Consider the following 66,307-nt stretch of genomic DNA (forward strand, 5'->3'; position numbering starts at 1 on the left):
GGTGATGTGTGTCCTTGGTACTCGATTTTCATGGGGTGGTAGAGATGCTCATTACCACCACCCAAAGAAGCTGTAGGAATTTCCCAGCAAGCCCTAAGGGAAGCCAGCATCTCCATGCCACCCAGGCATACAAAGTGGCTGGGGCTGAAAAGGTGGCCTTGGAATAGCAGCAACTGAAGCAGCAGTTGCTATGGCAACAATGACAGCTACAGTGGTTGCCATGATGTCACAGAAGCAGCAGTGCTACAGCAACACTTCTGGAGTGGCAACTGGATCTGGACATTGGGGGTGAGGGTGAGCAGCAACACCCATAGAGTTGGTCTCCAGAGAAGCAGCAGCTGAAACTAGTTGCCATGGCAATAATGACAACCTTAGCTGTTGCCATGCAGCTGCAGAAGCAGCAGTGGCTATTGCTACAAGAATAATGACTCTGATGCAACCCCAGTGGTGCCCTGGCCCCCATCATCCCTGCCCCACCTGTATCTTATCCCACAGGCCCAGCGATGCCACCTGGCTACATCTGGGAGAGCAGCAGCGACTGTCAGCTGAGCAGTTGGTCACAATAGCTTCCACTGCCACTGGCTCCAGCAGCTTCTGTTTTCTGTAAAAATAATTTACATACAAGCAAAGAAAAAAAATTATTTTTAAAACACCAGGAAAAAGCAGAAAGACAACTTCTGGGGAAGGTTGGACCCTTCCTTTTCTGTCTCTAATTGATTACAAGGTCATGATACATAAGGACTATGTTGGATAACTTTCTGTCATTGTGATAAAATACCTGAGATCATAGATTTACATGGAGGAGAGATTTATTTTGGCTCACAGTTTCAGAGGTTCGTGGTCACTTAGCTCTGTTGTTTCTAGGACCATGATGAGACAGAACCCCACAGCAGGGAGTGCAAGATGAAGTAAAGCTGTTTGCTTCAAGGTGACCAGAAAGTAGAGAGAAAGAGAGGAAGGGGCTACAGACAAAATATAACCTTCAAAGGGAATGTGACCTACTTCTTCCAACTAGGCCCCCACTTCCTAAAATTTCCAATATGTCCCAATAACCCATTCAGCTATGAATCCATAAGTGGCTTAATCCATTCGCAAGGTCAGAGTCCTCATGATCCATCATCGCCCAAAGGCACCACCTCTGAATACTGCTGCATTGGGAACAAAGCCTTCAACACATGAGCTTTTGGGGGGACATTTCAGACCCAAACATAACAAGGACATAGAGAGAGGCATGATTCATGGAAGGGTGTCAGTCTAATGATCTATTGCCCGCCTTCAGTCCTATGTAAAACAGGCTGTGGCTGCACAGCAGCCAGCCCCAACACAATACAGCTTCTGCTTCACTCTATGCCAGTAGAATGGATGTTCTGTGTTCTGTTTCTTTCACCAAGAAACTAATTTCTGTGCCAGTTTAATGTGATGCATCTGACTGGTATAATTTATATCCCACATCTGCACCCGGGAGCAAGGAAGCTGGAAGTTGGTTTGGATTCTTCATTGAAAAGGAAAGATTTTTCACTATTAAAATATGAATGTATTTGAAAAAAATCAGGTTAATTACAAATGATAGATGCCTGCTACCAACAAAATCCTTCAGTAGAATCTAAAACCTTTTAAGTGGGGGTGTTGTGGAAAAGAAAGAAATACAGCAGTAAAAGGAAGCCATGCTTTGTGCACATTCATCTGTGCACAATCAGAGGAATAAATGCTACTGAAGGCCTGTGTCCAAGAGGCCCAAGAAAAACCAACACAACAAAGGGGGTCCATACATGACCTGGAACAGCAGAGAAAATACAAATTCCAGACTGATGACATACTAAGAATGATAAGCCTTGCTAAGTAATACATTTTATAAATGATAAAATCATAAATCTCAACTAAATATTAAATGAATCTACATCAAAGGTTTTATTTAACTCATTATTTAATCGGTAAAATGTAAAAAAAAAAAAAAAAAAAAAAATTAAAAAATAGCCAGGCATGGTGATACATACCTATAATCCTAGCTACTCAGGAGGCAGAGGAGGAGGATCACAAGTTCAAGGCTAACCCAGGCAATTCAGGAATCCCTGTCTCAAAATAAAATTTTTTGAAAGAGCTGGGCTACGAATGTAGTTAGGTGATAGGAAGTTTGCCTAGTGTGTGCCAGGCCTGTGTTCAATCCCGGTTCCCCTCCCCGCCAAAAATCTAAAAGATAGTTCAAAGGCAAGCCAGGCATGGTGGTGCATGCCTTAATCCCAGCAACTCGGGAGGCTGAAGCAGGAAAATCGCAAGTTCAAGGCCAGTCTCAGCAAATTAGGGAGGCCGTAAGCAACTTAGCAAGACCCTGTCTCAAAATAAAAAATAAAAAGGGCTGGGATGTGGCTCAGTGGCAAAGTTCCCCCAGGTTCAATCCACAGTACCAAAAATAAAATGAAATAAAATAGTTCAAAGGCTAATTGAAAGAGCAAACACAGACACAGGCAATCAGGAATGCTGTGATAAAGTAACTCATAAACAAAACTAGCCAATATCCTCAGAACAATAAATAAATATACATATATACCAAAATTAATTTACATCTCTATAGATAAGAATAAATTGCATTATTTTGCATTATTTTCAGTTTTATATAGCTTACAAAGTTGTAAAGAGAAAAGTTGTAAAATAGCTCAAAGACCATAAAAAACAGAAACACTCATAAAATCTGAAAACTTAGGGAGTATACTAGGTAATTCCTAACATTCCACTGAAAATACCAACAGTATACTTTTGACCATTTTGAAATCTTTCATAATTTTTCTTGATCCCTTAAAGGGAGAGAAAAACTGACTCTTGAGTGACATAAGCCCACATTGTATTTACACAGTTAAAATCCGTTAAGAAAAAAATAGAGAATTCTACTTCAAATTAAGACTTAGAAAGTACTAATGGATATTTACCCACTCGTTTGGCAAGTGCAAGCTATATTGGTCACAAAATCATAGTGTTTAAAACACATCAAAGAATTAAGTTCACCTCCCAAAGCCTCTCGATTACTAAATTCCCAAAAGTGATAAGCCTGTCCTTACAAGAGATGAAACCCATAGCTGCATTAAATACTCACAGAGCAGAGAAGGAGAAATCCCCACCTTAGATGAAGAAGGGCAACCAGAACACCAGCCTGACATAGGGAGCAATATTGTTTACCTCTGTTTTTACTGGGCTTCTAAACAAAATGCTTTGTCCTACAATAAAAAATTCCAGGACACATAAAGAAGCAAGAAAATGTGATCCAAGATCTAAAGAAGATAAAGTCAACAGAGTAAGCCCAAAGCTAACATTGTAGACCCAAAGATAGGAACTTTAAAGTAGCTGTGATAAATACGTTCAGATTTAGTAGAGAAGTTGGACAATATACGTGAAGAGATGGGGAAATCTTTGGAGAAATGGAACCTGTAGAAAAGAACCTAGTGGAAGTATTAGAAATTTAGAAACTAAAAATATGTAAATTTTAATAGGCTCAACAACAGTCCCAACATAAAAGAGGAAGGGATCAATGAACTTGAAGACAAGTCAAACAGAAAAAGAAAGAGTGAACAAAACAGAATGGAGGATCTAAAAACTGATGGACAAGTGGTCTAATGTGTATGCAGCTGGATCCTCAGAGGAAGAAGATTGTGGCAGAAGAAATACACGCAGTGATGATGGTCAAGAATTTTTCAAAATTTTCAGCAAGCTTCTATGGGCTGAATATCTGCATTCCCTCCAAGTACATATTTTGAAACCTAGTCACCAATCTAATGGCAGTAGGATGTGAGGCCTTTAGGAGGTGATTAAGTCATGAGGGCAGAGTCCTCACAAATGGGATGCGTGCCCTGATAAAAGAGACCCCAAAGAGCTCTTTCTTCCTAGAGTCCTTCCCATCCTGTGAGACTCAGCTAATAGGTGCTGAGTCCTCATTCTGAACAGCGAGCAGATTTTCACAATCAATCTAGTGCCTTGATCTTGGTCTTCCCAGCCTCTAGAACCATGAGAAATAAGTTTCTGTTGTTAATAAACTTTTTAAAAAAATTTTTTTTCAAAATTAGGCATGAGGGTATAGCTCAATGGTGGAGTGCTTCCCTACCACGTGTGAGGCTCTGGGTTTAATCCCCAGTACTGAAAAAAAAAAGAAAAAAATTCCAAAATTAATTTTAAAAAAATATTCAAGAAGCTAGATAAAATTTAACAGGACAACTATAAAGAAAACACACCTAAGAATCTTATAGTCCAACTACTGAAAAAAATAAAATAAAAATAAAAAGTTCTAAAACAAACTATAAAAAAATTATAAACAGGAAACAAAAATATGAATTACTATTGACATTGAAAAATAAAAGCCAGAAGACAAGTGAATGATATCCTTAAAATCCTGGGATGGTGGAGAGAGACTTTCAAAAATGAAAAATTAATAATATGCTATAATTATACTTCAAAAATGAAAGCAAGCAGTCATAGTGGCTTGTGCCTATAATCTCAGTAGCTTCTGAGGCTGAGGTAGAAGGATCACAAGTTCAAGGCCAGCCTCAGCAAATTAGCCAGGCACTTAACAATTCAATGATACCCTGTCTAAAAATTTAAATTTTTTAAAAATATTTTTTAGTTGTAGGTGGACACAATACTTTCATTTTATTTTTATGAAGGATCAAACCCAGGACCCCAGTGAGCGTGCTACCACTGAGCCACAACCCAGCCCCAAAATTTAAAAATTTAAAAGGGCTAGGATAAAGGTCAGTGGTAAAGAGCCCCTGGGTTCAATTCACAAACAAAAACATGAAAGAGAAGTAAAGACACTTCAGGCAGACAAAGGGTAAAAGAGTTTTCTCCAACACTAAAAGAAATGCTAAGGGAAATTCTTCAAGCTAAAAACTGAGGAAAATGATTCAGATAGAATCCTGTATTTCCAAGACAAAATGTCTATAAATAACTAGGCAAACAAAACTTAAAATGTTGTTTTAAATTACATATGTTACTATTATATCTGCTATAAATATACTACACACTACACTGTTATTCTTTCTGCTTCAAGTATTTTAAATATATATAAAATATATGTAAATCAGGGCTAGAGATGTAGGTTAGAGGTAGAGCACTTGCCTAGCATGCACAAGGTTCTGGGTCTAATCTCTAGCACACCCAAGAGAATGAATGAATAAATAAATAAATAAATGTAAAACAAAAAGAATAGCCCTGTATTGTAGAAGTAACACAATAAGAACACAAAAGACTAGAGTAGTAAATAGAGTTGCACAGTTATAAAACGTTGATATTTTCATTAAATAGGAAAATATCATTTGTACTTAGTGATAAATTAAAGATGGATATTGTAATTCCTAGAGCAACTACTAAAAATAACACTAAAGAGGTTTAGCTAACAAGGCCAACAGATAAAAGGAAATATTTTAAGTTAATTGATATCATCCAAAAGAAGGTAGAAAAGAAACAAAGATAAAGAACAAGTAGAACAGATATAAAAAAAAATAGTGAAATGTAAACTTAACCCTTACCATATCAGTACCTTACATTGAATGCAAGTAGACTAAACAGTCCAATTAAAAGACTGGTACTTAAAGTTAAAAAAATTTAAAAATAAAGATGGAAACTGTCAGGCTGGTGGGAGAAGGCAGGATCCAACTGTATACCGTTTATAAGAAACAAATTTTCATTAAAAAAAAAGAAACAAATTTTAAATAAAACTTAAGTTCACAAAAGGACTGAACAGAAGGTTTATAATAGTCTTATATATAATAGCCCCAAATTAGAAATAGCGTACATGTCTATTGTAATAGTTACTACTGCATCGCAAGTTACCCAAGCACTTGATGAATTAAAACTTTTGTTGTTATGCAATTTCTTTGGGTTAGGAATCTCACCAAAAAAGCAGCAGTCTCTTCTCTCATGGATTCCAATAAATGCATTGAATGAAGTTGCAGTCATCTCATATTTAGAGAAGGATCTGATTCAGAGCTGGTTGTTGGCAAGGTTTGTTTCCTCACAAGCTGTAGGACTGTTGGCCTGAGTTCCTCATCAGCTGTCGGCTGAGGTCCTCCTCAGTTCCTGTCATATGGACCCCTCCAAAGAGCAGCTCTCAACACGACAGCTTGCTTCATCAGAGAAAGCAAGCAAGAAGAACCAGAAAGAGTGAGGCGGGGGCGGGGGGGGGGGTCTTCTGTGTCCAACTCTTGGAAATGAAATGTCACTGTATTTTCTATTCATTATAATAAAGGCACTAGATCCAGTCCACACTCACAAGGAGAGGATAATCCGAGGATGTGATAACATGAGGTGAGGGTCATTGGGAGCCATGACCAAAGCTGCCTATCAAAATCTGTCAACAGGAAAATAGGTTTTAAATTTGTAATATTTTCATAATCAGTGAAAAATGGGGCAGGAGGGTAACCAACAAGCACAGCAACATAGATGAATCTCAAAAAATTTCACTCAATTATGATCAGCTGAATTAACTACAAAAGAATACACTTTAGGGGCTAGGAATGTAGCTTGGTGATTATAGCTCAGCATACAGATCGCCCTGGATTCAATCCCCAGCATGGAAAAATAATAATAATAATAATACAAACTACATGATTCCATTTATCTGAATTCCAAAAACAGGCAAAACCAATCTGCAGTGACAGATATCAGAACAATTCTGGAGGTTTGGAGGATGCCTCAGCCTGTGTGGTAAATGCTGCTATACTAGAATATCACAAACTGGGTTATTTATAAAGAACAGAAATTTATTGTCTTATAGTTCTGGAGGCTAAGAAGCCCAATAGCAAGGTGTTGGCATCTGGGGAGGGTCTTCTTGCTACCATCTCTTGTGGTGAAATTAAAAAGAAAGAGGGAACAACCCACTGCTATGAAAATGGCATTAATTCATTGATGAGATGTACCCCTCATAACCTAAACACCTCTTAATACTGTCACAATGGGCTGGGTGTGGTAGTGCACGCCTGTAATTCCAGCAGCTTCGGAAGCTAAGTCAGGAGGATGAAGAGTTCAAAGGCAGTCTCAGCAACAGCAATGTGCTAAGCAACTCAGTGAGACCCTGTCTCTAAATAAAATACAAAATAGGGCCAGAGATATGGCTCAGTGGTCAAGTGTCCCTAAGTCCAATCCCCGGTACACCTCCCCCACCCAAAAAAATACTGTCACAATGGCAAATGAATTTCAACATGAGTTTTGGAGAAAACAAAGTACAGGCAGAACATTTGTTTGGAAAGAAGCATGAGGAAATCTTCTCAGGTGCTGGAGGTAGACAGTGTCTCATTTTGTCAAAATCCATGGAGCTGAACATGTACTGTCTGTGTATTTTATTTTATGTGAATTATACTTCCATAAATACAACAAGGAAAATAAAAATAAATCTTATAGAGTAGCCCAGTCATATTTCTTAAAAATAAAAGTTGTAATATCAGCACTTTGGATTTTTTAGTCAATGTTAAATAAAATTTAATCGTCTAACATCATCTTCTCCCAACCCAAGAACCTAGACAAGGTGGAGGAGTATATGAGAAAGATGCTGAATCACCAGGGAAAAGCTGTTAAAAACGACATCAGTTGAGGTCAATCCACTGGGGTTTTTCTGCAAGTGGCACATTAGAGGAAACGCCTAATAGGGTAACTGTGGTTTTACTTTACTCAAGGACTGTTAGGTCTGTGGGAAGGAACTGTAACAGAGTTACTAAAAGTATTAAAGATCTAATCTTTTTTTCTTACCTCAGGGGTTGAAAATGTAATGAGTTGCTGATGTCATGTCTAACTAAAAGTTAGAAATGGAAAAGGAGTTCCATTTTTTACTAATATTAAAAATAAACCTGATATATTATCTAACTACTAAGTAGACCATAATAATATTTTTCCCTAGTCTTTTCATATTAGAATTTTTAAAATGTCACCAGCTAGGGGTGTGGCTCAGTGGTGGGATGCTTGTCTGACATATGTGAGGCCCTGGTTCAATCCTCAGCATCAAAATAAAAAAGTCACACGACACACAAAAGATCTTTATAGAAAGGGTTCCAAAAACAGAATGAGAGTTTTGTTCCCTAAATCTTAGAGGAATGATGTCTTATTGTAGTGAAATACAAATTCATTCATAGGAAAAACCCTTTTTTTTTTTTTTTTGTGGTGCTGGGGATTGAACCCAGGGCCTTGTGTTTGCAAGGCAAGCACTCTACCGACTGATCTATCTCCCCAACCCTGGGAAAACCATTCTTAACAATTTCTTTTTCCTTTCTTCCTTTCTTTTTTACCCTCTCTTTTTATCACTTTTGTTGATATTCCCAACATATTTTTTTATATTTAAAATACTGGTTTATTTTGAGCCAAAATAAGACTTGTCTTTTAGTAGATATATATACACAGAGCTTTGTGTCAGACTACAAAATGAACAAAAATCCATAGGAGAAACTTGTGCCAGGTGCAGTGTCACGCAACTGTAATCCCAGAGGCTCAGGATGCTGAGGCAGAATTGTGAGTTCAAAGCCAGCCTCGGCAACTTTAGCAAGATCCTGTCTCAAAATAAAAAATAAAAAGGCCTGGGGATGTGGTTCAGAGGTTAAGTGCCCCTGTGGTTCAATCCCTTATACCAAAATAGAGCTTTATACAAAATAAGTTATTTTCTCTCCCACATGCAATCCAAGTATAAGGATGCTGCAGTTCACAGTGTCAGGAATCAAGATTTCCTGTCTTGGTGTTCCCTAGAGTTGCCAAGTGGTATTTCTTATTGCTCTGCCACCTGCATCCAAATTGTCTATGTTCCAGAGAGAAAAACTGACACTCATCACTTCCTTACATTTCATTGGCCAGATATTAGTCACATAGACACTTCTAAATTTGGCCATCAGATCTACCACTTGCCAAGCCCTGCACACAAAGGCAGCCTTATGCCTACCTGGAAATTCCACTAGTAAAAAACACCCAGGACGACAAATAGTGAAGAACAATTAGGAGACAATGATGCTGTTGTCCTATCTCCTTAAGAATACACCATAAGATTATTCTTTTGGAAGCAATCACCATTTGCATTTATAAGGCAAGAAGTTTGGACTGCCATACAAATATGACTCTCATTGACACCCAAATTCTCATGGAAATGATAGCAAAAACATATATTTTTTAAAGAAAAACTTCAAAAATTCACAAGCACAGGGAGAATGGAAGAAGCACTAATAGCAGCCAAGAGATGGCAACAAAACAGACTTGTGGTAACTGACAGCAGACTAGAGGAAGCTGAAATTAGATGTCTGTGGTAGGGATGAGAGTAGAAATACCATAAAGTATGGAGAGTTGGTTACCAAACCTTTTAAAGGTCCAGAAATTGCAGGCACAAGTTGTCTCTGAACATAGGAAACAGATGAGGGTGAAAACATGATGGCTTGCATTAAAGCAGTTTGTAACATTATGATTTTATATCATATAAAATATATATATACACACACACATTCACACACATTGGTCCTCAGTTCCTGGCTAATAACTCTGACCTACTATGTCTGATAACAGATCCTAAGACGCTCCCCATTCTAGATGAGTCCCAAACCCTAGGTCAGGGGAAATGCTGCAAGGAGAGGCCAAGAAGAATCTGAACAGACAGACGTTGTTGAGTCTCTCCACCATCTTTTAGCTATCATGCCTTTACAATGAAGTCTCTATAAAAACCTGTAAGGATGGGGTTCTAAAGCTTGTGGAAAGCTAAACACATCAAGTTTCCTAGAGAATGGCATAGAAGCTCTGCACCCCTTCTCCCTAACCTCTGCCCATGCATGTCTTCCTCTGTATCCTTACTAATAGCCTTTATAGTAAACCAGTAAATGTGTTTCCCTGAGTTCTATGAGCTTGTCAAGCAAATTAATTGAACCCAAGGAGGGGTTCAATCACTGTCCATTAGCCATACACATTAACTTGACTCATACTATATATCTCAAATGATTTTAAAAGACTAACAAATTACTAAGGTTACATTCCCAAGATAGCACTTTTCAATGACCTGTATTTAATTACTTTAAAAATTAGGATATTTGTTGACCTACACGAACTTATTCTCAAATCGATATGGAAAAACACAGGTCATGGAATAGCTGAAACTGCTGGACTCCGCAAACAATATTAAAAAGTTGAATAAGGCATCAAACATTTATATTCATTTGCTGAATTAAGGCAAAATGGTATTGGGAGGTGAGATTGCCATTTGTAGATTTCTACTGCATGCCATAAAAGTGTTTTAATATGAATACATTTGTGTTAGGTTTTCATCACTGTGACCAAAATACCTGACAAGAATGACTTAGAGGAGGAAAAGTTTATTTTGGATCTTGGTTTCAGTGTTCTCAGTCTATGATCAGCCAGCTCCATTGCTCTGGGCCTGAGGTGAGGCAGGAAGAACATCATGGCAGAGGAAAGTTGCTCAGTGGACATCAGGAAGCAGAGAGAGAGCACACGAGGAGTCAGGGACAGAATATAATGCCTGACGGCATGCCCCAATGACCTACCTCCTCCAGCCATGCTGCGCCTGTACACTTACCACCCACTGATCCATTCAATTCATTAATCCACCAAATGAATTAATGCACTGATTAGGTTACATCTCTCATAATACAATCATTTCACCTCAAAACATTCCTGCATTTTCTAACATATGAGCTTTTGGAGGGACACCAGATATTTAAATCATGACAAAACATCTCAAACAATAAGAGAGATATAACCAACCTAAGTGAAAAAATAATTTGAACAAGTAATTTCATATCAAAGATATGAACAAACATGACCAAACTCTAGAGTAAGCCCAGAAATGCAATTTAAAACTATGAAAGATTATGGGATGGAGACATAGGGTTTTTCAAAATGTTAAACATGTACAACTTTTAACCAAAAACTCTACCTCTAGGAATAATTTATCATGTAGGAAAAGTACATACATTACACAACATATCAATGTTGGCATTGTTCATAATAAAGAAAAATGCAAACAATGTAAGTTCAAAAATAGACTTCAATAAGTGGAAGTCACCAAATTAATTGTGTTTAGGTAATATGATAGTACACTGTAGCCTTAAGTGAAGGAGATATATATGTATTGATATGAAAATGTCTTCAGGATATATTGGATAAATGAAAGTGCATATCACAGAGTAACATGATACATAAGAATAACAGATATGTAAATGTGTGACTACCTGTGTAGGAATAAAAACTCACAGTCACGTATGGAAGAAAACACACATCTGTTAATAGAGATTATCTACGGAGAAGGACAAAGACCATGAGTAGCATCTGGAACAACAAAGGCTATTCCCACAATAGAGAGATTAAGGTGGCTAGAGAGTTGGGAAATAGTGCCTGAAGACAAAGATGCATCACTTGAAAAGATAAGCAAAGCTCATCTACAGCTCTACTACCCAAACCACACACACACACACACACACACACACACACACACACACACACAAGATAAAACAACAAATCAACAAGAGTGACATACCAAGTTAGCAAGGAATGGAAAAATGGGTGTGAGATGGTCAGTGGCTAGTAACCAGAGATGTCACACCACAACTTGTAATTACTTGATTCTTATGATAATTATATTGACTATTGTGAGGAAAATATCAATTTTCATAAAGAAGTAATATTAGACATTTTTGCACATACGTTTCTAAAATCATTCGTGTACAAGCACAGCAGGAAGAGTGATAGAAATGAGGGATGGCTTTTTGTGTGTGTATTGCTGGGCTTTGAACCCAACAACTCAGGTATGTCAGGTGAGCACTCTATCACTGAGATATATCCCTAGCTTGAGAGGTTTTTCAAAATTATTTCTTATTTACTTATTTATTTTTGGAACTAGGGATTGAATCCAGGGGTGCTCTACCTCTGAGTCACATCCCCAGCCCTTTTTATTTTTTATTTTGGGACAGGCTCTCACTAATTTGCTTAGGACCTCACTAAATTGCAGAGGTTAGCCTGGAACTTGCAATCCTCCTACCTCAGCCTCCTGAATTTCTGGGCTTAGAGGTATGTGCCACCATGACCCACAAAGAGGATTTAAAGAACAATGACAAGAAGATCTGAAGGCAGCAGGTAGCTGGCAGTAACTGGTGTTAAGTGAAAGAAGAGAAGCAAATATCTGTCTGCATTCTGAGTCTCCTCTTCCTCTTCCCTGGTTTAGAGTAACTTTCTCCTCCCTAAAAAGTCTCTCTTCCATTTCCCCATCTCTTCTCCCTTGGGAAGTCCTGGCAGGGAGTGCAGCACGCCTTCACACTCTGCTGAACACATCTGAACACATCTGTTCTGATCTGCTGGGAGAGACAAAACCAAGAGAGGAAAGAGAGGAAATTCCCTTGGAAAATTCTTAATGCATTACTGTCTCTGGGGATGTTTTCCTTCTCTTTATTTCCTCAAGCGGTGGATGTATGTGTGTGTGTGTGTGTGTGTGTGTGTGTGAGTGACAGAGAGAGAGAGAGAGAGAGAGAAGGGAGGGGAAGGGAGGGAAGGGAAAGAAGGGAAGGGAATAGAAAGAAAGGAAGGGAGGAAAGAAGGAAGGAAGAAAGGAAGGAAGGAAGCAAGCTTGTGTTGAAAGTTACTCAATGGCCAATCAGTTTGCAATCCTGCTGCCATAAAGGTTGAAGTAACTAAGGAATGAGAAAATGAAAGTAAAATGATTCATATAATCTGAAGGAAAAAAATGTTCTCAAAAGTTTCTGGCCCTCAAGAGGTGTCCCCTAGCCTTCTGAATAAAATTCAAATTCCTTATTTTGCAAAGAGAAGTAGGCCTCCTTGCTAAAGCTTGCCGGCCGCTCTGACTATGCCCCAGTTTACCACTGTTCCACTGAAGAACTGGCTGTTTTCCAAAGAAGATCTGTTTCAGATCCTAAGCTGTTCATCGTTTTACAACTCTAGAAACCCTCCCAAAAAATGGAAAACCATTAAAATGACAAATGGGAGATACTTTTTTGTTTTCTTTTTAATTTTTTTCTTTTCTTTTTTTTTTTTTTTTTTTTTTTTTGGTACGGTATGCACATCTGCCCATTAAAGGGGAAGGGCAAGAAGAAACTGCCAGAGTACTTGTGCCAGTCCCAGCCCTTTGGAGACACCAGGGCTCACAGGTGCACCAGGCCTCCCAGCCTGACTGAAAGGGGGCTTTCTTGCTCTTTGCTTGTGCGCACTTCACTTTACAAAATTCAGGGTCCCTACGACCCAGAGGGAAGAACAATTCCACCTGGGTGCCCTCGGCTTTGATTAAGTAGCAATGCTGATATGATGTAATATCCCCAGTCCCCACATCCCATGTGCTCACACTCCATGACCTCTGGCAGTGACCAAAAGGAGATCTGGGCTACAGAGGCTGCATGGCATGTGCTGAACCACCCAGCCACTGCTGCTGGCAGGCCCACCCATACCACTGACCCACCTCTCCCTTGCCTGCACATTGGAATATGGAGATGATGCCACAGAACACTCTGGAGTCTCCAAAGCCTCTTCTCCAACAGCTACCACTCGCCCTCTCCACACACCTCAGGGAGGGGCCTGAAGGCGGGGAGAGGGATTCTTTGCCGCCAAAGCAATCAGCTCAAATGGAATTAAGGCAAGAGAGTCTCCCCCATCTACACTGGCCCAAGGTGTGAGTCCCGTTCTACCCTAGTTCAAGGGGCAGGAGTCTCCACTGACACTGAATGGGTAGGCGGAGGCACCTCGGTCCAGGCCTTGGACAGGGTGGCTGCTGGGCTCCTGCCCTTGCCCTGAGGCCTCCCTCCTTTTTCCTTCCTCCTCCTATTCTAAGCCTCTTTTTCTTTTTAAAGAAATCATTGGAACAGGCCATCGTATTACACCATTTGTGGGAAACAGAAATTTATTAAGAAACGTCTCTGCGGTGGCAGAGAAGAGCAGGACAGGAGGAAGCGTCCTCGGGAAAAGTCTCTGAGGTCTCTGGCAGGTGGGGGTGGAGGAGAGTCCTGGAGCACTGAGATGCGCTCCGGGGCGGAATCCCGTCCCAGAAGCCTGAGCCAGTGGGCACGCCTCACTTCTGAAGCTGAGTCCGCTTGGTGATGGAGGGATGCTCAGAGCTCGGGGGTCTTCTGGCTGTCCATCGGGCTGTGTCACGTGGGCACGATCTCTGGAACCACGCTATTGGGGAGCCTAGGGGGTCTGTGGCCTCCGTCCGCCGGAGCCACCCTTCTTCTCGAGGCGGGCCGGTGGACGCACGGAAGGCAGCAGCAGAGTCGACGAAGGCAGGTGGCGATCCTCCTGGTGACCCGCCTCCAGCCCCTGTCTCTGTCGTGGGCTGGCCCCGTGGAGGTGCCCTGGGAGGCCGAGCTGTCTCCCTCTGCTGCCCGCCTACCAAGGCTGGGCCCAGAGTCCTGCTGGGAGGCGAGCCTGGGAGCGGGCGTCTTCTCGTGGAGGAAGCGCAGAGGAATGGCCGGCACGCTGGCGCACGCAGCGTCCTTCTGGCCTGCGGGTTTGGCCTCCTTGGGCTGCTGCGGCTCACGGGGCAAGAGAAGGGCAGGCTCACTGGTGCACCTGTTGGGGTGGACACTGGGAGGATCCACCGAGGGCCCTGGGCGAGGCCCAGCCACCCGACGACGCACAGGCTTTGCCTGGAGCGGGCAGCCCTCCCCCTGGCTTCTCTGGTGCTGCAGGAGAAGGTAGGTGGCCATGGCCTCATCGAATTGGCGGTTGGCCAGGGACACCCAGGTCGTGTAGGGGTCGAAACCCATGTCAAACATCGTGGTCATGATGGCGGGGTCGGGCCGCTTGGGGAGTGTCTGGCTGGGACAACTGGGTGAAGAGTCCTCGCCCTGGCTCAGCCATGGGTGCCCCATGACCTGCTCTAGGGTGGGCCTCTGTCTGGGGTCCACCGTCAGGAGTTGCTGAATGAGGCTGCGAGCTCCCGGGGACACATGCGGGGGGATGTCGTAACTTGCCTGCATAACCAGATTCAGCAGCTCCTTACTGGTGCTCGCCATGAAAGGCCTTCTCCCCGTGAGCATGAAATAAAGAGTGATGCCCAGGCTCCAGACGTCTGCAGGGGGGCCCTCGAATCCCTTGCGCCGGATGATTTCAGGGGCCAGGTATGGGAGAGTGCCCCTGAACCCGGTCAGCTGCTGCCCAGGCGTGATGCTGGTGCTCAGGCCAAAGTCGATGAGCTTTGTGTGGCCCCTGGCATCCACCACGAAGTTCTCTGGCTTGAGGTCGAGGTGTGCCACGCCCTTCTGGTGGCAGTAATGCACGACCTGCACCATCTGCCTGAACGCCCTGCGCACCTTCACCTCCGCTAGGCCACCTTCCCTCGGGATGCGAAGCCGGAGCTGCCCCCCCTCCGCGTACTCCATGACCAGGTACATGTAGCGGGTGGTCTCGATGACCTGGAAGAGCTGGATCATGTTTCGGTGCTCCAGGGACATCAACCATTCCCGTTCGCGGAGCACAGTCTCCTGCCCCTCTGTCTTCGGCACCACTTTCACCGCCACCTTGACCCCGGTCAGGAGGTGGCGGGCCAGTACCACCTGGCTGAAGCTCCCCTCCCCAATGGGCCTCAGGACACAATAATGGTCGGTGAGGGCAGACTCGAAGCAGGAGCCGGGCCCCTGCGCCACTACACTACTCTCACTACACTCTCTGCGCATCCTAAGCCGGAACACCAACTAAGGATGCTATCTAAAAAAAAAATAACAAACCCAAACAAAACACCAAAACCAACAAACAAAGGCAAAACACAAAACAAACAAACAAACAAACAAACAAAAAACCCAAATCAAAAAACCAACAGCAAACCACCGCAAACACCGACCACCGACCACCAACCACCAAACGCACTAACTACCTGGGAGTCCGACAGGTCACCACCAAGAGCTTCCTGTACTTAATGGACAAAGCCCACCCTCAGCCACTCGCTTATATAGCGGGGGTTTGAGGTGACCTCACAGTGGCTCCTTGTGAGGTCAGAGCAAGAAATGACCCAGTCTAGCCTGGGCATAGCCCCCAGGGTTCATCTCACTCTGGGGCCTCCTGCACCCTTTTGACTTGCATGATAATAAGAAGGAAGGACCCAGGAAGCTTTCTGTGTCCATGAGTCATGGAGACACATATTTACACGTTTAGAGAGGAAAACCAGCCCGCAGTTTCAATGGTCTTCTCGTTTGCTTCCTGAAAATCTGTAACAACCTTCAGAGTTTAAAGACCTCATCATGTCTACACTCAAAGTATTCAATTCCCTCACTTCCATCTCCCAGTGATCAGGACCCACTCACGACAGGATGCTATCACAGCATGCTCTGCTCCCTAAGATGCTCTGGAGCTAGGCATTAACACCTATGGGGTTGAGAGGGAGAGAGCGTTCATCATCATTTCCCCACAAGGTTCTCATCAGTTTTCTCCCTAGAAACTGTGGAACACGCAAAAGGCAGTGTGTTGATGTGTTCAAAGCGATGAGGGATCAATACAGAAGCAGACTATCCCAGAACCAACATTAGAAGAGGGAAGAGAGGCATTGCCACACACCAAGCTCCCTTCCTGCAGCTCTTAACAGAACCCCTTGGATTGGGTGATTGACTGAAGATAGAAATCCCCTTCCCACATTCTGGAGACTGGCGGGTCCAAGGTCCTTCTTGCTGTCATGATGTGAGGGGCAGAAGTGTTGGCCACATTCTCTCATGCCCTGCTTTTTCTTTGTTTCTCTTTGTGTTCTTTGGACATACTGGCCATTGAACCCAGGGCCTCAGACGCGTCAGGGAAGTGCTCAACAGCTGAAGTACGTCCCTAGGCTCCCACATTTCCCTCTGTGTTTTAGGCTTGTTTGTGAAGACAGTGTCTCCCTAAGTTGCTCAGGTCACTGAAGATCTTTTCATTACAAATAACAACAGCAGCGGCAATGGCAACAACAACAAACATCCTACTTCTCTCCGTTTTTTCTTTGAGCAAACTCTGTTGATGGGTCTTCAGGTTCACTTACACTGGGCTTCCTGGGTGACCTATGCACGGTGGCTCTCAGGGACACGCTCTTGCTCTCACTGAGCACACTGAGGCCTACTTCTGTTCAGGGTCTGTGAAGATGGTTGTCACTTTTGGGTTTCAAGTTCCACCTTATATATTTCTGTATTTTTTGAAATTATTTTCACAATAAGATTATCCTCTGAGTTTGTATAGTACTTATATTTCAAGATGTAGTGTGTTTGTGTGTGTGTGTGTGTGCTTGTGTGTGTGTGTTTGTGTGTGAAATTAAATCTCTGCCAACATCATGTATCTCTTACTATTAGGTCATAAATTGAACTGAATTTTTTTGATTTTCCTAGGAGTAGTGTAATGTTGCTAGCCCAGAAATCTTATGTCTCATCTAATTTGTGGGACTCCTTTGGATTGTACTGTTTTTTAGAGATTTTTTGTTCCAAATATTACTAAACAACTCCCTTGGCATTGTAGAAAAAGGCAAATATGGTCCTCATTAGTGAGTCATTCCCTTTGGCTCTGGTAGAAAAAACATGGGATTTCAGAGGCATCAAAGTAGGCCTTTGCCCTACTCTTAGATTGCAAGCAGAAGAGATTGAAAAAGTCAACCATTGTTTTCCTAGTCAGAAAATTCTAATCCATTCCTAACCGTGCATGCATTTTAAATTTATCTTCTGAGGACCTATTGGATTTTTATCTATCGATCCCACCTGTCAGCTTCCTGTGACACTTGCAAATTTCCTTCCTGTGGTTGCAGTGTTTATCTGTCAAGGCTTTTGTTTGAAATCAAAAGTAACAAAGGAAAATTTATTAGAAGGTCATCAGAGCTGACTGAATTAATGAAAGGCCAGATGGGAAGGCTTGAGAAATGGAAATCAGCTCAGGGGTGACCATGTGATGGGGTCAAACAGAAACTCAGGCAACAGTCACTCAACAGGACAAAAAGGTCTCTGCCTCCTTGATAAATCCAACCTCCATCTATTCCCACTTTCATCCCTTTCAAGACAAAGTATAGAGCAGACTGTCCAAAAGGGTGCTCCAAGATCAAATGTCCTCAGAATCTGTCAAGTCCAAGGTGAAACTGTTGAGAGTACATGTATTGGGAGATTTTTCAAAAGGTAGATAAGTGTACTGAGACAAAATGCCACAGTTAGCATGGTGGTCATGGCCAAGGACAAACTGCCTGCCCTAATGGAGACATACCATTAAGTTCTTGATTTGGAATGATCTCGCAGTACTCAGAGCACCGTCCTTAAGTCACCCTTGCCTTTTTCATAAGATCGCTCATTTCCTTGTAACAAGATATCTTTCTAGTCTCAACCAATTACCAAGTTACCTCGTTTCATCAGCAGCCAACAAAAAGTCAAATATTGGAGAAGGTACTGCTTATATAGAAAGCAAAGAACAGACTGATGTGGATTGCTTTTTTCATCCATAGAAAGTTACAATCAACAGGTAAATATGGTAGGTTTAAGAAACACCTTAATATCCTCTCTTGCCTGAAATATTGTTTAGAAGGTACTAAATAGTTATATTTTTGAAGGTCTCTATCTAATATGAAGGTTTTGAAAGCTAGAAGGCAGATGTAAGTGTGGCAACCACTTTAACAGAAAAGAAAGTTAAGTCCTATATTAGTAGTGAAAGAGTTCAAGAGAAGTAATTAGCTTGTGCTGTAGAGAAAAGGAAAAAATTAATAGAGTCAGACACTTATATAAATGGTTAACAGTGAGGATTGGTTGAAAGGCAGTTGAGGAATCATTACTCCCAGATCCACTTTTCAACTCTAACCAGCTTGGCTACTGCCCTTTTGAAATAATAGGGGAAATCGTTATGAAAATAGCATGGAAGAGCTTCTCAAATGGAGTCTGGAGGCCATTAGGAAGCAGTATTTATGCCTTACTCCAGCTGCTCCTAGGAATGGAAACTTCAGTCACCTTCTGACAGGCAGGCATCTAGGACAGGTGAGATTCCATTGTGCCCAGAGACTCAAGGTTCACTTCAAGAGGTTATCTATCAGAGGACTGGGAATGTGACTCAGTGGTAGAGAACTTGCCTAGCATGTACAAGGTCCTGGATACAATCCCTACTACAAAAAAAAAAAAAAAAAAAAAAAAGTCTATTCAAGAAGTAGAAGACAGATCTTAGAAATTTTTTTAAAAGGTGATGGCAGAAAAGAAAAACTCAACAGAAACATTGGAAGATAAACTTAGGTAAGTCAGAAAGTAAAGTTAAAAGATCAAAGTATAAAAAAGAAAAGATCAGGAAAAGTAGAGGGTAATACTGGAAGTTCCAACATCTGATATGTAGTGATATGAATGCTAGAAAAAGAGAACTTGGAAAACAGAGAGGAAGAAATCATCAGCAAAAGTAATCAAGAAAGGTTCCCAGTACTAAAAAGCATAGACATCCATATTTTAAGAACACACCATGAAACACCCTGGAGGAAAAATTTCTAAAATGACACAACTTTTTGAAAATTCAGAACACTGGCAACATAAAGAATATGTTAGGAGATCTTAGGGTAAGGCAGGTAAAAATCAAAACATGACTTCCCAGCAAGGAACAGTGACACACTCCTGCAGTCCCAGCCATTTGCAGGTGGGTAAGATAGGAGGTCTACAACCTCCACAACCTCCAGAATAAAATAAAAAGGGATATGGATGCAGCTCAGTGGTATAGCACTCATGCTTGAGGCTCTGGGTTCAATCCCCAGTACACTTCTCCCCCTGAAAAAAAAAAAACAGACTTCTCAACAGCAACAGTGGAAGCTAGAAGCGATGAAGCAATGTCATTAAAATTCTGAGACTTTTTTCTGGGAATTCTATATTCAACCAAACTACCAATCAAGTATTTCAGCCAGAATCCTGGTAAAAAGAGATGATACATTCCAGGAGAATAATGGAGGAGATTTCCTAAAAGGACTGAATATAAAGGTTTGGGCAGAGCAAAATTACCACCCAGGCAGGAAGGGAAGAACATGTTATCAGCACAAAGAGAGTAGCTATATGCAGGCAGTCACAAGACATGGGCTCCATGCTGTAGCAAAGGATACAGAAAACTGCCTCGACCTGGAAAGGAAATAAATATCCCAGTCTCTCTCCTCCTGCCTCCCTCCAATCTCCTGTCAGTACTTCCCATTGACCATACTAACCCCTGAGGTCAGACAGCAAGAGACCCTCTTGTTGCTGGTTATAAATCTTGGTCTCTCAGGAATAAAGCAAAGACAGGAGGTAGAGAATGTTATAATGACTAAACTTGTTAAAACATGTAAACATTTAGAATAATGACTGTCACCTCTTTTTGCCTCAGGACTAGGATTGAACCCAGGGCCTCACATATGCTAGGCAAGCACTGAGCTACATCCCCAGCCCTTTTTATTTTGAGACAGGGTCTCACTAAGTTTTTCAGACTGGTCTTAAACTTGGAATCATCCTGCTTCAGTCTCCCAAGTAGTTGGATATCTGTTACCTTTTAAACACCTAACGTATCTTAGTTATTGTCACTGTTCGTTTCATCATTCATTGTTATTAACAGGGAACAATTACCATTCATATGAAATAAAATATTGACAAACTTCCTATTTTCTAAATCCCTTTCTTGTTTTCCTAATAATATTCTTTAACACAAATATATAAAATGTACTTTAAATTTTTATCAGCATAAAAAAACAGCTATCCACTGACTCCCAGGGACTTTTCAAATTTTATCCAGATTTATTAGCAATACGTCATTTGGAATAAATTTTTACTGGACTTACTAGTAGCGCTGTGTAATTCAGAAGTACCATGACTATGACTGGGCAGAGTTAACTATTAAGAACTGGCTCAGTGCTACCATTTTCCAGGAACATGTTATTTCCTTAATAGTATCTTCCCATGAAAAAACTCAATCAGATCACCACAGTGCAATGTTTTACAAAATAATCCCCAGAGGTGCTGATGGTGTAATGGCTTAAGATGGGCGAGGCACAACATTATAAAATAGTAGAATTGGATTGACCTCAAAATAGTATTATTTCAAAACAGAAATAGCCCTTACTATGCAAAACATATTGTTCAATATTTCAAAAGTAATCATAGTAACATAAATTAAATGAGATACCAATTTTGATCTACTAAATTAACAAAAATTTTTTAAACTATGGTATCCACTGATTTTTGGAGTGAAAGAAAAATGGTACTGAACTAGACAGTAACTGTCATTATATATTAAAAATCCTAAAACATCCATACACATCATCACAGCTTATGATGGAAAGACAAATAAGTATGCATATTAGAGATATGTCTCATGTGTGATGGGGACATAGAGAAAGAAAGCATTCAAGAGAACACTGCACAAAAAAGGTGGTATTTGGATAGGATTTCAGAGTTCAAACATATGCAGTGACACTACTCCTGAATAACACGATTACGAACACTGCAAAAATATAAAGGTGTGGAAAGACAAAGGCTATTCCCACAATAGAGAGATTGAGATGGCTAGAGAGTTGGGAAATAGTGCCTGAAGACAAAGATGCATCACTTGAAAAGGTAAGCAAAGCTCATCTGCAGCTCAACTACCCACAAGCGCACACACACACACACACACACACACACACACACACACACAAGATAAAACAACAAATCAACAAGAGTGACATACCAAGTTAGCAAGGAATGGAAAATGGGTGTGAGATGGTCAGTGGCTAGTAACCAGAGATGTCACACCACAACTTGTAATTACTTGATTCTTATGATAATTATATTGACTATTGTGAGGAAAATATCAATTTTCATAAAGAAGTAATATTAGACATTTTTGCACATACGTTTCTAAAATCATTCGTGTACAAGCACAGCAGGAAGAGTGATAGAAATGAGGGATGGCTTTTTGTGTGTGTATTGCTGGGCTTTGAACCCAACAACTCAGGTATGTCAGGTGAGCACTCTATCACTGAGATATATCCCTAGCTTGAGAGGTTTTTCAAAATTATTTCTTATTTACTTATTTATTTTTGGAACTAGGGATTGAATCCAGGGGTGCTCTACCTCTGAGTCACATCCCCAGCCCTTTTTATTTTTTATTTTGGGACAGGCTCTCACTAATTTGCTTAGGACCTCACTAAATTGCAGAGGTTAGCCTGGAACTTGCAATCCTCCTACCTCAGCCTCCTGAATTTCTGGGCTTAGAGGTATGTGCCACCATGACCCACAAAGAGGATTTAAAGAACAATGACAAGAAGATCTGAAGGCAGCAGGTAGCTGGCAGTAACTGGTGTTAAGTGAAAGAAGAGAAGCAAATATCTGTCTTGCATTCTGAGTCTCCTCTTCCTCTTCCCTGGTTTAGAGTAACTTTCTCCTCCCTAAAAAGTCTCTCTTCCATTTCCCCATCTCTTCTCCTTTGGGAAGTCCTGGCAGGGAGTGCAGCACGCCTTCACACTCTGCTGAACACATCTGAACACATCTGTTCTGATCTGCTGGGAGAGACAAAACCAAGAGAGGAAAGAGAGGAAATTCCCTTGGAAAATTCTTAATGCATTACTGTCTCTGGGGATGTTTTCCTTCTCTTTATTTCCTCAAGCAGTGTGTGTGTGTGTGTGTGTGTGTGTGTGTGTGTGTGAGAGAGAGAGAGAGAGAGAGAGAGAGAGAGAGAGAGAGAGAGAGAGAGAGAGAAGGGAGGGGAAGGGAGGGAAGGGAAAGAAGGGAATAGAAAGAAAGGAAGTAAGGAAGCAAGCTTGTGTTGGAAGTTACTCAACCACCAATCAGTTTGCAATCCTGCTGCCATAAAGGTTGAAGTAACTAAGGAATGAGAAAATGAAAGTAAAATGATTCATATAACCTGAAGAAAAAAAATGTTCTAAAAAGTTTCTTGGCCCTCAAGAGATATCCCCTAGCCTTCTGAATAAAATTCAAAGTCCTTATTTGGCAAAGAGAAGTAGGCCTCCTTGCTAAAGCTTGCTGGCCTCTTCAATTATGCCCCAGTTTGCTACTGTTCCAATGAAGAACTGGCTGTTTTCCAAAGAAGATCTGTTTCAGATTCTCAACCTCAGAAAATGCGTTTCCTTTACTGTGAACATTTTGGCCCTGGCAAGTTTATCTTGCCAAGATACTAATACAGCTTAAAGATAATTCTGTGTTGAAAGACCGCATTTATCACTATTAGCTACTATGTTTCATCTCAATATGTGGAATATTATCTTCCTTGTCAAGGGTGTCACAGCAGTGATTAATGTGCCAGCCTCCTCCTTGATCCCAAGGCCATCAACATCTCTGAGCGCTGGTGGTACAGTGCCGGTGTCTTAAATAGGTATAAAGGCTTCTTTCAGCAAACAGCTTCTGATTGCTTCTAAAATGATTATAAACAATTTTAGACTAAACAGCCATGGAAGCTGTATATTTTCTAAGATATTTCTACTCAAGACAAAAATTTGTGCTTGGAGCTTTGTCCTCACCATAAATTAGCTAAGAATTAAAAGATCCAGAGTATAGGCAGAATTCCCCCTGAGAGGAAGGGTGGAGAACGGAGACAAGATGTTTGCATTCGAATACCATAGGAAACCCAAACACTGAGGCCTGGGGTCTAATTAGCATCAGCTACCGGGTAGTCACTTGAGAGGACACCAGGGCTGACAGTGTAGGCCAAGTCTGAGCAACAAAGAGGGTTTATGGGGGAAGTAAATCCTAGAGAGAATCCAGGAATCTCACAGCAGGACAACTCCCCTCCTCCTCACCACCATCCCCACCTCCCTTGGCCACCCCTACTTCCTGTACTGGGGATTTAAGCCAGGGCCTTGCTCATGTTAGGCAAATGCTCCACCACTGAGCTATATTCCCGTCCCTTTTTAACTTTGAGACAGAGTCTCACTAAATTGCAGAGGGTGTCCCCAAACTTGCAATCCTCCTGTCTCAGCCTCCCAAATCACTGGTATTCCTGATAGGCACAGGAAGAACCTCTCTGCTGAATCACTGGTGCCATACAAACAGGAGACAACAAAGAATTCCTTATCTCACTACTTAATCCAGCACGTCCTGTGAAAGCAACTCATGTAATCACAGGCCACCCACCACAGGAAGGAGACTGGACACCTCTCTCTGGTGCTACTATGGAGGCTGCCGAGGGAGGTCAGGAACTACCCTGACTTAATGAGTTGACACTAGTGAGAGAGAAACCCTGGACCAGTGGAGGGCAAATTCATGAAACAAAGTAGTAAAAAGAAGACTAAGAAGACCAGTCCTATCAAAAACATCATACGGGTCAAAAAGATTGATAAACTGTCTTCCAAGGCAATAAGAACTACACCAACTAAATGCCAGGCACAATGATAGGAACTTTTAGAGTCAACTTCTCCTGTAGTCCTCACAAGCACTCTAAAAGGGGTTATGTTACATACCCCTATCGGGCATATGAAGACAGAAGCCAGCTCTTCCCTCTCTTCTTTCCATCCTTCCCTCCCTCCTTTGTTTCCTTCAACAGACACTTTGTAAAAAATTTTTACAGACTGCATTTTGATTCATTGTATACAAATGGGGTACAACTTTTCATGTCTATGGGTGTACATGATGTAGATTCACACCATTCGTGTAATCATACATGTACATAGGATCATAATGTCCAACAGACCCTTTTTGAGAGTTTATGAAAATGTCAGGCATATTTTTGCCACTGTGGATTCAAAGGTGAAACATGAGATAAGACCCCTTTACTCTAGCAAAATGATGACACATAACTGAAAATACAAGCATATACATAAACAAGCAGGAATATTAGATTGTAATAAATTTAATACGGAGCTTTAAAATAGGGTGATACTAAGGGTACACAGGGTTGCTGGAAAGGTTCCACATCTTGACTATGATGGTGGTAATCAAACAATGTATTCCGTCAGAATTCATAAAATGAATTCATAAAATGAATTCTTACAGTGACTTTGCATGTAAATTATAGCACAATAAACTTTGACATATAAAAAAGTAAGGTCCTATTTAAAAAATAAAAAAAGAGTGACTAAAGGCTATGCTGGATTGGACAAGAAAGGCCTCCCTGAGGAGGTTGTAATGAAGCTGAATGTGAGTACAAGAAAGAAGGTGAGGGGAAGATCATTTCAGAAAAAGGTACAGTAACTGTAAAATCCTTGTAGCAGCACCAGTTCGGCATGCTCCAGTTAGAGCAGGGTGGGTGAAGTTGGAGAAGTAGACAAAAGTTGGAGTCTGGGAGATTTGGAAATCAGAATCAGGAGACTAATGTTATTTTTGCTGCTACAGGAAAACTCAAAGAATTTTTAAGTAGGGAGTTACACGATCTAATTTATGCTTTTTGGGGTGGGGGAGCAGTTGCTGGGATTCAAACCCAGGATCTAGTGCATGCAAAGCATGCATCTACCACTGAGCTATACTCCCAGCCTCCTGTGATTTGAAAAGAACATTCAAGCTGCGATGCAGAGAATGACTTATAAGGACCAAGAGTGGAAAGAAGGAGATAGAAAGCTATTGTAAAAGTCCAAGCAAGAGATTACTGGTGCCAAGGTATTAACAGAGGCAGGTTTATCAGCTAGTGGTATTGTGTCAATTAGGGTAACAATAAATCCCAATCTCAGTGGTTTGATACAGTAGAATTTTGTTTGATGTTTTTACCTGCCTCTCTCTGGTCACATAGAAAATAAGGATTTTTGTTGGTTTGTGTCTTTTGACTCTCCTCTTGGGCCTCAAAAGAAATGAGCAACCACCTATGGGCGCTTTCTATGGGACTAGTCTGAAAGTGTTATACATCATATTAACTCACATTTTAAAAGCTGGAATCTAGGGCTGGGATTGTGGCTCCATGGTAGAGCACTTGCCTAGCACATGTGAGGCACTGGGTTCAATCCTCAGCACCTCATAAAAATAAATAAATTAAATAGAGGTATTCTGTCCAGCTACAACTAAAAAAAATTTTTTTTAAAAAGTTGTAACCAAGTCACATAACTGCACATAACAGCAAGGAAACAGGGAAATAGAGTCTATGATTGTGCCCAGGTAGAAACAGAAACTGGTTTGGTAATTATCTCACAATCTCTACCACCATTTTGTTTCGGAGGCAGAAACTGCAGGATGCAGAAATAATGGGGGAGAGAAGGAGAGGAATTGCAAATGAAACCTAAGACTTCTCTCACTGCTGATGCTTGGTAATAAGGAGGAAGATTTGGGAGATATGCCTGATTCCTCTCCTTCCCTTGGTCCCATCTGTTATACTACAAGAACAATAGTGAGTGGTAGCAGGTACAAAGACATGGCCCATACCAACTAAGCAGATCATGAAAGAAGAGGAAAGAAAAGGGAGAGGAAGTTATCTCTAAAACAGACTGTCTGGGATGATATAGATTTTTTTTCCTTTCTTTCTTTTTTCTTCTTCGCAAAGTAGGGATTGAACCCAGGGTTATGCCCACGCTAGACAAGTACTTCATCACTGAGCAATATCTCCAACCCGTTTTTAAATTTATATTTTTGAGATAGGGTCTCACAAAGTTGCCCAGGTTGGCCTTGAACTTGAGATCTGCCTGCCTCAGCCTCCTGAGTAGCTGAGATTATGCCACTGCATCCAGCTATATTATTTTTTTTTGAAGAAGGATACACCCAGCCTGGCTAATTGTATCTAATACTGGAAAACACAGCCTTCGGTCCTGGTAGCAGCAGATAGAAATTATTCTTGCCCGCATTATCAGTAACAAAAATGCTGATAATTAGCAAAGCCCTAAGCAACTTAGCAAGATCCTGTCTCTAAATAAAAATACAAAAAAAGGGCTGGGAATGTGGTTCCGTGGTTAAGTGTCCCTGGGTTAAATCCCCAATTCCAAAAAAAAAAGTGCTAAGACCAAAAATCTTCCTGGTAGATCATCCTTTTACCATCTCAAAAGATGTGGAATGACCATGGAGCAAAGCATTATGTTTAAATAAAACATCCGAGTGAATAATCAACCAACTTGATAACTTTCCAAATAGGAAAATGTGAACTTTTTGAGATCATATTTTATTAATCTTTATATCCCCACCTAATATATACAACTTAATGCTCAACATAGACTATGCCCTCAGCAAACATTTCTGAAAAATGAAATATCTGTATTAAGGTTAAGGACAAGATATACATCTCAAGTAACCTGGATAGTAATCCCAAAAAAACCACCTGTGCCATGCAACCTCAGTCCAAATTTATGAATTATGACTTGGCTTTGATACCATAATGACCAAGATCTATCCTTAGAAAGACTATTAATTGATTGAATTAAAGTGTATGATTATACACTTACCTGGCTAAATACACAAAACTCAATTTTCTTAGGAGCTTGTAAAATTTGCATAATCTATTTGGTCACAATTTTTACAGATTCATTGCTATGTCAATTAAGTTAGTGCCTTTAAATATATGTATATGAATCATAACATTTTATACATTACACAAATAACATTTATTGAATAAAAAAATTTAAATATAAAAAAGAAGAAATTAGAAAGTATACAACTATGAAAGCTTAATTCAATCATGAGAATATGTTTGGCATTTGTATATACATTCTTTTGGACTTTCTCTTTTCATATATAAAACATGTTTTGTTTTTTTTTTCCTTTATCAATACAGTATCACTAAACTTAATATTTCAGAACTTTTTTTTTTTTTTTTTTTTCATTTCAGTATTAGGGAATGAACTCGAGGTCTTGCACATGCTAGGCGAGTAATAGACCACTGAGCCACAACCCCAGCCCTTTTTATTTTCATTTTGAAACAGTGTGGTGCTAAGTTTTCAGGCTGGCCTCAAACTTGTAATGCTCCTATCTCAATCTCCTGAGTCAGTGGGATTATGGGCATGTACAACCACCATACCCTGCTCTGAACCTACTTTTAAAACATATTTAAAAGGTAAACTTGTAAGTAAGTATATTTTAAATTCGTTTTTAAAAGTGTATTTGATTCTTTGCTCCCAATAAATCATATATTTCTATAATATATGATCTTTGTATATCATGGTAATTTTTCCTTAAAAGTAGACGTAGGTAATTCTTACTCTGCAGAACTCAATAAGAAAAATGAGTCAAAGTTTAACCAAAAGAGGCTGGGCATGACGGCTCACGATTATAATCTCAGCTACTCAATAGGTTGAAGCAGGAGGATCTCAAGTTCGAAGCAAGAGTTAGCTTCCTAGCAAGACCCTCAGCAACTTAGTGAGACCCTGTCTTAACACAAAAAAAGGGCTGGGGATGTTGCTCGGTGGTAAAGTGCTCCTGGGTTCAATCAATTTCAGGTTAAAATAAATAAGGGCAGCAAAGCATGGCATAGCAGATAGATTTTGAGCCAGTCAACCTCTAAGTTCCCCACATTGACCTCTATAATTGACTAAAGTAAAGGAAGATAGAGGTGGAGAAAGGTAGACAGTTTTCAAGATTATCATAGGCAGAGGAGCAGTCTTACAGAAAGAAATGCATATGGGGCAGCACTGATCAATAGTTTTGGGGGTTTTTTTTTGTTTGTTTGTTTGTTTTTTAAAGTACTGAGGATTAAACCCAGGAGCACTTAACCACTGAACCTCATCTCAGCCCTTTTTATATCTTATTTATTGAAAGGGCCTTGCTAAATTGCTGAGGCTGGCTTTGAACTCAGGATCCTCCTGCCTCAGCCTGCTAAAGCGGTGGGATTACAGGCAGGCGCCACCACGCCCATCTGATCAATAGATTTAGAAGAGCAAATCAGAGAATGATTGAGAAATTGCGTGTTGGGGGGTGGAAATTAAGTCCATTAAACACTGTCTCCTTTTTCCTGTTTTCATCTCCTCTTCCTCTTTCTCATCCATGTCTTAACTTTTCCATGGGGATGTCCTTAGACACCATCCACCCTGCCAACTTTCTGAAGTCATTTTTTGTTTTCATACCCATATTATTATCTCATTTCTTCAGGACAGATTAAATTATGCTAACAGTAATAAATGGCCCCTACGTCTCAATGACCTAAAAGCATTCATGCTACATAACATCCAGAATATATCAGGGATCCAAGGTGAGAGCACAGCTATCATCTCAAACTGTTGCCTACAATTGTTGGCCCCTCTCTTAAGACAGAGACCCCCAGAAAGGTTTTTATTCAGGGCCTGCGAAGCCAAAGATGAAACCAAGATCGAGTGTCAATAACACAACATTTTTCAGTGGCCAAAGAATGGAAAAGAGAGAGCCTTGCTTGGAACTCATGTTCTTGACCTGTTAGAGGTGAGGAAGCCATCGGTATAGGGCAAAAGAAAGAAGGGGAAAGGATAGACTGATAAAGGGGAGGGATACTTGTCCTTTCTTGTAACAAGCAGAAATTACCCAGAACTCAGAGGCCGCTGCTTTTTGCTCCTTTTATGTTCTGGTGCTTCCTGTCCTGGCAGCTGGTAAGTGCATCACTGATCCTAGAAACTGGGTTATAATGAAGTTTGAGGTCTTCTAGAGGTCACCAAGGTGGCCATTGGGGTCTGACAGGCTTCAGTCCAATTATCATGAAGAGGATCTTTGTGTGTGTGTGGTACTTGTAAGATACGAAAAAAATGATAAACCCTAAAACAGTGTGGCCTAGGAAGAGGGAGTGAGGAATAAGGTCAAACACTGATAACACTGGTCCTTCCCCAGTACATCCCCTCCCAGTGACAAAGACAATCCCTGGGAAGGGGATATCCATCAAGTCTAAAATGGCAGTCTCTGGGAGGAAGCCAAAGCATTGATCCTTCCCCAAATAAATCCTTTCCCAGTGATAGTACAATGGACCCTGAAGGGAAAGAGATAAGACTGAGCACTGATCCCTCACACCTTCCATTCTTCCCCAAGTAAAAACATTGTCCAGTAAAAACAAATTTCCAATTCTCATAACCTGTTTCCTGAGTGCTCAAATTGACATGCTCAGTCAATAATTAAGTCACCTCTCAGTGTAGTATATATAAGCACAGATTCCTCCTTTAGCCAGGGTCTCATTTTCTACCCAGAAAGTGTGTCTACCAGATGCATGACTCCACTGCTGAATAAAGGCTTTGCTGATCTGTGAAGTCTGTATCCAGCTCGGTCATTTTGTGCTAACAGTACTAGGGATTAAACTCAGAGACTCATGCCTGCTAGGCAGGTGCTCTACCACTTAGCTACATATCCAGCCATATATATAATATGTAATGTATATACATATTTAATACACACACACACACACACACACACACATATCATGAAGCCCTTTATATTTTATTTTGAAACAGGATCTTGCTAAATTTTCCAGGCTGGTCCCAAACTTGTGATCTTCCTGCCTTAGCCTAGCTAGTAGTTGAGATTGTAGGTGTGCAACACTGCTCACTGCTCCCTGTTAAGAATAGGAACTTTTTTTTTTTTTTTTTTTGGTACCAGAGATTGAACCCAGGGACACAACCACTGAGCCACATCCTTAGCTCTTTCTTTTTTATATTCTATTTAGAGATAGGGTCTCACGGAGTTGCTTAGCACCCCACTTTTGCTGAGGTTGGCTTTGAACTCTCGATCCTACTGCCTCAGCCTCCGAGCCACTTGGATTATAGGCGTGCACCACCACACCCAGTCATGAAGAGGAACTTCTAAGGTCCAAGGGTCCTGTTCTCAAAGATAAGAACAGTTAGGGTGGAGTAAGGGCAAACCAGGCCATGTGGACATTGTACTGAGTAACAAAACATTTCCTTCCGTGCCATAGGGAAAGAGAATCTGGATCATTAACAACCAAATCCTCCTCTCTGAGACAACATACATATTTTCTGCTCACTTCTAGTTGGGCAAAAATAATTACATGGTCCCACCAAACTACAGATGGTCTGTGTTGCTTGAAGGTGGAGAGCTGGAAATACTTGTTGAAGATAATGACTATCACACCATACAACTATGGGAAACCCAATGTCGGTTTCAAACCTCTAACATCTGTTTTCTCCTAAACTTAAGTACACATTATTTTGTTCCCTGTCTAAAAACTTTTGTATATAAAATTACTAAATATTTCACTTTTTCTATTGTTCTATTTATGCTCCATGCTGCTTCCTGGCCCTGTAAAAATTACACTCATTATTGAATAAAAGAGTGGAATGTCACATGTATTTCATTTTTTCTTTCTTTCACTTCTTTCTTCTTTTTTTTTTTTTTTTTTTTTTCTGGGGGAAGGAAGGGCAGGCACCAGAGATTGAACCCAGAGGTGCTTAACCACTGAGCCACATCTCCAATCATTTTTATTTATTTTGAAACAGGATCTCACTGAGTTGCTTAGGAACTCTCTAAATTGCTGAGGCTGGTCTCAAACTAGCAATCAATCGTCCTGCCTCCATCTCCAGAGTTGCTGGGGACAGGCATGGACCACCACTCCTGGCTGTATTTTATTTCTTTAATCATTTTCTATGCCACACATATGAATTTTTTTCCATTTATTTTAAGTCATACTGAAGCAGAATGAGTTTAATGTTCTTTACTGTCTTATTCCCATTCTAGTTCACGTGGAGATCCTGGGATGGGTGGATGTATCGTAATTCCATGTCTTTACTGGCAGTGTTAAGATTGTCCTCTATGAACATATTTTATAATTTACTGAGCTCCACCCTTTTCCTTCTCTTTCAGAGATTACAAAAATATCATCAGTATTTCAGTTTTCATATTGTGTGTCAAAGAGTTGCATTTTTCCTCGTTTTTCAGTATAATCAAACACATGATCCCTTAGAACTCATTCCCCTCCCTCTCTTTTCTCTTTGTCCCATGTGTCTACAGGCACCTGACCTTTTTTCCTGTAGCTGAGATTGAGCAGTCAAAATGATTCTAAATACCTCTTCCATTTTCTGGTATATGTTTGAAATTCTATTGTAGAGTCTTTCTAAAAGTTTGTGCAACAATGGCATCACCAAGCCACTGTGCCAGTGTAAATGTTTGCTCTGTGCAGCCCCACCTCATTCAGAAGTGCCACTCTCCCCCTGAGCCTTTAAGTGTCTAGAAGCCCCTGGGGTTTATGGGATTAGAACCTGTGATAAAACAACCACAAGAGGATCTAAATCTACAAAAAGCAGTCTTGCTGGGTTTTCAGCCAGTGAGAATGAGTGCAAAAGGAGCCAGGCGTGGTGGCCCTTGCCTGTAATCCCAGCTACTCATGAGACTGAGGCAAGAGGATTCCAAGTTTGAGGCCAACCAGAGCAACTTAGTAAGATCCTGTCTCAAAATAAAAATTAAAAAAGACTGGGAATGTAATGCAGAGGTAGAGTGCTTGCTTAGTGTGCATCGAAACCCTAGGTTCAAAAAAAGAAAAGAGGGCTGGGGATATAGCTGTTAGTAGAGTGCTTACCTTGCAAGCACAAGGCCCTGGGTTCAATCCCCAGCACCACAAAAAAAAAAAAAAAAGAAAGAAAGAAAGAAAGAAAAGAAAGAAAGAAACCCTGAGTTCAGTGCCACCCATCTACCTCCACACACACCAAGGAGCCACTGCTTACCTTAGACCCATGGATCAAGAAATTGGGGGAGGGGGTTATTCATCCATGAAGGCAGAGCATTTGGTAACGTAAGGTCTTCCAAGCCCTTGAAAGAGCTTTTATCAGTGTGTCCTCTCTCAGGTCCTCCCAAGATACATCCTGGGTAGCATGTCCTAGGAGTTTGGCAGGGAGTACTTCTCAGACAACTTCAAGGGCAATATTCCTTTTGCTTTTCCTTTCTTTCCTCCACCTTCCCATGAATTACCCACCTGAAACTTTCCTAGGTAAAAACCTCATTTCCTCTTTTCTTTAACAGCAGAATTGAACATCCCCTCAAAACCTGAACCCACATCATTAGACATTGTTTTCTATTTCCTGGATGACAGAGAGGACAAGGTTTTCAAACACTGTACAGGGTGAGCAGAAATATTTATATTCTGCATGGGAGTTGGGAGAGGGGAGAAAGAAATCCTCCATCCTCAATTGGATTAATCTATCAAAGCAACTCATTAAATTTTCATGTTGAAACAAGTTGAACATTCACACCCTGCTGTACTTGGAACTTCATTAAAATGCAAATGAACATAGAAGGGGATCTGATGTTAGTTACTTGGCCTAAGTAAAGATTAATTACAATCACTTTCCTGAGAGTAATTTCTAATAAATGAAAACCATAGGAAAATTAGGTGCTTGAGAGAGACACAGAAATGATATGGTCAGAGAATGTGACCAGAAAAACAACAGGGAGGTTGTGATGATCTTGCTATAACAGTGCAGAAATAAAGTTATATTTACATCCTAAACCACAAATTTAAAATACTCATCTAATTGCACTTTCCAGAGGAGCATCATGGTTCACTCCTTCTTTCCTTCCAACTGTTTATTTATCCTGTTTTCACTGACATTGCCTACATTCTCCATAGTCACACCCACATGGTCTAGACTATATCCTTCTCTTTTGCACCAAATTTAAACTCACGAATGCAGTCAGTGGACTTTTTCTTTGTCTTTCACTTGCCAGGGCCCAAAATATTAATTTTGAGCCTTAGGAACTGAATGTATATATCAGTGAATGTCTGGTAAATTCTGTACCCTCAGTTACATCCCCATTACTGCTCTTTTTAGAAAGAATGAGACCAGAACAAGCCTGTGATGTTGAATGCAAAGATGTCTAAAGGATTTAAAGCTATCTTCAGACCAGGGCATGTAGGGGAAGTCGACTTTTGGGAAGGGTGCCATTATCATTGGAGGGACTAAGGAAGTAGGAGAAAACTGAGTGCTATGCTATGATACAAGCAAATGGGAAGCAGTTTGAGACCAAGAGTAGAGAAGCAAAGTATCCAAGAATGGCTAGTAAGAGAAACAAAGGTGGCCAATAAATGACTATCAATCAACAACAGGAAATGCCATTAGCATCAGCAGCAGTAGAAATATTACCAGACAAGTTGCCCAAACAACATGCTTTTGTGTGGGGAAATAAAAAGGAAATTTGGGGATACCTGAAGGCATGGTAACTTTTTACTGTGGTGATTACTGGCTATTATTTTGGTCATTTTCTTCGAAGTTAGAGTTACATAGAAAAAGTAGAGTGATCTACAAAAACTTTATTACTGGCTATTCATCTTTTCCCTAACACTTCAAGGATGTATGACCCAGGGACATTTATGTTATATTAGAATACTCCAAAGCTGCTTGAATGTGCCAAGACTCTGAAATTGAATTACTTTTCTGGGAGCTGATATATTTATTTAGCTGCTGAGCACAACAAACCAAAGATTGCAATAGACTTTACCCAGAACACAGACAGACAATGAGTAAGGAAATTTTACATCACTGGAGAAGGCTCAGGATCTGCCTATGCACAATGTTTTAAATTTGGCAATGTTTAGGAAAAACCAATTTAACCTTACCAGAGTCAAGATAAAGATCAGTGCTGAGTCCCTCATAAGACATTTAGAATTTCTCTTAAAATTCCTCCTAAAGTTTGCCTTTCTTTTAATCACGTTTGCATCTGCACCAAATTACACACATTTCCTATTAGGAAAGCGTTTGTGACTGACAGAATAAGTGAACTCCTTTCTAAGTAAGTGATTTTTAAAATGTAGATGATCATCCTATAGCCTTAGTTTTGGTTGCCAATGCAAATGAGTCAGAGGACTTGGCTTCAGACACTGAGTTAATTGTGTAACTCTACAACAGAAAACGCCATTGGAGAGTACTTGCTGACCTCACAGTTGAAAAAAACTATTTAAAAGATGTGCAAACCAGATGTTTCAGTCACATTTCAGCCGCTGCTCTGAGAATTTATCGTGAGCAGCCCCTGCAGGGCTGTTAACTCCACTATAACTGAAGATATGATCATCTTAATTTACTTATTCGTCTTGCTGTGGGAAGAGGCTCAAGGATGGGGATTTGAGAATGGGATTTTACATAACTCCATATGGCTTGGTAAGAAACTTCACTCATAAGCTTCTTGCTGGGAATGTCAACTCTTTGAAACCATGAAGGAGTGAATCAAAGAAAAATTTTAATCTGCTTCAGGCTGATGTTTTCAAAGAAAATGCTTAGGAAAGGTAGCCATTGAAATACCATTTAAAAAATATAAAGTGTGCTTGCCTTCTAAAATTTAAAAATAGCTCTTTATAAAATGAATTGTTTGATAGAAAATAGGTTAAGATTTATATTCCTTATGAAAATGTGTTTTAAAATTCTTCAAAGCAGATGTGACAGCATAGTAAGAAATATTTCTTTAAGCAAACTAAAAGGATTAATGTATTAGTTTATTTTCATTTCAACTGCATTTAGCAGTCAGATTTCAGATAAATTGGAATATGCAAAAATGTTATAGTCATATGTACTCTGAGTTATAGGGTATATCTGAAATTTTCCAAATACCTTTCAACTATTTTGACAAAACCAACTTGCAATACAGAAAAAAATGAAGAAGTTTTCTATTTCTGAATGCATTCTTACCATTTGATTCTTTTTTGTTGTTATTCTGCTAATCATATAATTACTTTTCTAACCCTTTTGTTAAACAAGGGAAATTTCTTTTGTTTTTTGTTTTGCTAAATGTAAGTAATGACATAGGCCAAAAAGTAAAGATAAGCAATAGGAAAAAAGAAAAAGCCAAAATACACAAAATGCTAAACACTCTTTATAGTACTGTAAACAATACTTTAATTCATATGATATAAAAATTTATATTACTTTATATTCATTATTGTATTTAATAGAGAAATTTTTGAATTGCTTGGGAATCTTGAACAGAATGAAGAAAGAGAAAACAAAATTAATCTAGATTTTGGTTTTATGCTTGCTAAGCAGCACATGGTTGTGGACTGTTTTCCCTTTCTGCTTATTTCTGGTGATAACTGTAAGCATGAGGGTTTCATTAAAAAGCCCGATTTGTAATGCACAGCCTTGCCGCCTTTTTTTTTCCAGCTTGAGCCAGCGAACTAGTTTCAGTGTGATGGATTTAGCCAAGATGAGTTCTGGACTCTAGCAGAGGAATGAACAAACCTCTTTGTTTATGTTCATTGCATACAATCAAATTGAGGAAATACATACATATTTGTCAGAAATGAAAAAAAGTCAAAGCCAGAAGGAAGTTAAACCCATATGGCTAAATTTTGAAATGTTATCAAATTCTCTAGTGATCAAGTAATTTGGATTTTTTTTAAGCAATAGTGTATTTTACAAAAATATAAACCTACTGTAGAAGTTCTGCCCCAGAAAGAGAAGAAAACCCAAATCATTGTTAATAGTATGCTGCAAATCTGAGGCTCAGAATAATTGCAAAGTGCTTCAATCTGGGACAAATTATTGACCAGTCAGCCTAGCATGAATTGTTTACAGTTGGTTGGGTCCATATAACGTTAGAAACTATTTAGGGAGGAAAGAGAATTGGATTAGAAGGCAGGAATCTGCTAGCAGCTGTCAAGAACAGGACACTTTTAACTCTGCTATCTTCTAGTTCCTTAAATTGTAATTTTAAAACAGAACAACAACAAAAACTAAAGCACCAGAGATTTTGATCAGTTTACATGAATCATGAACATTGAAACCATACAAATAGCAACTTCTTTTCAGCCTCTGTTCTAAATCTGGAAGACAAGGGTGAGGGATAGCGACAAATCCGAGTTCCTCTTATAGGTCAGAAGCAAGCTTTTATCCCCATTTGATAGATGGAGAAATTAAGGCTCAGGTGGTGGTTTATACAAGGTTACATAATGCCTCCATGGTAGGACCAGCTGCAGAAACCAGAATCAACCTCTACTGTTGCAACTTCCTGAAAAAAAAATATATATATATATATTAGTTAAAGAAATGTTCAGCTTTGAAAAATAAATGACTATTGACTTAAAAAGTTATTAAGATGTTATTTCTTCTGAAAGGTAAAACTTTTAAAATTAGGATTTAATGTACAAAGGCCCATCTTAATATCTTAAAATTCCGAGTTGAGGAGTACTTTAAAATAAATGCCTTGTTTAAAATTGCCAGGTACATATACCACGAGTTCTTTGTACTTACTCATAAGGTAAGACACTGGGAAGTTCGGTGCTCTTTGAGGGAGGAACAATGTAGAATATTAACATTCAACAAATTAAATTGAAAATTATAGCACACACATTTTTGCTATTTCAGTTACTAGTTTAACCTGGAAATATGCTACCACTCAGCAACATCACTAGCCCTTTTTATTCTATTTTGAGATAGAGTCTTGCTAAATTGCCCAGGGTGGCCTCCAACTTGCAATCTTCTTGCCTCAACTTTCTGAGAGTTACTATCTTATTACTAGAAAAGTGTCAGCATGTACCAGAAGTTTAAAAACAAAAAAATTACAGGGAAGAAAATTTTAAATTATTTTCTAAAAGTCTATTAATTTTTCTCCCTGCAAACATCATATTTCAATTTTGGAATAAAATACGGAAGACATCAGTTTGAGAAAGCTTGGAATACCTTAAAATAATTCCTACAATTTTTTTTTTTCAAATAAAGATTTTTACTTAATATTCTTGGGGAACAGATATAATTTTAACATCTTTTAAAAAGTAACAACAATCTGCTGGGTGAGGTGGTACATTTGGGAGACTGAGGCAGGAGGATTGCTAGTTCAAAGCCAACCTCAGCAACTTAGGGAGGCCCTAAGCAACTCAGCTAGACCTTGTCGCTAATAAAATTTAAAAAGGGGTCTGGGGATGTGGCTTAGTGGATAAGTGTCTCTGGTTCAATTCTCAGTATAATAAAAATAATAATAATAATAATAATAATAATAATAGCAATCTTTATTATAATACTTAAGTAAATTAGGTATGCCTCCTTTTTCTATCAAAAGTCTTAGTGTTTATCTACTTAAAGATAACACATGTGGCCCACTAGTGTCCCTTTTCCTTGAGGATGGGACTTGATCCACCCTGCCAAGCAAAGTACCTCATGGTATATGCTCAAAATAACCAAATTGGAAATTAGGGGAAGCTTACTAAGACTCTGCCACATGAAGGATGCCTGGACAGTAGATGATTTGCAAGGGGAAAACATCTTGACTTGTTATGATTTGATGTTGCTGGTATTTTCAGATCTATGAGCATCAAACTGACCCTGGCATTCTGTGTGTGACTGATGGGCCTTTACCATTAACATAAAAAGAGCAGGGTCCCTTGGAATCTAGAAAAGCAGGGAGAAAATTGAGGGAGGAACAATGTAGAATATTAACATTCAACAAATTAAATTGAAAATTATAGCACACACATTTTTGCTATTTCAGTTACTAGTTTAACCTGGAAATATGCTACCATCTCCCACTGAACTGTGGCAGTGTCAACTTTAGTTTAGGGAGAATGATGAATTGGATTGAACTGTGTTTCTAATACCACTGGATTTATGTTTCGCTGCATGCCAAGGAATACGCCTTCTCATCTGGAATGACCTTAATGGTGGCTGACTGCACAGGTTAGGGTAGAAATACTTAACCAAAATCTGGCAGAACCATAATCTGGTAGAACTATTAGAGCAAACTTTATGACTATTGTCCTTGGAATCTCCTCACATGGTTTCTATGGCAAAAGGCACTCCAACTCAAAACAATCCATTTAAACAATGATCTATTGGAAGACAATTCATGTATGACTTAACACTGGCTAAAATATGCTGGGAAAAACATGTGAACTAGAAAAGAAACCAAACAAAGAAGTTAGGGACTAACTAGCAGTTAGGTATGTCCAATTTTTCTCTACTATATTTGAATCTATTTTTATTTTCCTTAACTAAGTATGCATTTGCTTTGGACTCCTGTTGTTTTAAATTTATTTACTAAGTTCTCAATAATATTGCCTTAGTCATTTCCCTCATGTGTATATTTTGACTTATTTTTCCATCATTGTAAGCCTACATAATGGATTCGTTTTCATTGGTTTCTTTTCCCTTCACTTCTTTTCTTTTTTTTTTTTTTAACCTGTTGCTTACTTTTCCAAGTTTTTTGACTTAAAGCCAAAAGAAATAGAAACTTCATCCTTAAAGATAATGTAGAACTATAATATACAAAAGACTTTCTTTTTGGCTATCGTGTCAGAAACAATCTACCTGGAATTTTTTGTTTATGCCCCCAAGTTTCCCCTAAATTTCCCCTCATTCATATTTTCTCCTAAGGCTTTCTAGTAATGAAAACAGCCACCTATGGCAGCTGACCTAGAAAGTTCTTTGGCAGGAATAATAGTTGATGTAATCTTCCAGCTGAGGCAGAATTTCCCTTGTTCCACAACAATGGATAAGAGTGTACTGATGATATTTTGTGATTTCACAGAACAAGCAGCGGGTGTATACCACAGAGAAGCCCGGTCGGGCAAATACAAGCTCACCTATGCAGAAGCTAAGGCGGTGTGTGAATTTGAGGGCGGTCGTCTTGCCACCTACAAGCAACTAGAGGCAGCCAGAAAAATTGGTAATTGATTTAACATTGATTTTCCTTCTTTTTCAGCTTTGGGGGAAAACAATTCACCTTTCCTATAATGCTTAATGAGACTTCTCTTTTCAGCACTTTTGGCCCCCAGGATATATTTTCTGTCTGACTTCTCCTGGCCCCTCCACCTAGATCCAGAAAGGCTCTAGTAGCCTCTTATTTGGGGTTACAATCTAGTGAGAAGTAATAAACATCAAAAGAAAATGAGGATCTTGTTTTCTTAATATCATTTAAATTTCTCATTAATTTTAATGCAATTGCTATTCATTTTTTATATTTTTCTAACTCTTGACTTCTCATTATGGGTTTCCTCAGCTAGTAAATGATGCTACTACGTTGAGTTTTACAAAGAAATTTACTTGGAAAGAGAAATATTGAATTTAGAGACCTTTTTAAAATATTTTTTAACATTAAATGGGAGACTGTATTTGTACTACAGAATTGAAGGTTATGAGGAAAAGTTAAGCAGATTGTAAAAATGTCAGGAGAATCTGGGAAAATGAAAAAAGATCTGTTAAAAGAAAAAAAAAAAAATCAGTAATTGCTGGGCTGAGTGGTACAGGCCTATAGTCCCAGCTAACTCAGAAGGTTGAGGATGATCACACATTGGAGGCCAGCCTGAGCAATTTAGTGAGCACCTGTCTCAAAATAAAATTTAATAAAAGGTAGCGTTCAATGGTAGAGTGCTTGCCTAGCATGTATGAGGCCCTAGGTTTGATCCCCAACATTGCAAAAACTAACTAAATAACTAAATAAATAAATAAATAAGAAGGGCTGGGGATGTAGCTCAGTGGTAGAGCCCCCCTGGGTTCGATCCCCAGTACCACAAAAGAAAATGAAAGACAGAAAGATAGATCCTATAATTATGAAGCTATTTTCTTTTAAAAGGGTGGGGGGCAGTGCAACTGTTCTCTCTCCTGGGCTCGTTGGAAAATGAACCACACTCCTCAGAGCTCCTTTATGACAGGAAAATGACTGTCAAACTTTTACTGTTATACAATAATAATGATGTATGGTTGTCCCACAATGAGTGTCAGCAAGAAATTGGTTCCATGATTCATATGGATACCAGAGATGCTCAAATCCTTTATATAAAATGGTGAGGTATTTTCATATAACATATGCACATTTTCCCATAAGCTTTATTTATTTTTTATTTAATTACTTACTTATTTATTATTTTGCAGTGCTGTGGATTAAACTCAGGGCTTTGCACATGCTGGGCAAGAATTCTACCACTGAGCTACATCCTCTTCCCTCATATATTTTAAATCATCTTTAGATTATTTATAATATCTAATACCATGTAAATCCTTTGTAAATCATTACACAATATTGTTTAGGAAACAGTGGCAAGAAATAAATCTGTACTTGTTCAGTATAGACACAATTTTTTTAAAAAGGGATTTTTGCTGGGCACAGTGGCACATATCTGTAATTCCAGTGACTCAGGAGGCTGAGGCAGGAGTATCTCGAGTTCAAAAGCCATCCTCAGCAATTTAGCAAGGTCCTAAGCAATTCGGTGAGATCTTATCTTCAAATAAAATACAAAAAATAAAGGGTGTGGGGCTAGAGATATGGCTCAGGGGTTAAGTGCCCCTGAGTTCAATCTCTGCAACCAAAAAGCAAAAAAAAAAAAAAAAAAAAAGAGAGAGAGAGAGAAATTTTCAATCCCCAATTGTTTGAATGCACAGATGCAGAATTTGTGTACATGAAGGGTCAACAATAAAAATATCCTCTCAGATACCCCAAAGCTTCCCCTGATAACTGCTCATCTATGATTACAAGACTGTGTGGGGTAAAGGAACTGTCAAGGTGGACACCAAGGCTGTAGTCTTTATGAGCCTTCCTGGACGTCTAGTAACATCACTGTTGGATGACAGTGACAAATATTAGAACACCTCCAGATCGCCAGTTCAAAGCCAGCCTCAGCAAAAAGCGAGGCAATAAGCAACTCAGGGAGATCCTGTCTCTAAATAAAATACAAAAAATAGGGCTGGGGACATGGCTCAGTGGTCAAGTGCCCTGGAGTTCAATCCCTGGTTACACACCCCGACTAAAAAAAAAAAAAAAAAAAAAAAAATCCTCCAAACATTAGCCAGGGAAACAGGGCCAAGTCTTCATTTGAAATTTATAATAGAATTTATTATTATTCAAATCCTTTAAAATATTACTTTTTTTTTTTTTTTTTTTGGTACTAGGGATTGAACCCAGGGGCACTTGACCACTGAGTCACATCCCCAGCCCTTTTTCTTTATTTTTTATTTTGAGGCAAGGTCTCACTAAGTTGCTTAGGGCCTTGCTAAATTGCTGAGGCTGGTTTCAAACTTGTGGTCCTCCTGCCTCAGCCTCCCAAGTAGCTGGGATTATAGGTGTGCGCCACCACGCCGGCCTAATATCTTAATTTATTCTGAAATAGAGTCATTAAAATTACCACTTGGAATTTCTTTTAATGTTTTTGTTGTAGATGGACACAATATCTTCATTTTTATGTGCTGCTGAGGATCTAACCCAAGGCCTCACACATGCTAGGCGAGCGTGCTACCACTGAGCCACAACCACTTGAGATTTTTTAGTGTGTTTCTGAATTTGTAGTAATTTTAGAAATTATTTAATGCCAATGGGAAAGCCAGCTCTGAACCTGGAATATTTTTATGTCCATAGTATGATTTGTGGCCCATCTGAATCTTATTTTTCAAGTAAGACCATTTTCTATTAAAAGTAATGTTATATTTTAAACTCTTTTTTTTTTTTTTTTTTTTCTGCTTATTGCTGTCCGAGGGGGTGCACCATTTCTGTAAGTAGTACAATACTAGGTCAATTCTTTGAGTGGAGAGAACAAGCTCCTATTCCATTTCCTTGCTCTAATAATCCATTCAATATATTGTCCAAGGATAGAAGATAAATCAGATATTAAACTGATAAAAATAGATACCACACTTGATCTTAGCCAAGAGGTGTCAAACTTTTCTTTTTCTGGGGGGTGGGGTGTATTAGGGATTGAAATCAGAGGTAGTTTACCACTGAGCCACATTCCCAGCCCTTTTTATTTTTTACTTTGAGACAGAGTCTCACTAAGTTGCCCAGGGTCTTACTAAATTGCTGAGGCTAGCCTTTAACTTACCATTCCCCTGCCTCAGCCTCCCAAATCATGGGGATTACAGGCATACACCACCAGGCTGGGCCAAACTTTTTTTTTTTTTAGGAAGTAGTTTTTTTCCCATTTTATATGAACTGGACTTGGGCAGTTGGGAAACTTATTGTTGGAAGTGACCCTCTTTGTTAAGGTGACTTCTGCTCAGCTGAAAAATTTGTTAAGTCCATAACCCTTTCTTCTTCTTGCAGGATTTCATGTCTGTGCTGCTGGATGGATGGCCAAGGGTAGAGTTGGATACCCCATTGTGAAGCCAGGGCCAAACTGTGGATTTGGAAGAACCGGTATTATTGATTACGGAGTCCGTCTCAATAGGAGTGAAAGATGGGATGCCTATTGCTACAACCCACATGGTTTGTTAAAAATGAGCATTGTATGTTTTACAATCAAAATTACACAATGAGCAACAACAAAACAATTATATAACACTAAGGAATTTCTTTTAAAAAAAATGGCTTCTTCTTCCAGAAAAAATTAATTTGGCAATGATAAATATTAACAATAACTCCATTCTTAGAGTGCTTATCCTGTGCCAGACACTGAGGTAGGCTCCTTCACCTACATTCTCATTTGATATTCACAATAGCAGTAGCTCCTTGCTATTGTTATTGCTGTTTTAGGAATCAGGAAATTGAAACTTTTGTAGAAGTTAAATAACTTATCCAAAATCAGATAGCCAATAATTGTAGGCAGGTAGTGTGAGAATTTGGGTCTTCTCTGTGCCAGGGAAATTCCTGGCCACGAGGAAGAAAAAAAAGAGAGGGGTGGGGAGACCAGATTATAAACTTGTCATAGTTACTTACCTAAAGCAATAAAGCAATGTTACCGAATGTTAACTGTTCAAAATTATCCCTCGGATAATGGAAAAATGGAAATGAAATAAACAAATATTTTCTGTAATTTTTTTGGAGGGAGGGGGGTTTAAGAGTTTAGATTTCCAAACAAAGCAACTCTCAGTCTGTGATTTGGTTTAGCAATTACATGCTTTAGATACTGGTTATTATTATTTAGTATATTTTGATTCATTTTGTTGGTTTCTTGAAATCTTTAATAAGAAAATTAATTATAATTTCTAGAAATTTACTTTTGTTTATGTTATTGGAAGAAAAAATAGGCTCTTCTTTTTTGATATCCCCCCCCCCAGACAGTATTACAAGTGTTATATAATGTTTACAAAGCTTTTTTGGCATTTATGATCATAAACATACTTAAGTGGTGTTCCACTTGGATTCACCTTGTAAAAAATTCCAGAGCACAGTGGGAAGTTCTAGCATATGCTTACAGAATTTATTATTTAATGACACTAATCAGTAGGGAACAATCTTTTATGTCTGTAACTAACCTATATTTAAAAATTATTTGTATTTCAAATAGAAAGAAATTTGCCTAGAGTCATCTCCTAGTCTCATCTGAAACAAAATACAGTTTTCGTTGTTGTTTTTCAGTACTGAGAATTGAACCCACAGCCTCACATGGGTGAGGCCAGTATTCTTCCATTGAGCTATAACCTCAGTCCCTTTATTTTTTATTTTGAGACAGGGTCTTGCTAAATTGCCTAGGCTGGCCTCAAACTCATAATTCTCCTGCTTCAGACTTCTGGAGAAGCTGGGATTGCAGACATGCACGAGCACTCCAGGCTTACAATGCATTTATAATAGGACTATAACTTCCAAGTCACTTTTGACATGTTTTAAGATGACTTAGTCCTAGGTAGTATTATACTATTGTATATTTAGTACTCACTGTTAACAGTACATAAATCTTCCTTTTCTCCTTCCCTTTCCTCTTTTTCTTCTATATATCTAGCTTACTTTTAGATTTAGTAGACTGATGATTATTTAGGACATGGCCACCTAAAAGACAGTGCAAACTGCCTAAATTAGAACTAGAACAGCTCATTAAAACGTAATTGGGGGACTAGGGTTGTGGCTCAGTGGTTGAGAGCTTGCCTAGCCTCCGTGAGGCACTGGGTTTGATTCTCAGCACCACATATAAATAAATGAATAAAATAAAAGTCCATCAACACTAAAAAAATTTTTAAAAAAGTAATTGGAGTGAAAAAATATGATAGTATCAGAAAAATAAAGCATCATTACTTATCAATATCACCAAGTTAGAGCTGATTAGAATAAGGAATAATAAGATCAGGGGGCTGGGGGGGATAGCTCACTTGGTAGAGTGCTTGCCTTGTAAGCACAAGGCCCTGGGTTCGATCCCCAGCACCCAAAAAAAAGAAAAAAAAGAAAAAGAAAAAAAGGAATAATAAGATCATTAAATATTCAGAAGCAATTGCTCATTTCAAATTTGGAATGTACGAGATGATGTTGAACGAGTGCATGTATGATTTTATTTATTTATTTATTTATTTATTTATTTATTTATATTCATTTATTTTGGGGGGTTGAACTCAGGAGCCCTTAACCACAGAGATACACCCCTAACCCCTTTTTATTTTGAGACACATTCTTGCTAAGTTGCTTAGGGCCTCACCAAGTTGCTAAGTCTGGTCTTGAACTTGGGATCCTCCTGCCTCAGCCTTCCGAGACACTGGGATTACAGGCATGTACCATGCCCAGCCATGTATGAATATTTTTTAACCAATCAATAGTCCTTAGAGGTCCAGTCAGTTTTGCAAATCTGTCATTTTCTAAATAAGCAATGGATTAAGCAATAACTACATGTAACATAAAATACAAAGCCAAATAGGTGTATCGAAATAAACAACCAAATCAGTTCAATATTTGAAATGTTTTCCTAATGAACATACAACAAAGATAAGGTGCTATGAACAGAGCAAGTCATTCCAAAAGCTCGTGGAGGCATGTTTATGAACACATATAAACCATGTATCATGTAATATTTCATGATACGATAACATTTGCATAACATTCATAAATTAACTTCCATATGTTATTCTCAGAATAACCCTGTGAAGTAGGCGTAGTTATATTTTACCAAGGAAGAAAATAATTTATAGAATGGTCATGGAGCTCCAACTAGATCCTTGACCTTTCCATTTCTCCCCAGCCTTCTAAGATGCTGTTCAGGTTAGACCTTAGGGAGATAAGTTTCCTTAACTTCTACAGCATTAAGGATTCGAACACAATTTTTAAATATTTATTTATTTGTTTGTTTATTTGAGTACTGGGGATTGAACCCAGAGGCACTTTACCACCAACCTATATCTTCAGACCTTTTTAAATTTTTATGTTGAGACAGGATCTTGCTAAAGTAGCAAGGCTTGCAATCTTCCTTCCTCAGCCTCCTGAGTCACTGGAATTACAGGCCTGTCCTACTATGCTGGGTTCTAAAACAATGTTTTTAAAATAGCAATTTAAAAGAGAATATTCTTGGAAAAAAACTTTTAATTCATATATTAAAAATAAATATATCTTCAAATGCTACCCACACAGGTTATTTTTTGAGTTTCCATCTCCTATCTTTTTTGTTTTTTTTAGATACTGGAAATCTAACTGATAGGACATTAAAATTAGGTTCCTCCATAGTCTTCCTCTGGGTTATATTGCAAACCACTAGTTCTGAAAGAGTTTTTTATTTGTTCTTTTTCTCTTTCTTTCTGTTCTGGTTTGCTTGTTTTTCTTATAACACGTTATGTCACATGCTGAAATCCATAAAATGAATGACTTAGAAAAAACAAACATGAATATCTCCACCAAATTCACAAGTATTAGGATTTCAATGTTCATTTAAAACCAGTATAGAGCCTAGCATGGTGGTGCATACCTGCAATCCCAGCAAATTAGGAGGCTGAGGCAGGAGGATTTCAACTTCAAGACCAGCCTGGGCACCTTACTGAGAACTTGTCTCAAAATAAAACATAAAAGGGACTAGGGGTATAGCTCAGTGGTAAAATACCCTTGGGTTCAATTCCCAGTACCAAAACAAAAACAAAACTCCAACTATAATATTAAGGCTGAGGATGTAGCATGAGTGTGAGCTTAGCATGCACAAGGCCTCGGGTTCAATACTCAGCACAACTTATTCCCTTTAATTTAACTGAGTCACTTCTAGGGTTCCTTATGATCCTAAAATTCTATAATGATTTTCCAAACAAAATGTAGGGGACCCATTATTCTAAGTGAGTCCCTGAAGATAATGGTGACACCACAGAACAGGGAAAAAAAAAAAAAGACTCTCACCAGCTCGAGTGGGATGTGTTGGTAAAAGCCTACAATCCCAGCTACTCTGGAGGCTGAGGAAGAAGGATTGAAATTTAAAGGCCAGCCTAGGCAATTTAGCAAGACTCTGTCTCAAAGTAAAATGTTAGAAAAGGACTGAGAAAGGGAAGATACTGGGGAATAAATAGACCAAATTAGATTGTTCTATTGTGGGCATGTAGGAATATATAATAATAAATTCCAGTATTATGTATAGTAATAATGCACCAATAAATCTTTTTATAAACTGAAAGTAGAAAAAGGGTACAGCACTTGCTGAAGGCCCTGGATCCAATACCCAGTAATGGAAAATCAATCAATCAATCACTACCATCTTGATTAGGCTGCTGGTAAGATGAGTGTATACATATATTTGGCAAAATACATGAAAGTAACCCAGGTGTGGTGGTGTACCCCTGTAATCCCAGCAACTTGGGAGGCAGAGGCAGGAGGATTGTGAGTTCAAAGCCAAACTCAGCAACTTTTCAAGGCTCTAAGCAACTCAGAGACCCCGTTTCTAAATAAAATATTAAAAAGGACTGGGGATGTGGCTCAGTGGTTAAGTGCCCCTGGGTTCAATCCCCAGCACCAAAATAAATAAAATACAGAAAAGTTGTGCATTTTATGTCTTAAAAGATTTAAAAAAAAAAAAAAGCAAAAATGAAAACAGAAACACAATTAAATTACTATTTTCTCTGCTGTTTTTACTTTTTAAAAAATTGCAAATACTTCTTGTTCATTTTAGGTAACTGAGAAACTTTTAATGAAAAAATACATTTATTCTTTATCTATATTGCATACACAATGTATTATAGGTACTATATGTTAAGCAATTTCTTTAGTATTTCATTAAGAGTAATAAATAATGTCTAAGAAGGAAGTATTATTTTTAAATCAAGATAATTATTTTCCTAAGCCTTTCTTTTCTTTTCTTTTTAATCTCAGCAAAGGAATGTGGCGGTGTCTTCACAGACCCAAAGCGAATTTTTAAATCTCCAGGCTTCCCAAATGAGTATGATGATAATCAGGTATGCTACTGGCACATTAGACTCAAGTATGGTCAGCGTATTCACCTGAGTTTTTTGAACTTTGACCTTGAAGATGACCCAGGTTGCTTGGCTGACTACGTTGAAATATATGACAGTTACGATGACGTCCATGGCTTTGTGGGAAGGTACGTGCGTTTCTGCATACGGCTTTTTAAATTTTTTTCTCTGCCTATAATGTTGATTTTCCTAAACTTATACTCTTTGATAACATCAGATTCTTTTTCAACAAAGATTTTTCTTAGTTGATTGCTACAGGTACTTATTAAAGTATGATAATAGCATTTTGATCAATTCATTAACCTATAAAAACCTCATGATTTGACTAACAATAAGAAAAGAGATGTTAGTTGAAGAATGTGTTGAGGTTGTTAAGGGTTCTAATTCCTGTCAACCTCCTAAAAAGGATTACAAACTCAGCAATTACTGCCTTTCTCCTTGCCTTTCTCCTCGTAAAAGACCTTGTGATAAGTATTATGAATGAAAAGTAAATTAGCAAAGTATAGCCCCTTCCCTTGCACAATTTAGATAAGTGTACAATGAATATCTTATTTAAAATACCTTTCTTTGCCATAAAAAACAAGTGCTCCCTTCCTCAATATTTTTTTTTATAATTTTCCAATATGGGAAAAAATATCCTGAGACATAAATATACAATTAACTGTTTTATATATGTAGGTCCCTACTTAACCCTTTTTGCATTCTTTCTTTGTATTGTTTCTTTGTATTGTTTGCTTGTTTTAACAGTACTTGGGATTAAACTCAGGGCCTTATACATACTAGGCAAGCAGTCTATCACTGAGCAACATCCCCAACCACAATAACCAGTATTTTGGACTATCTAGCCTGGTGTGGTAGCCTAGTGGCTTGAGAGGCTGAGGCAGGAGGATTGCAAATTTGAGACCAGCCTCAGCAATGTAGCAAAACCTGTTTCAAAATTAAAAGATTAAAAAAAGGGACTGGGTATATAGCTCATTTGATAGAGTGCTTGCCTTGCATGCACAATGCCCTGGGTTCAATCCCCAGCACCACCAATAAATAAATAAATAAATAAAAAAGGTTGGGCATGTGGCTTAGTGGTTAAGCACCCCTGGATTCAATCCCTAGTACAAAATAATATATAATTAATATTGTGGGATTAATTCAAACAACAAACTGTTTCAACCCCTGTTCTCCCTTAAAATCCAAGTTAAAAAACAAGAAATATTTTTTTAAATTATAGAAAAATGAACCACTGCTTAAAGGAATTAAAGCATTTATTATCAGTAAGAGCCACTTCAATAGCTATATAATATATGTGACCTCTCTTTTCTAAAAATTCCCTTTCAGATACTGTGGTGATGAGCTTCCAGAAGACATCATTAGCACAGGTAATGCTTCGAGTAGAGGAGCAAGACTTTGATTTGTTTTATCACTGCATCCCTGATAATAAAGGACTATCATTCACTTTTTTCTTTTTTTGGCAGTGCTGGGGATTGAACCCAGGGTCTTGTGCTTACAAGGCAAGCACTCTACCAACTGAGCTATATCCCCAGCCCCTATCATTCACTTTTTAAGTGTGTGTGTGTGTGTGTGTGTGTGTGTGTGTAGTACTAGGGAACTAGGGATTAAACCCAGGGCTTCACACATCCTAGACAGCACTCTACCATACAACTAAGCTACATTCCATCCTTTCTTAATTTTTTATTTTAACACAAGGCCCTGCCAGACTGCCCAGGCTGGCCTCAAATTTGCCATCCACCCACCTCAGCCTCAGCTTCCAAGAGTAGCTGGAATTACAAATGTGACCCATCACACCTGAGGTTTTAATGTTGCGGGAGCTGAGGGTTGGGGACAAACTCAATGGTAGACCACTTGCCTAACATGCCTAGCATGTGTGAGACCCTGGGTTCAATCCCAGTCCTGAAAAATAGAAACGAAAAAATAAGTAAAGTTGTCATAACTAAGGCTGATGTAGCTTGTTAGCTTGTAAACTAGATAGAATTTTTTATTTATACTTAAGGACTTATGCCAACTCCTTGCACTAAAAATGTACAGGTCCTCTTTAGTTGTAGGAAATGCAGTGAGAGTCTTGAAACTGCAAATCCTCAAACACTACTATAGTCTGTAGCTTATGATTTCCTAGGTTCATTTGTTCATTTCCCAGCATCTCACACACACACACACACACACACACACACACACACACACACACACGGAACAAAAAACAAAACCAAAACCTGTTCCTAAAAATAATTTTACATTGCTTTTTAACATTTTTATCTTAAAACAGCATTCCCCAGAGATTATTCTGAAGAACACTCTTTTGTAAAATATTTTAAGATGTGTTGCATAATCAAAGGGCTTTGAGATCAAATGAATTTGGGAAACATTGGGTTAAAAGGTGTCAAACAGGTTTCTTTCTTAGAAGACAACAGGGAACTTTTAATGTGCTGATTTGCATAGTATAAATCTCAAATTGTTGGATATAATAAGCTATGTTTTCCAAAACTAACTCCTCCCAAAATTATTTTGTCTTTTCCTAGAAAATGTGCCTCAAGAAATATCCTTGTAGAGGCATGAATTTATCACAATAAGCATTATTACTCTTTAAAATTATTGCAAACTATTTTCTAGCTGAGAATCTTAACTTTCTTAGAAGTCTTCATTTTTTTTCCTTTTTTTCCCTCACTAGTACCAGCCATTGGCATTCTTATGTGCTCTTATTTTTCCTCCAAGTCATAAAATTATCACAATACTTGTGCAACCAAAAATACCAAAGTTACATTGAGCTGCGACTCTAAGTTGTCTTTCGACAGACACTTCTGGTTCACTTACGCCCACACCCAGCCTTGCAGTGCATTCAATTCTAATTTATTCATCATTATTACAAAATATGGAATGTCCTGTTCTGTTGCTCAATGATTAATGCTCAAATTTTATTCATTTATTACTCTATTGCAACCTTTCTAGGAAAGGTGACCTATTAAACCTTCTATTCACTTCTTTTTCTTCTGTTGAAAACATATTTTGTGTTAACAGAAAGTTGAAAGGTGACAGAGCTGCAGGAGATAGTTGGTGAGGTGGAGGTTGAGGGATGGGCTGAAAATTATATTTAAAAATCAAACAGCTAGGCAAGAGAAAGCACACACCAGTAATCCCAACAATTTGGGAGGCTGAGGCAGGAGGATTGTAAGGTGGAGTTCAGCCCAGGCAATTTAGCAAGACTGTGTGAAAATAAAATAAAAAGGGATGGGAATATAGCTCAGAGGTAGAGCACTAGCTTACTATGTGTGAGGCCCTTATTCAACTCCCAGTACAAAAGAGGAAAGAAAGGGAAGGGAAGGGGAAGGATCAGCCACTTCTTATATGAGAAAGGTGAATCTCAAATTATCAGACAAAACAAAGCAACTTTGTTCTTTTGTATGCTCCTGTCCCCACAGGAAACGTCATGACCTTGAAGTTTCTGAGTGATGCTTCAGTAACAGCAGGAGGTTTCCAAATCAAATATGTTACAGTGGATCCTGTATCCAAATCCAGTCAAGGAAAAAATACAAGTACCACTTCCACTGGAAATAAAAACTTTTTAGCTGGAAGATTTAGCCATTTATAAAACAAAACAAAACTAAAAGAATATTCAAAATATACAATGTTGTATCTTTTGGAAACTCAGATCTCACTTTTGTATTATTATTATTATTGTTGTTAATGTTTATTTATTATTTTTCTAAATGTGAAAGCAATACCTAATTTTGGAGAAAATTGAAAAATACAGAACATTTCAAATGAAAATCTCATACTCTTACTACATAGAGATAACTAGTGTTAACATTTTTATATATTTTTCTTTCAGTCATTTTTCTACTTGTGGAGTATGTATGTATATATCTATGTGTATTTGTATTTGAAAGTTTGGAATCCTGCTCTCTGTACAGTTTTATATGCTTTTTTTTAACCTTAAATTTTATAGCTTAAGCATTTCCCCAAATCATTGTGTATTCTACGACTCATTATTTTGAATAGCTATTAAATTATCCATGGTATGATTACTTCATACTTTATTTAAACCTCTTTATTGTTGGAATTTTAGATTTTTTCATAAATATTGCTGAATAAATATTCTTGAATGCACATACTTATGTAGTTGTTTAATTTGGGGGGATAGGAATCGAAGTAGAATTATGGAATCAGATTAAAATAATGATTTTCTTTATTCTTTTTTGGTACTGGGAATTGAACCCAGAGGCGTTTTACCACTGAGCTACATTCCCATACATCCCCAGTCCTTTTTATTTTTTATTTTGAGACAAGGTCTCATTAAGTTGATGAGCGAGGGTCTTACTAAATTGTTAAGGCTGACCTTGAAGTTGCAGTCCTCCTGCACCTCCCAAGTAGCTGGGATTTCAGGCATGTGCCACCAAACCTGGCTTCTTTTCTTATATTTATGTTTATGATTGTCAAAAGACAAAATAACAAACAGTTTAAACAAAATTAGTTTAAAGATCTAAGTGGGTGGTAGCACATACCTTTAATCCCAGCTATTCAGGAGTCTATGGCAGGAGGTTGCAAATTCAAAGCCAGCTTCAGCAACTTAGTAAAACCTGTCTCAAGCAAAAGAGTTGAGGGATAGGGACGTTGTTGAGTTGAGTGGTTAAGTGCCCCTGGGTTCAATGTTCAATCCTAGTACCGAAAAAAAAAAAAAAGGAAAGAATTAAAAGAATAAAATAAAAATAAAAGGATGTGGAAAACCAAAGGCCAGATATTTTCTCTGGTAAGCTAATGCTGATCCATGGAGGGGGGTGGGTGGGGAAGAATGAAGGAATTTTGGATTATTCAGAGGGGAGTGAGGGGAGATGTGGGGAGCTGGGAATGGGAAGGATGGCAGAATGAGACAGACATAAAATTATTATCCTATATACATATGTAAAGAATTTTTAAAAAAAGATCTGGGAGCCTAGTGGCAAAGAGTCCTGGGTTAAATTCCTGGTACCATAAAAAAAAGAATTAATTAAAAAAATTTTAAAAGAAAGAAAGGAAAAGGAAATTGACTTCATTTACAATTCTAGAATTGAGCAACACCTCGTTTTTTTAAAATAGAATAAGTGTTCCTATGAGCTCAGCAGGGGATGTTGGCTTTATAGGCAGAAAAGGGCTGAAGAAAGCAGAAACAGAGGAACAAAAAGTGGATTGGTCATTTCATAGTTATTTTCCTTACAAGGTTAAAGCAAAGGGGACCTCCTTATCAGGCCAACTAAAACAAGTTGCTTAGGGATGGGATATTAATCACTCTCCTGATTTCATGAAATGTCAGATAAACAACTTAATTTCTTGGTAAGGTGGAGCTTCAGCATGAGTAACTCCATTTTGGTCTGGTCTGTTGGGTATAGTTCAGGAACTCAATCCAAAACCAAAGGCCTCCTCTATATTGTATTTAACAGGATGATTATTTCCACTATGAAATTGTATAATTATTTATCTGATTTTATTTTTGTTTTACCATTTCACCTTTTAAGGGGGAAAAGCCACAGTTGTTACTCTGCATATGAGAGTCAATGATTACCAGCCAATTAAATTCAACAAAAATTTACATACATAAACACTGTTTTAAACACATATGGAACACCAGAGAACCAAGTAAATAAAAATTCCTAGGCTGGAGGAGCTTATGTTCTGGTGCAGAGAGAGAGAGAATAAGTAATATAAGTGATAAATTATTAAATTACATGTTAGGGTGTTGCATATTAAATTACTTGCCCTATGAAGATGGCTGGAGACCTTGACGGGTAGTTTCAGTGGGATGGAAGAGGCAAAGGTCAAAATGAAGTGGGTTGAAAAGTGAAATAGAGGAAAGGAATTGGAGACAGTGGACTATGTTGGTCAGTTTGTTTGTTTGTTTTGTTTTTTCACTATAACAAAATACCTGACAGGTAGGTATGAAGAAAAGACATTTATTTAGCTCACAGTTTTAGAGGTTGAAAAATTCAAAAAGCTCAACACAAGCCTGAATAGCGATGGCAGGGGAGCATGCAGAACCTAGCAAATGAGTGCACCTAAAACCAGCAGCAGAGAGTGTGGATAGGATGGAACAGGTTTTCTCCTTTTGTAACAACCCTCTCATGAAAACTCAAGGGGCCAAACCTGATTGCTTCATGTTGCCAATCACCTCCCACTGAGTTCTCTGTCTTAAAGATTTCACTACCCTGAGGACCAAAGCATAACAGTGCTTTGGGGGCACTCAAAACTACCCCAAACCAAAGCAATGGGTTTGGCTGTCTAGGAATTGGCAACTGTCAGTCCCAAGAAAACTGAAGGACTTTTGTGATGGGAATGAAACAAGGGCTGGGAGAGTTTCTAGGGCCAGCTGCTTTAGTCCCTGTTGCTGGGTCATGAGAATTTCCCCTCCATCCTCTGAGCATTTGAGCCTTTAAGTCTGCTGAAAATAATTGGCGATGGATTAACAGGAATAAAAGCATACAGATTTATTAATGTGCAAATGTGCATGGAAGCCACACAAAATATGAAAACTCAAAGAAGGGCCAGATGGTTGAGGCTTAAATACACTCTTCACAGGGTAGAAGGAAGTAGGAATTGTAGACAATTTTAGAAGAAGAGCGAATGATTTGTAGGAGAGAGAAATGGGACCCAAAACACACAATGGCCTGGGACAAAGTTTGTTTGCATTCTGCACGTGATATTTCTCAGTCTCTTCCTCTGTGGTATATGTTCAATCTTCTCATGGTTGAAATTGAAGGAAGAAGATTGAAGGCAATTTTGTCCCTCTTTGGTGGAGTCAGTCTTTAGCTAGATAAGAGAACTTCAGAGAAAGCCCTTCCTTTCATTTGCTACTCCCCAGGTGCTCTCAGTTTGAAGTCTAAGGCAGGATATTTGGTCAAATCACTTTCTGAGCCCCAATGTAGTAAACAGTCAGGGTCCTGGTGAAAATAAATGGCGTTCTCAAAAGAGGAAGCCTAAAGAGATTGCTGTAGATATGGGGGCTGACTTAAGGGAAGTCCCAAGGGGTGATGAATTTGGGGAATTCACCCCAGCAGAAGGACTCCTTGAAGGAGCAAAATCAGGGGCAGTTATGAATCGAGAGAGGGAATTTTACCAACAGTAAGAGTTGCCCACTCAAAGCCATAACAAAGCTTCTGCCAACCCAAGACTGGGCAGGGAATGAGGATAAATACCCCAACTCTTCCCTACTCTACCGGTCTATGATCTGTTGGTGTCTCCCATTGTCGGAGTCCAAGCAGAAGACAGAACACAAAGACACCTAGTTGATGCTGTTCACAGAGATCAGCTCCAGGACCCAGACCTCACAGAAGGTAGAGGGCAGACCTGGCAGACAAAGGAGAACATATGGAACAATGTGTAAGCTCATGGCCCACAAATGACAGAGGCAGGAGACAGGAAGCAAACCTCAGATTAGCAAGTTTTCCTTTATTCTGCAGTGAGGTCCATGGATCAGGCACAGGAGGGCCCATTTACTGGAGATGGAGCTGGCCCCCAGGTTACAGAAGGAGTCTGGGTTTTTATAGTTTCACTGGAGAATGCGGACGTGCAGTTTGGACAGTTAGGAGCTAGTTGTACAGGTCAGAACTTTAACTTAGGAAGGTAGTTGTGAAAAGGTTGAAACTTGTTACCTGGGGAAATAGGAGTCCAGATCCCAGGGATAAGTACTCAACTCTTGCCCACTGCTTCCCCCCAGCCCCAGATCCATTGTTTCCCAAAGTTTCAATATTTGCTCTTCCTCCATTTAGGGCTGAATTTGCAATGGGGGAAGTCAAGGGCCCAGCATTTCAGTATTTGCCTCCTTCCTTCAAGATGCACTGGGGCTGAAAAGGGGCGAATGTTTGCTTCTGGTGGAGATGCTGGGGATGAACCTGGGAAGGAATGAAAGTTTGCTTTTTCCCTTCAGGGCTCATTGTTATTGGGAAAGGGTGCACTGGGAGAGGTTTAATGTTTGGCCAATTTCTCCTCCCTCCTCCCAAGCCACACTGTCCTCTATTTTTCTTGGTGAGCTGTCTTGTATGAATATTATTTTCTATAACCCTTCACCTTGTGTGAAAGAAGATGGGATCTAGTGCACAAATAGAGGAACTGACTTTAGACAGAAGCATGGACAGTGCATCTGCAGGAAGGGTTCTTAATCCTCATAAATGCCATGCATTCTTTGAAGTGTGAAACCTTTGGATGCTCCTTAAAATAATGTTTTAAAAATGCATAAAAAACCAGCCAGGTGCATTGGTGCACATCTGTAATCCCAGTAGCTCAGGAAGCCAAGGCAGGAGGATTCTAAGCTTGAGACTGGCCTCAGCAACTTAGCGAGACCTTAAGCAACTTAGCAACACCCTGCCCCAAAATAAAATATAAAAAATGGGCTGGGGATATGATTCAGTAGTTAAGTACCCTTGGTTCGATCCGCATCACCATAGGAATACAAAGAAAACTAATTATACTGAAACAGTTTTCAAATCATTAAAAAAATCAAATCTATAATACCTTAATACATGTGAGTTTTGTTTGTTGGTTTGTTTTTATAGTCAAACCCAGGGCCTTGTGCATGCTAGGCAAGCATTGTACCACTGAGCTACATCCCCAGGCCATGTGTGTTTCTTTCTTTCTTTCTTTCTTTCTTTCTTTCTTTCTATTTATTTATTTATTTATTTATTTATTTATTTATTTATTTATTTTTTACCTCTGAGCCACATTTCATCCCTTATTTTTTATTTTGAGTCAGAGTCTTACTAAGTTGCTGAGGCTGGCTTCCAACTTGTGATCCTCCTGCTTCAGCCTCCTGAGTCACTGGGGTTACAGGCAAGTGCCACCATGTTGCTGTAAGGAAAAAGGGGGCACCTACAATTCTGGCTGCTTCGAAGCTGGAAGGGGGCAGTGAGGAGCAAGCAGTTTGGAGATCCCTTTTAAAAATCAGGTCAATCGAGGGGGTCCAAGGTAGAAGTCTGGTTGGAGAAGAGCAGATTGTAAAGTCATCTGGGGGTGGGTGCTTCAATACAGATAAGTTTAATCTGGAGAATAGCAGCTTGATAAATTCCCTGCTTTAAAACTTGTATACCTCGGCATAAATCTTGGTGGAACCTCCAAATCTGATACTGCCATTTACCGGTGACGAGTTCTGCTCCCTCTAATGTTGAAGTTTGAACACTAGAGAAGCACACCAAGGCAAGCATATTAAGCAGGTTTTATTTAAAAGTAATAAGACAGACTTCTCCCGGGAGGGAGAAAGGGGGCCATGGCTGATGTCCTAAAATCCCTGTGTTTCTTTATTAACTCAATATAAAACATCTAGTACTTGTTCTAATAACTACCACAATTTCAAAGTAGTAGTATGTATGTACAGTATTCTACAATATTTACCAGACCTGTTTCATATACCTATGATGTCTATTTGGGCCACAAGCATAGACACCCCTAATGCTACTGTTTATTACCTACATTCATAGTTGAATGAAATGCTAGATTTCAGATAAAATTATTGAAAATATAAATTCATTCCCTTCACATATGCAAGATCATAGCCTCTTGGATTCAGTTCACAGGCCCATCCCCAGTCCTTTTTATTTTTTATTTCGAGATAGGGTCTTACTAAGTTGCTTAGGGCCTCATTAAATTGTTGAGGCTAGACTTGAATGTGTGATCATCCTACCTCAACCTCTTGAGTTGCTGGGATGACAGGCATGAGCCACTGTGACCAGCTTGTCTTGCATTTTTCAGTGAAGAAAGAGTCAGGTCATGAGCCAAGAGTGAGGATGGAGAAGCAGATATAAAAGATATGAGAAGAGAGAAAGTGTAAAATTGTTTTTCAGGAAAGTGGGAAAGTGAATGGACTAGGAAGACATAATATGATTGCTAGGCAGTCTTAAGGGCCCATTTGAAGTTCATGGTCATTGACTGTAATATGAGACTGTTCAGCAAGATTGAGTATTCCTCTGGCTACATGAGGACAAGGCAGACTAGGGGTAGAGTTGTGTTAACCACAGTTGGGGTTTTGCCATGTGAATATGACAAGAGTAACAAGAGAAGTGAAGGTGTGCATAAAGGAGGGATTGTAAATGTAACCCTGGAAATTGTTTCCTTGACGTCGAGGAAATGAGAGAGGGAAAAAGTGGGAGCCTCAAAGTGAAGGCCCTATAGGGCTTGAAGAATTGAGGAATCAAATTATGAGTGAGAATGTACTAGAGAGACAGGAGGTAGCATACAGACAATGGGATTTTAAACACAATCTTTGGTAGTAAGCAGAATAATGCTCCTTCCTTCTAAAATGTCTAAGTCCTAACCCTTGGAACCTGTGAGTATTATCTTACATGGCAAAAGCAACATTGCAGATATGATTAAGTACCCTAAAATAAGGTAGAGTTCTACTTTTTGGTCTCTGTGACCAAAAGACCCACTAAGAACAATGTATTTTGGCTCACCATTTTAGAGGTTCACTCCATGACCAGCCAACTCTACAGCTATGGGCCCAAGGTGAGGTAGAACATTATGGCAGAAGGGCATGGCAGAGGAAATCAGCTCAGGACACAGCAACCAGGAAGCAGAGAGAGAGAGAGAGAGAGAGAGAGAGAGAGAGAGAGAGAGAGAGAGAGAGAGAGAGCGCTCTGCTCACCAGGGATAAAATATAAACCTCAAAGTCATGTCCTCAGTGACCTACTTCCTCCCACCACACTCTGTATACCTAGTTACCACCCAATTAGTACATGTCAGTGGATTAATCCATTGATTAGGTTCCAAATGTCACCATCTGATCACCTCTGAACATTTCCTATATTCTCACACATGAGGTTTTGGGGGACATTTCATATCTAAACCATAATAGGAGATATACAGGACTACCAAGTGGGTCCCTTTAATCATAAAGGGTCCATGAAAGTGGATGAAGGGAGTGTAAGGGTCTCTAAGGGTCAAGGAAAGACATGGAATGACATAAGCAGTATCAGGGAGATGCTACAGTGCTGGCTTTGAATGTGGATGAAAGCAGCCATGAACCAAGAAAGGAGGGTACCTCTGGAAGCTAAAAAAGGCAAAGAAACAGATTCCCCTAGAGCATCCAAAAGAAACTCAGCCCGGACAACACCTTGATTTTAGCCAGCGTAATCTAGGTTGGACTGCTCAGCGATAGAACTACATGGTAACAAACTTACATTTTTTTAAGTTACTAAGTGGTAATGATAGAAAGCTAGTATGCAGTTAATGATGTTTCCTGCAGAATTAAACTCTGAGAAATTAAAGTATATTCTAGAAAACAAAGCATAAACAAAAGCATACGCAGAACAGTTATTTTTCTAAACTCTGAGAAATTAACTTATATGATTATTATTTAAGGCCAGTATAACATTTCTCTGGTTCCCAACCTCTTTCTAATAATTTTTCACTTCTTTGTTCATAAATTTTTAAATTCTGTTTTCCTTGCTTCAAGACTTTTTGTTGTTGTTTGTCTCAAAATAAAGAGATAGGGATGTAGCTTAGTGATAGTACACCCTGGGTTCAATCCCAGTACAATGAAACAACCAAAAAAACCCCCTTCTTTTTCATAAATGTCCTTTCCAAAAATCTGAACTCAAGTGTTACTGAATATATACATATATCAACATCAGTATATTTGCTTATTTTTAGGGCATGTTATTCATGTAAAGATCATATTCAATTGAAAGTAAATTATATTTTTAAAAACGATACTCTCCATGTTGTTGCTGTTCTCTTTGAGAGAATTTTTATATAGGAAATTGAAAAATGTGCAAATTTAAAAACTATAATTACTCTAGGATTGTAAAGTATCATTATTACTGCTGATGATGATAAATATATATCCTCTAGGATTTTCCTGAGAATAATATTCAGATGTATGAAATATTTAGAACAATGTTAAATGCCATCTGTTATCACTAATTTATTTCCTCCTGTATCTCAATAGCACAGTTTGAGTAGGATACACTAGCTTAGAGAGAGGTAATAAAGACGTCTATGGATTTGGCTGAATCATTTATAAACCTTCCTGGCAAGGTTTAGGATAGATTATGATTAAATTCTAAGAACTATAAAAATTGTTTAAAAGAATGGTCATATGCAGACAGTTCTTAGTAAATTGCTGTTACCTTCTAAACATTTTAAAAACGTGATTGTCTTTTCTCAATTTAGCAACCGCTTCCATGTGTGCTTTATTGTTCCTTGTATCTTAGTAATTCTACTTACCTCCTGTTCTTAATTTAATGTACCAGTTCAGATTTATTTACAGATCTTTCTCTACTTTGTCACATTTATGTGCAGGTTTTGAAGTAGTTCTTTTTTAAAATAATGATTAATTTCAATTTAATATGACCTCTATATTAATAACATTCCTGAAAATTAAACAAGCATACTGATGATGATACATATAGATATTCAGAAACATTTGAGTTCAGACTTTTGGAAAGAAAATTTTGATTTGCTCATTTTGTACTAGGAACTGGACCTGGGGGTACTGATCCACTCACTATACTATCCACAGCCCTTTTTCTTTTCTTTTTTGCTGTACTGGGGATTGAACCCAGGACCTTAATGCATGAGATGCAAGCACTTTAACACTGAGATACACTTCCAGTTCATACCAACCCATTTTTTTTTTTTTTTTTTAATTTCAAGACAGGGTCTTACTAAGTTGCCCAGGCTACCCTGGAATCTGTGATTCTTCTGCTTCAGTTTCCAGGAAATAACTGAGAGTATACGCATGCATGGTCCCATGAGGCAGGAAGGAAGTGTTAAACGAATATGCCTTCCAGAGATTTGGGAGGCTGAGGTAGGAGGATCACAAGTCTGAGGCTAGCCTCAGCAACTTAGTGAGACTTTCTCAAAATAAAAATAAAAAGGGGTGGGGATGTAGCTCAGTGGTAAAGTGACCCTGGGTTCAAACCCCAGTAACAAAAACAAAAAAGAATATGTTTTCCAACTCTTCTCCCTAAAAAAAAAGAAAAGAAAAGAAAAGAAAAAGAAAAAAAAAAGGAAAAGAAAAGAAAGAAAAAAGAAAAATGTTATATTCCTGCTCTCTTATTGTGAAGGCATGTTGTTTTCAGGTCTCATTTGTTTTTTAGGTTTCTAAATCATACATCCACAGATGTTTTGTTTCCTTCTGAATAAATGTCCAACAAAGAAAACCACTAGGAGAAATCGGATCCTACAAAACCCAAGTATAGAAAAGTAAACTCTAAAAACACAGGCACTCAGGTCTCCCCTGCAAGAGCTACATCCCGAACAGTGCTACAAAACACAATTACAAACACTTTGGAGCATTTATTTGACTATCAGTGAAAAATAAGACCATTCCTTTCCTAAGGATTAATAATCTCATAGGAATTCTCATGATGCCAAAGGAAAAGTTTCATGGTATTAAATCAAATTGAATCAAGATGTTTATTTAAAATAAAATTACATGTACAATATAGCATACAAACAAATTTTCCCACTGCTTTCTGAAATTCTATCCCTCATACAGTGAATGGGGATCACATGCAAAAGAAACTTTTAAGTTTCTTTTTTTAATCTATTCTAAAATACCAATTATTGCCAGGCATGGTGGTACATGCCTGTAATCTCAGAAACTCAGGAAGCTGAGGCAACAGGATCACAAGCTCAAAGTCAGTTTTAGCAACTTAGCAAGGCCCTAAACAACTTAGAGAGATCCTGTCTCAAAATAAAATATAAAAAGGGCTGGGGATGTGGTTCAGTGGTTGGGTGCCCCTGGGTTCAATCCCCTGTACCAAAAAAAAAATCAATTAAAAAAATCAATTAATCAATATTTCTCTCTCTCTCTCTCTTTTAGAGGAGGAAAGGTTTATTTTGGGGCTCATGGTTTCGAAGTTCTCAATGTTATGGGGCGCAACCTAAGAACAGACCGATCACCACTGAGAAGTCCAAATTTGAGTCCTTACTAAGCCGGCCGGCTGACTGTCTCACACAATGCCCCAAAAATGGCTGCTGGGAGACCAGCCCCACCTATAGGGTTATAGGGGTTCTTATACCAAAAATCACATCAATCATAAGTGTCTGTTTCTATGATTCGGAATTACAAACTAACATCATGAGATCATCAACAGAAGGGGAAGTGGGTCACCTAGGTACAAACTAAGGAATGGTTACTAACATCCACACAATTACTGTTTACATGGTACATTGGTTAGGAGCAATAGAGATCAAAAGAGAGCAATTTTTCATTACATAAGAATTGTCATTTTGATTGCTAAACATGTCACACTAAGTAACTGATGACGGGGACAGAGTTGGGGTGTTTCCATGGGAGAAGCTAGGCAATCGTTGATGGGTACAGAGGTGGGGTATTCCCATGGGAGAAGCTTATTTCCTACATAACATGGAGTCTCAGAGCAAAATGGAGTCTGTCTGGCCTATAATATTCTCATGGAGCCAGATCTTTCAGTCCATCACATCAGTCCATAGACTGCTGACTCCATTCTTCAGGGCCTGAGGTAAGGCAGAACAACAGGGCAGAAGTATGTGGCAGAAGAAGGAAAGCAGTTCAGGACATGGCATCAGGAAGCAGAGAGAGACAACTTCATTCTCCAGGAGCATAATAAATGCTCCAAAGTCACACCCCCCACAATGACCCACCTCCTTCAGCCACACCCTACCTGCCTATAGTTACCACCAGGTAAAATCCCTATAAGGGGATTAATGCACTGATTAGGTTAAGGCTCTCTTAACCTAATCCTTTCAACCTCTAAACTTTCTTGCATTAATCACACATGAATTTGGGGGAACACCTAATATCTAAATCATACCATTCCACCCCTGGCCCACAAAAGCTCATGCCTGTTTCATAATGCAAAATATATCTAGTCCATTTCCAAGAGTCCCCATAGTTTTTTTTTTTTTTTTTTTTTTTTTTTCTTTAAATACTAGGGGTTGAACTCAGGGGCACCTAACCACTGAGCCACATCCCACCCTTTTTTTTTTTTTTTTTTTTGTATTTTGTTTAAAGACAGGTGTCACTGAGTTGCACAGGGCCTTGATAAATTGCTAAGGCTGGCTTTGAACTTGGGATCCTCCTGTCTTAGCCTCCCAAGCAGCTAGGTTTACAGGCGTGTGTACCATGCCCGGCCCCATAGCCTTTTAACAGTTTTAGCATTAACCAAAAGTCCAAGTCCAAAGTCTCCTGAGACTCAAGGCAAACTTTCAGTGTAAGCTCCTGTAAAAATCAAAAGCAAATTACATGTACCCAATATATAAGGCACAGAATAAACATTTTCATTCCACAAGGGAAAAACAGGGGCAGAGAAAGAAAGGATGGGACCAACACTGCCCCCCCCACCCCCGTACCAATTTCTGTTTCAGTCAGCTTTTTCACTGCTGTGACCAAAGACCTGACAAGAAAAATTAGAAGAGGAAAGTTTATTTTGAGCTCACAGTTTCAGAGGTCTCACATCTATAGATGCCAGCTCAACTGCTCTGGATTCAAAGTGAGGCTGGACATCATGGCAGAAGAGTGTGGTGGAAGAAAGCAGGTTAGGACATGGCCACCAAGAAGCAAAGAGCTAATCAATATATTTCAAGTACAAACAAAATCACTTAAAATAACAGTGATTGATCATGGTAGTGACAGCAATTTCCTGTCCCACTTCAAAGAAAAGCCAGACATTCCCATGACTTAGAAGGCCCAGCATGATCGGGCCCCTTGCACTTAGCTCTGCCATCTCTTTCCCTAGCGTGCCCCTTGTCCCTTTCCATAAGGCCTAACCCCCCACAAGCAGCTGCAAAAGCCCCCCCTCCTTGGAACCACACCTCAGCAATATGGCGCATATCCTGCTTCTCTCCTGGAGTGTCAGTTTCCCGCCCGCAGGGCCCTGCACCCAATCACTCTCCACCACCCTGCCTCAATCCCCTAGCAATAAAGCTTGCCCAATCACCTACCGCCCCATCCCATACCCTGGCCTATGACACTTCTCTCCACTCTAAAAAAGTGCGTGTTGGGCTGGGGAGATAGCTCAGTCGGTAGAGTGCTTGCCTTGCAAGCACAAGGCCCTGGGTTCGATTCCCCAGCACTGCCAAAAAAAAAAAAAAAAAAAAGTGCGTGTATTCTCTGAATAAAGTGGAACTTTACTGGACAGTTGGTGTCACCTCATTCTTTCAGTGGTGCCGGAAACGCGAGACTCCGTGTCTCTTTGTGACACTGCTGCCGCTCCGCCCTCGTCCATCTTTCCCGGCACTGGCTCTCTTCACTCACCACCAGCTCATCCTTTCGGTAAGTCCCACGGGGTGGAGGAGCCACTAACACTCCAAAATCGGCATTTCACTTAGATCTTAACACACGACTCAATAGGACTCATACTCCCGACGCCCAGTTTCACTTTTAAAGACTCTGGGAAATTGACCTTCCCTTGCACCACCCCTTCTCTCCACCGTTCCTCTTTGCTGTTCTTTCCAGACCGCGGGGTCTCCAATCTCACAAAAGAGGTGAAAGACCTCTACAATGAGAACTATACAACACTAAAGAAAGAAATTAAAGAACACCTTAGAAGATGGAAAGATCTTCCATGTTCTTGGATAGGAAGAATTAATATTGTCAAAATGGCCATACTACCTAAAGTGCTATACAAATTCAATGCAATTCCAATTAAAATCCCAATGATGTACCTTACAGAAATAGAGCAAGCAATTATGAAATTCATCTGGAAGAATAAGAAACCCAGAATAGCTAAAGCAATCCTTAGCAGGAAGAGTGAAACAGGGGTATTGCAATACCAGATCTTCAACTCTACTACAAAGCAATAGTAACAAAAATGGCATGGTATTGGTACCAAAATAGAAAGGTAGATCAATGGTACAGAATAGAGGACACGGACACAAACCCAAATAAATACAATTTTCTCATACTAGACAAAGGGGCCAAAAATATGCAATGGAGAAAAGATAGCCTCTTCAACAAATGGTGCTGGGAGAATTGGAAATCCATATGCAACAGAATGAAACTAAACCCATATCTCTCACCATGCACGAAACTAAACTCAAAATGGATTAAGGACCTCGGAATCAGACCAGCGACCCTGCAGATTATAGAAGAAAAAGTAGGTCCAAATCTTCACCTTGTTGGTCTAGGATCAGACTTCCTTAACAGGACTCCCATAGCACAAGAAATAAAAGCTAGAATCAACCACTGGGATAGATTCAAACTAAAAAGCTTTCTCTCAGCAAAGGAAACTATCAGCAATGCGAAGAAAGAGCCTACAGAGTGGGAGAATATCTTTGCCAATCATACTTCAGATAGAGCACTAATCTCCAGAATCTATAAAGAACTCAAAAAACTCTACTCCAAGAATTCAAATAATCCAGTCGACAAATGGGCTAAGGAAATGAATAGACACTTCACAGAAGAAGATCTACAAGCAATCAACAAACATATGGAAAAATGCTCAACATCTCTAGTAATAAGAGAAATGCAAATCAAAACCACCCTAAGATTCCATCTCACCCCAATTAGAATGGCGATTATCAAGAATACGAGCAACAACAGGTGTTGGCGAGGATGTGGGGAGAAAGGTACACTCATACATTGCTGGTGGGGCTGCAAATTAGTGCAGCCGCTCTGGAAAGCAGTGTGGAGATTCCTTAGAAAACTTGGAATGGACCCTCCATTTGACCCAGCTATCCCACTCCTTGGCCTATACCCAAAGGACTTAAAATCAGCATACTACAGAGATACAGCCACATCAATGTTCATAGTTGCTCAATTCACAATAGCCAGACTGTGGAACCAACCTAGATGCCCTTCAATTGATGAGTGGATAAAGAAACTGTGGTATATATATACAATGGAATATTACTCAGCCATAAAGAATGATAAAATTATGGCATTTGCAGGCAAATGGATGAAATTGGAGAATATCATGCTAAGTGAGATAAGCCAATCTCAAAAAGCCAAAGGACGAATGATATCATTAATAAGTGGAGGATGACACATAATGGGGGGGAGGGAAGGGTTAGTGTTAGGGTTAGAGTTAGGGTTAGGGAGGGGGGCAAGTATGGAGGAAGCAAGTACTGTATAGAGGGTAAAGAGGGGTGGGAGGGGTGGGGGGAAGGGAAAAAATAACAGAATGAATCAAACAACATTACTCTATGTAAATTTATGATTGCACAAATGGTATGCCTTTACGCCATGTACAAACAGAGAAACAACATGTATCCCATTTGTTTACAATAAAAAAAAAATAAAATAAAATAAAATAAAATAAAATAAAAAAGAAACCCTGGTACCATCTTCAGGCTCTGGGCCTTTGCCCCCCGAAGAGTGAGGGCCTGGGTGACAATCCACACCCCCCTCTTCCCCCGGTTCGTTTTCCAACGCCTCCGGGATTGATTGAGACCTATCAGGGACGCCCTTTAGGATCTCTTCTCTCCTTACTGGCCGAAGGATATTCCTCTATCACCTTTCTTTTTCCTTCTCTCTCTCTTTCCTCTTTCTCTCCCTTCCCTGTCTCTCCTGTCTCTCCTCCTCTCCTTTTCGGCAATGGGAACATCTTCTTCCTCCTCCCTGGGGAATTCCCCCCTTCAATGTCTCCTAAAAAACCTTAGCACCCTGTCCCTCAAGCCAGATATCAAACCAAAACTTCTCATCAAATTTTGCACCCAGGA

General features: G+C 39.2%; 2 protein-coding genes across 2 annotated transcripts; one reads left to right on the top strand and one right to left on the bottom strand.

Moving 5' to 3' along the window:
- Window positions 1-14,096: 14,096 nt before the first annotated feature.
- On the bottom strand, window positions 14,097-15,623 carry LOC306655749 (sperm motility kinase 2B-like; the record flags this gene model as incomplete). Its single annotated transcript, XM_079130373.1, has 1 exon — window positions 14,097-15,623. One exon carries the CDS (start codon window positions 15,621-15,623, stop codon window positions 14,097-14,099), a length of 1,527 nt encoding a protein of 508 aa, XP_078986499.1.
- Window positions 15,624-34,649: 19,026 nt separating this feature from the next.
- Window positions 34,650-51,307, top strand: TNFAIP6 (TNF alpha induced protein 6). Its single transcript, XM_079134438.1, has 6 exons — window positions 34,650-34,810; window positions 39,165-39,302; window positions 42,666-42,827; window positions 47,598-47,826; window positions 49,028-49,068; window positions 51,121-51,307. The coding sequence occupies exons 1-6, from the start codon at window positions 34,717-34,719 to the stop codon at window positions 51,288-51,290; spliced, it is 834 nt and encodes a 277-aa protein (XP_078990564.1). The 5' UTR covers window positions 34,650-34,716; the 3' UTR covers window positions 51,291-51,307.
- Window positions 51,308-66,307: the final 15,000 nt, after the last annotated feature.

The sequence above is a fragment of the Sciurus vulgaris genome, assembly GCF_902686455.1.
Source record: "Sciurus vulgaris genome assembly, chromosome: 3".
In the NCBI taxonomy this organism is placed as follows: Eukaryota; Metazoa; Chordata; class Mammalia; order Rodentia; family Sciuridae; genus Sciurus; species Sciurus vulgaris.

Coding starts and splice junctions, on each gene's coding strand:
- TNFAIP6 (XM_079134438.1), top strand. CDS start 34,717: ATGATCATCTTAATTTACTTATTCGTCTTGCTGTGGGAAGAGGCTCAA. Junction 39,303..42,665: donor AGAGGCAGCCAGAAAAATTG/GTAATTGATTTA, acceptor TTCTTCTTGCAG/GATTTCATGTCTGTGCTGCT. Junction 49,069..51,120: donor AGAAGACATCATTAGCACAG/GTAATGCTTCGA, acceptor CTGTCCCCACAG/GAAACGTCATGACCTTGAAG.